The sequence below is a fragment of the Malania oleifera genome, chromosome 10 (assembly GCF_029873635.1).
Source record: "Malania oleifera isolate guangnan ecotype guangnan chromosome 10, ASM2987363v1, whole genome shotgun sequence".
NCBI lineage: Eukaryota > Viridiplantae > Streptophyta > Magnoliopsida > Santalales > Ximeniaceae > Malania > Malania oleifera.
The window spans coordinates 23,830,271-23,902,359 of NC_080426.1; the positions used below are offsets into that span (position 1 = coordinate 23,830,271).

The 72,089-nt window shown below is 35.5% G+C and overlaps 2 protein-coding genes across 7 annotated transcripts in view; one reads left to right on the top strand and one right to left on the bottom strand.

The window, feature by feature from the left end:
• Window positions 1-5,117, top strand: part of LOC131166144 (DAR GTPase 2, mitochondrial) — a 19,682-nt gene extending 14,565 nt beyond the window's left edge. For 2 of the 4 annotated variants that reach the window (XM_058124449.1, XM_058124451.1), the window contains one exon: window positions 4,775-5,117. In XM_058124449.1, the coding sequence (XP_057980432.1) occupies window positions 4,775-5,026 (252 nt within the window). In that variant the 3' untranslated portion in view covers window positions 5,027-5,117. Of the gene's footprint in view, window positions 1-4,371; window positions 4,541-4,774 lie in introns of those variants that run through there. The other 2 variants (XM_058124452.1, XM_058124453.1) reach the window with 2 other exon arrangements.
• Window positions 5,118-10,046: 4,929 nt separating this feature from the next.
• Window positions 10,047-42,370, bottom strand: LOC131166145 (MND1-interacting protein 1-like). 3 transcript variants are annotated; one of them, XM_058124454.1, is made up of 4 exons: window positions 41,980-42,370; window positions 39,458-41,071; window positions 11,475-11,984; window positions 10,047-10,272 (listed from the first exon to the last, which is right to left on the bottom strand). In XM_058124454.1, the coding sequence occupies exons 2-3, from the start codon at window positions 40,994-40,996 to the stop codon at window positions 11,502-11,504; spliced, it is 2,022 nt and encodes a 673-aa protein (XP_057980437.1). In that variant the 5' UTR covers window positions 40,997-41,071; window positions 41,980-42,370; the 3' UTR covers window positions 10,047-10,272; window positions 11,475-11,501. The 3 variants fall into 3 exon arrangements, with proteins under 3 accessions (XP_057980437.1, XP_057980438.1, XP_057980439.1); XM_058124455.1 differs by having other exon boundaries at window positions 39,458-41,064; window positions 41,980-42,366; XM_058124456.1 differs by having other exon boundaries at window positions 39,458-40,850; window positions 41,980-42,243.
• Between the last annotated feature and the right edge of the window lie 29,719 nt (window positions 42,371-72,089).

A 72,089-nucleotide genomic window follows, 5' to 3' on the forward strand; every position in this document is an offset into this window, starting at 1 on the left:
GAGCTGAGTTGGGTATTACAGCATCAAATATCATGCCAAATGAACACTTCTTCTCTATTCCCCATGTGGAAGTAGATGAGAGGGAAGAAATTCTCCCATCCCCATCTGAAATATCTCCAGACCTGTACCGTAAGCTTCCTTTAAAATTTTTGAGCTCCAACCATTAGGATGGAGACCATACTTGACGGCAATGACATTCCTCCAAAAGTGATTTTTCTTAGTCATGAGTCTCCAAAACCATTTTTCCAACGGGGCCTTACTAATGATAATAAAGGATCTGAGGTTGAGGCCGCCTTTTGTTAAGGTTGTTTAACCTCTCCCCGTTTAACAATATGATATTTGAGAATCACCTGTATTCCCCCAAAGGAATCTTCTCCAGATACCCTCCAATCTCTTGGCAATTGCACTAGGGATAGGGAAAAGAAACATGAAGTAAACCAGCAGTTTGGACAAAGTACTTTTAACGAGACTGAGTTTGCTAGCTTTTGACAAAATGTTCCTTTCCAACACGCGATTTCTTTTCAAACTTGTCAACAATGGGATCCCAAATACCCTTATCCTTTAACGTGGTTCCCATGGGGAGGCCAAGATAGCTAATAGGGAAGGTTCCGAGCTTACAACCAAGAATACTTGCAAGAAAAGGACCACAATTGCAAAAGTCCCCATTGGAATGATTTCTCTTTTGCCCATATACACTTTCAAACCTGAAACTGCTTCGAAATCGAGGTGGATGCGTCTAACATTAAGAATTTCCTCCTGTTTATCTTCACAAAAGATGATAGTGTCATCTACAAAATGGAGTTGGGTGATTTCCATAGAATCATTGTTCCTTCCAAAGCTAAAACCCTTCAGTAATTATTATTAAATGTAAAAATATTATGATCCAAAGGTGCAGAAATTTTCAAGAAAAATATGTAGAACTGAAGTAATATATATTTGAAAGATTACAAAAGTTAATAATTATGTGTCAGGAGAATTTTTGAAAAATGACTTATTTTTCATCCATTATAGCCCCCACTGAAGAATACTATCCATTGGAAAGGATTCAAAATTGCGATTCTTATAGCTGTTTTATGTAACTAACCAAATGCGGTTATCACATTTCAAGAGCAATTCCATTCCTACCTTGATTTGATTTGTGCATTGATTTCTTTCCTACTTCAATTCCGTTCCGCAAAATATTGGGGGTAAGTTGTCCTAATTTATTTGACTTCTATTGTTTTCTTGAGTTGTCTCTTAAGTAAATATTTTTAGTGTTGTTTAGGTCAATAAAGTAGCTGAGCTGAATGCAGATTTGCCCTAATCAAATTGATTTTGAACGAGGCTTAGCCTTAACTTTGATAGAAAGCCCAAGCTGGACTTTTCAGATGCTTTCATCAAACCATGCTTGACATTGTTTCATGTTGTTCAATCTATTTAGGATGAAGCCCCTGAAGCATAATAATACATCTAGAATGACACTCGAACAAAATTGAACTTGGGACCATAGTTGTAATTGTGGATTGAAATTTAAACTTTGGGAATCTAGAACCAAGAATTGAATCGAATTGTAAGATTCAGTAAAAATTTCCAAAATCAATTCAATTATAAATGACATGCATATTTTGATATACGAACAACAGCAAAATAGTAAAATGCATTTAAAATTTGACAGTATATTTTATGTGTATGCTTTCCCTAAACAAATGGAAAGTAAGGGAATGAATCAAGAATACTAATAAAAAAATTGAACTTTATGCTGTTTAAGGGAAGGAATCAAGAAAAAAAATAACAACCTTAGCTGGATTTTAAAAAGAAAAATAATCAAGAAATAAATGCTGTTTCATGCATATTCTTGTCAAATTAAAAAAAAAAAAATTAACTTTAGAAAATGATAATAATTGAACCTACTACTAAAAAACCAACTTTGGAATTTTAACAACACAATGACACATGACTACCACCTTAGCTGATGAATCTTTTTAAGACCTAAAGTTCTTTTTTAGCACAAAACTAACGTAAATGAGGAATGGAACGTAATCATGTAAAAATTATAGCAATAAAATTATAGCTATAAAAAAAAATGTTTTTCCTGGGGTTTAAAAGCATTTAGGTCTGCTAGTATATGATAGGTCTAGAATCATGTGAATCGTTGGATTCATATCGATTACTATTCATGAGGTGAATCAATAGATTCAGCAACAACTGGTAGCTTTTAGATTCACTAGTAAGATTCGCATCAATTTGGTCTAGAACTGATACAATCATGTGAATCAAATCTTAAGATTTTAAGCTCTTAACAGTATGAACCCGTGTACCAGAAGTTCTTGTAGTGAGTTACTTCATCAAAATTGTTCTGTGAAAGCAGAAAACTCTGCCTCCAGGGCTATCAACCACGTGCATTTCGATATACACTGGCATTTTTATTATTAATGATTGGTATATTTCATATATGTCAAAAATAAAGAAAAAAGAGGGAAGATGTTGTTATGGTAAAAAATTCATTTATTTCAGTCATTTTGAAAGAAGAAAACCAGGGATCTGTTGAATTTCAAGTATTCAGTTTTACCAATAAGATACGGGGACTTACTTCGCATTTGGAATTACATACATGTATGTATATGTATTTATAAAAGATAATTACATATTGCAGGATCAGTTAACCTTTAATAACTGAAATGCTGAACTCCAAATGTGATAATATCTAGAGGTAAATTGATATCCCATTTGCCTTTGTTTATATTAGATTCTTCATGATTCCCATTTCCCATCTTTATCCAGGATTATCCACACAGGTTTAGTGTAAAAATTTTTTCTTACTTTTGGAGAAGAGTGAATGTCTAACTATGACTAGGGTGAAAATATGAGGGGTAAATTTAGAGTTTCGGCTAGAGTAAGAAAGGGAAGTTGCTGTAGCATAGTTTTTTCTTGCATCTCTTCGGCCTTTAGCTTTGAGCGGGTTTGGGGTGTTTCTTTGACTGCTATGCAAAGGGATTGGAGGGCAGTTTTCTTATAATTTTTATTTGTTGCTGGAGGGCATCTTTGTTATCTTATTATTGTACTTCCTTTTTCTATCTAAAAGAGCAAGTTATGAGCACTAATTTTCTATGCACTTCATATGATATTTTTCAATGATTTTCCAAATAGCTTTGTAACAGATCTTCATCACTTCTCACTTTCCCCTTCATAGGCACCTAAAATTTCTTCCACCCCTTATTTTGCCCCTTCCACTCCACAATTGCAGTGATAGTGTGACATAATTTGAATAAATGACATCAGAAACACTGTAAATCCCATCATTGTACAAGTAAAATGAGTCACAGCAAAGGTTAGGATTCAATCTGTTTCAAACTATATAATTCATAGTCTTATCATGTGTTACATACTTGCATGTATAACCTGAACTTTGAAACAAAAAGAAGAAAGTTAGTCTTAGTGTCTTAAAACAGCTGAGCTTAAGATAACCCAACTAGCACACTCGGAGCTTGAGCTTGACTCAAAAACTCTTGAAAGCAAGCTCAGTCTTGGTTGCCAGTGAGGTAATCTGTTTGCTCATTATCAACCCCACTGAATTTATAAGTTGGGTTGTTTCATAGCCAGTTAATGAGATCAATAAGAAGCCAACCTTGAGCTCCTCCCAAATTCCTCGTTCATTAGAAAGCCCTATGCTCTTACCAATATGGTGAACAGTTATCTTGGTATATGTCAAAAGTTTTGTTCATCACTCACTTAAAATTGAGAGCCAGAGACTTAAAAGAGCCAGTTGGGAGTAGTTGAATCTAGTCGGCAACAGATTAAGAGGAAAACATACGAGTGAAAGACAGGATAAACATCCTCATTTATTTTGTTTATGAATGCACAAAATAGAATTGCAGAATGCTTCTGGGATAAACACCCTCATTTATTTTGCCATATTTGTTTTGGCACTGGCACGTGATGTGCGTGATGGTCCATTGCATGCAAATAAATATAAAAATTACATTCTCATAATCATCCTTAGCAATATTTTATTCCGCAAGCATCCAAATTTTGGGATTAAAATGATCCTAATATTTAGCCAATTAGAATAAAAATACCCCCTACATATTGTGGTACACTATTAAGCATAATGTTGGAAAATTAGAAGTACCAAAAATAAGAATAATATTATGACACATTGTATATTATTGTATATATGTATTGTGTGTGTGTGTGTGTGTTTTTTTTTTTTTAATATTTCTAAATTGATATAATAATGTACCTTAACTTATAATATATTATTAACACTCACCATTTTGATATCTACAATAATAAGTCGCTACAGTATTAAAAATGTAAATTAACGTCATGATAAATAATATTATTATATTAATATACGACAACATAATTTATTACAATGTCAATTATCATTAGGTGGAGGAATTATTGTCTATTTATTTTTGAGGGTTGTGGTAGAATAAAGGAGAGGATTGCACTGTGGAAATGCGGTACTTTGGCAGTGTTGTGGGGTTCATGGTTGGAGCACAATGCAGATTCTCAGGCAGAAAATTGAATTGGCAGCTCATTACCTGGCTTCTTTATGGTGTGTTGGTTTCGGTTGCCTTTTTTTTTGTGTGGATTTTTTCAGAATTTTGATGGGAGAAGCCCTTTTCTTCTTTTTGTAAATTCTCCTCTTAGCAATGATATCTCTTATTTTGGTATCGAAAAAAAAAATTATCATATAATATTATAATGCCATAAAGCTATTTTATTAAAACAAATGACTTGTATATTGTATACACATGAAAATCGACACTCATGGCGTATTTTTATGCAGGATTTTATAGTGAATGATGTTCGTCAAGCTCTCTACCAGACAATTTCATCTTTTGATGGCAATTTGGGAGATGAAAGGGATTTACAAAGGCTAATTGAAACTCAGTTCATAGCATTGCAGGAAGCTTTTCGTGTGCCTATAGAATTAGGTGAGAATGCTTGCAGTAAAGTAGCTACTAAGTTGATTAATTTGTATCGTACAGGGAGGCTTGGTCATTATTCCCTTGACCGGTTGCCAGGGAATGTCCAATGACCCTCTATATGTTATTGTAATATTAACTCCTATTCAGTTTGGGAGCAAAACCAGTTGTATAATTATATAGTTAATCTTTTTTAGTTGGAAATTTTTTAGTTCATACACTTACATTATGTTCGGAGATTTTGGACTACGAATTTAAATTTGTTTGATTTTGGATAAAACACAATAGAAAACCATATTGACTTTTATCCAAATCTATACAAGTTTAAATTTAAATTCGGCATCTACTCTCTCAAATAAAACAAATTATTGAATTATTAAGGGAAAAAAACTAAAAAGAAAGCTTAAGGTTGGAAGTATGAGAACTGAAAAATGAGCAATGTGCAAATTTTAGTAGTGAAGACATAATATTGATAACGTAAATAATAAAAATAAAAATGATAATAGCAAGTATAGTATAATATGATACGGAAAACATAATAAAGTACATAGGAATGATAATATCAATATTAATCAAAATTATTATTATTATACAATCAAAAATAACAATAAAATAACTCATTGATTTGCTCACTATGTTATGTTGATAAATTAGATAAATTTTGATTTTCGTCTATGTACCAAAGACTAAAGATCAAAATTTAAGAAATATTTGCTATTCTATTTTTAAGTCCTATGTATTTCAATTTCAATTTTGATTCCATGAACTAAACACTACCTTAAATGCATATGCATATTTTTGAGTCAAAAAAAGGTGGAGAAAAATTAAAATTACTTTTTAAAGAAAAAAATTATTTATATCTATTTATTGGAAGGCCTGTTATAAGACTCGTAAAGGATGGATTATGTTGTTCGTTGTTAATACATTGTCCTATTACATTACATTAGATAATTGATTACATTATTTAATTGTGGGTGATTTTCTAGCAATAGTTATGTCGTGACCACTTCAAATATAAAAATATAATCAATTATCTAATATTTAGCATGTCTAATCACCCACAATGAATCTATTTATATAGGACAAAAAGTAGGTTAATTCTTGCATACAATGAGAACAAATTTGTTGAAAAACATTGACAAATTTAGTTAAGGAAATTCATAGCCATTTTAAATCTTCATGATAGAGTGTCTCTATTGAGATCTTTGGTGAAGTTAGGAGTAATTTTTTCAATTAGCTGCTATTGAAAGCATAAAGCATAAATTTCATAACTTTAGATTTAGATTTGCATGAAATTTAGTGATATGATTTTAAATAAGCTTAGCCCAAATTCATACAAATCCAAGCTAAAAGCTTAAACCTCAAATGCAATACCTAGATCAAGCTTGATTTGCTTAGTTTTTGTTATTAAAAATATTAAGATAAAAATTCTATAAAAATCATACAAGAATGTAATCATTAAAAAAATCCTCATGCAAAAATTTGTACTATTTGTCATCTAACATAAAAAAATCTAACATGGAATATGACATAAACAAACACTCTCATCATAAAATTTTAAAAATAATCACTCTATCTATTCTATGAATTAACAGAAAAAACTTAGATATGAATAATTAAATTTTAGTGCAGCCATTAATTTTATAATGACAAACACTTTTTTTGCAAGTTAATAAATTCTTAAGAGCATAATCATATTCCTAAAATAGACATTCCACAAACCAAATATGATGCTAACCATAGATTCAACCATGTCATAACCCTCCTTTCTCTTCATCTTTAGAGAGGATGGCCACACCCTAGAGGTCAATCCTTTCCTTCTCCTAGCTTGAGTAAAAATTATACCCACTCTTTTGGACTTAAAATTCCATTATTGTTACCATCTGAGGCCTTTCCACCAGTCCAATCCCTCAGCAAAGATGATCAAGGTTCTCCTAGAGCGCCTTATACAAGTACCAAACATATTTTTGAATATAGATTAAATGACTCCTACCTTACCACGTAAACCAAACACCACTTATCACAAGGACTCTACTACAACTACAAAATCAAGCCTTAATTTTCAATAATGGATCGACTACATCAATTATTTTCTATCAATTCACATATTCGAGGAAATTTTCATTGCGAAGTTTATGAACTACTAAATCCTTTATTACCATATCATTTTATGTTATTTTAAGTCTACTCCTACACCTACTACCACAAGGAGTAATTAACTCACTTTACTTCACCCGTGCACTATTTGGGCTACGTTTGAGATGCTCAAACCATCTAAGATGCCCCTCTCTTATCTTATCTCAACCGATGTTATGCATAACTTATTGCGAATATGCTTTTTCCTCAATTTATCCTTTAATGTTATACCATTCATCCGCCTTAACATTTGAATTTCGACAACTTTTACTTTTAGATAGATTGTTGGTTAGTTGCCCAATACTTTGATTCATATAGCATGATTTGGTTTTATAGCCATCATATAGAATTTTTCTTTTAATTTTTAAGAGTATTCTACAATCACACAATATGTCTAAAGCACTCCATTTTGTCTAACCTACTTTAACTTTATATACTGCTACCTTTTTAATTTCTTCTTTTGCTTGCCTTGCATAATAAATCCAAACTATCAAAATCTACGAGTGCTATTAATTTCTTGACCATCAAATTTAATCTTTTATCCAATATTCCTTTTATCATAGCTAAAATCACATCTTATATAGTTTACCTTATTTCTACTTATCATTAACCTCTAAACTCTAAAACTTCTCTCCGTAATACTAAGTTAAATTCTAGTTCACCCCTACTTTCATCAGGCAAAACAATATCACTTGCAAAGAACATACACCAAGATATCTAGTTCAAGATGCACCTAGTGAGCTCATCACTCACTCAAATGAAAAGATAAAGGCTTAAAATAGATCATTCACGTATACTATTCTGATTAGAAATTCTTTTGACTCTCCTCTTGCAATCTTAATGGTAGCTGCTACTTTATTATACATACACTTAAAAATATCATTTTACTTACTGCATACTCTCCTCCTTTCTAGAACCCACCAAAAAACTTCTCTAAATACCGTATTATAAATTTTCTAGGTCAATAAAAAGCATATGCAAGTCCCTCTTCTTTTTCCTAAACTTTTTCATTATTATTTTTACTAAATAAATAGCTTCTGTAGTCAATCTCTCAAGAATAAAACCAAATTGATTCTCTAAGATCCTGATTTCTAGCTTATGACAGTTGTTACAATTTTGAATATCACATTTGTTTTTATATAAGAATAACGTGCTTTTCCTCCATCCATTTGATATTTTCTTAATTTTACAATTTTTTAAAATAAATTAGTTAATCATATACTCATGTACTTTCATTATTCACTAGACGTTTCCAAGCGTCAATTGATCTTATCCAATCCAATAAAATTTTTTGCTTTTTTTTTTTAAAGCCACCTTATTTTCAATGACTCTTAACTTTACAAATAAATTTAAAGTTTTTTTAATCTTTTACTTATTTGTCACCTTTCAATTTGATTGTTAAAATAACTTATTAAAATAACTTTACCACCTCTCTTTTATATCTTCTTCTTTACATAAGACATTATCATCCTTATTCTTTATATATGTTAGCTTTCCACTTTATACTTACCAAAGTATTCTTTGCTTTACAATTTTGTGATGTTTTATACCAAATTCTTTATCTTTACAGCTTTTTGAACATTTTGATCTCACTATTAACTCTGCCTAGTAATTGAGAATATTCCTTTAAATTCATCTATAATTTCTCTCTTTTTTTTTTTTTTTTTTTTTTTTTTTTTTTTTTTTTTTAACCCTGGTCATCCTACTCCAAGGTGTTTGTATCTACCTTACCCTCTATTGTCCAATTACCCTCTTTGATCATTTTATATTTAAAGTTTAATATATTTTCTCTACCACCTAGTTCTCTTATATTAATTTATATTACTCTCTTCAATTTTTTGTACATGTATCTGACATTAAAATTATATGTTACACGGTCAATCTTTCACCTATGATAGCTTTATAATCCTCACATAGTAAATGATCTCCCCTCAAATTAAGAAAAAAGTCAATTCGGCTTTTATTTTGTCCACTCTAATATGTTATTAAGTGTTCTCTATTCTTAAAATTAGTATTCATTATAACAAGTTCATATGACATGATAATTGTAATTTTTATCTTCATATCCATTAACCCTACGTATCCCTCTCATAACTTTTATTTTTATTTCCTAGGCATCTATTAAATCAACTCCTTTCAATGTTTTCTCAAGCCTTGGTGTTCCCTATATATCCATATATTCTCTATCTTTTGAAGTTTTCCTACTTTAACATACGCACTAATGAAATTATCCCTATACCTAAAGCTATCTTTTCTTTTTATTTTATCATTTTTATTATTTTTAACTAGTCCATTTCCCACTCTTTTACATCTACCACACTATCTTTAAGACTTTTACTAACGACTCCTACCTCTATTTTACATTTTTCTTTTTTACTAGACAAAAACTTAATACTAATTTTTTAAAATTTCTCAAACTTTTTTCACTACCCACTTCGTCTATCACAAGTACTACACTTCCTATTCCTCCACTCCCCCTCCCCCCCAAAGCTACCCTCTCATGGGTCTCAACATATCCTTGGGAAGTCTGATTAGAGCATAACAACCATTTGCATATCTGCCCTTCTAAGAGAGATCCTGCCCATCATCTTTGACAATCACTTGTATCAAAATAGAGTGAGCTTTAAGCTTTAGATTCAAAAAACTTGTGATTCGAGCTCGAACACGCCATGTCAACGAGAATTTGAACACAACACCGCCTAAGTTAGAAGCTGGTTGTGTTCATTTTCAGCTTCCCGGTCTTGCTTTGATAACCATGGAGTCACCCTCTCCCTATGCACAAACAAAGGGCAACCCTGTGCACAAAGACAAGAAAAAGGTAAAACGCAACCTTATCTTGTACTCTTGCAAGAGGTAGTTTCCATGACCTACACAGGTCACCAAGCCTCGACTCTTATCATTTATCATGGTGCCAAGACTCCCCTTCCCCAAGTACAAACATTAAGAACAAAAAACAATGAGCGAAGCAAATAAAAAGGAGGGAGGAAAATCCAAACAAAAATAAAAATGGCTCTGCTTGTGGGCTACCCTGTTAAAGAGGAAAAGACACAAATGTACATAATTCATAAATAACAAAACGTAAAATGTGATATACCAAAAAAGAGGAGGAATCATCAAACAAAATCATTTATGCTGCTTGCATATCAAATGCATGCATCTGCCTCGTGGAGATGATAGGACATGAATATTTCAATCACTCTATGATGACAGCTGCTTGAGAAGCCTGCAGAAATTCAGAAAACACATAAAAGAGGGGAAGTACAGTTACTAGGATCTGGGAACTTAATAGCAATCAAAAGGCACATGCACAGGCGTATGAAGAGTGAAAAGCTATAATTCACTTGGGGTAGACAATTAAGGCTTGTAGTAGTATCTAATGTTTGACAATATTAATTTAAACCAAGAACCATCAACAAAACACAGTAGCAGCAGAAATACTGCTGGCGTGTCCTTCCCTACTTCCCTCAACCAGAAAGATGAATTGACGAAAACATAAAACATGGCTTCCTCTATAACCCCCTCTTCCAGAAAAGAATAGAAACTCTCTGCATTTATGCAGCCTCTAATATGTCATCCAACTTTTCTAAGCTTTAAGTTCTAATAAATTTTAGAAAAAAAAAATTTCTTTCTTTTTCTACTCGAAAGATTCAAGACCAATTTTAATAGATCACACCATTACAGTTCACACAGCACATGTACATCATGTTCGCTGTATGCAGCTGTATACAGAGGTACTAATCCAACAAATAGATTATTAATATTAACAACAAAATCATATTATCAAAACCTATGATGAATGATGAATCTACACAGAGAATACAAAGTTGAATTACCCTTTTATGAAAAGGAATTCAGATACTAGCAAATTGCTTTATGTCAACTCTTCAAATACAGGCACACAAGGAAATTCCGAAATCTTAAAACAATTAAACTCATGAAAACTAGTTGTTACTAAGCATTAAATTAATTGAACACCAAACAACAGAAAAAACCAAACACAAAGAAAGATGAACCAATCCATATCCAACATTTATAATATTCAACCCACAATGACGTTTCACTGCATCAAATGATAGAAAGCCATGCTAAAGCAACTGTGCCTAGATCATTATAGAGAATCAATTTTTCTGAAGTTTAAATGATGTAGAACTCGCAAGACTGCTTGTTTTTTTTTTGCCTCGAGAAAGTGGCAAGGGAAACTACAACTAGTGACTTTGCTTCTTCAAGCTGATTTAGCTACCATTTGGGGTGCAACCACTTACTCAGCAATTCAACTTGCGTGAAATACAAATTCACAGCTAATGACAGTGAGTTTCTGATGTCATCCACTGTGCAAGTAAAACAATGTGACAATATTCCACAATGCAAGTGATACCATAGAACTAGAACTCAGAGAAAGTCAATATCTTATAGTAAAGATCTTACCCAGCAGCAACATATGTCAATCTGGATCTATGAGCCAGCACCATAAACACGAATTCTCTGTACAATCCAGACCTGGCAACACGGGCACCTAGCTTCGACAAAGTTGCAGTAACGCTCGCTGCAGTTAGAACACATAATTTGATGGGCACACGGCAAGAAAACAACAGAGGCTTCATTAACCATACATATGAAGCATTCTCTGTCATAAAATACATCTTCCTCGCACAAATCATTTAGATTATTTGACTCAGGAGGCAGAGTCTCTAGCATGCATCTTTGGGCTTGTGATTGAGTTAATTCAGTAGAATACAGTGACTTTTGAATACAGGAAATTTCCTGCTCAAGCCTTTGCACATCATCCTTGAAATGTTGGCAATCCAATTCCATCTTTTGGCGTAAGGCCTCCATCTTTCTTTTAAAACTGACCTCTGCAGCCTTCTTTAATCTCTGTTCTTCTTGTACCTGGGTAACAGCTAGCTCTTTTGCCTTCACCTCCTCCCTCCATTTCACCTGTAATCAGGACACACGATGATTTCAACATTTAGTATGTGAAATTAAATGCTATACTTCCAGTGTAACCAAAGTCTTCAGCAACTTTCCTATATCAAAGCTCCTAAAATATATTAAAATCTGATATAAATATACATAGATTTAGTAAAGGACATAGAAAATGGAGATGGTAGAAAATAACTTATTGGAAGCATTTCAAACAAATTGAGCCCTAAATGCATCATGAAAAAGATGCATTGAAGAAGAAACTATATATTTGTTAAAGCAACCACTTTACCTTAAAAAGCTTAAGCAATTATGGGCTAACAATGTATATCAAGCCTTAGCACTACCCAGCACATGCAGCCCGATTACACATGGAGAGATAACCAAACGATAATTAAACCTGTTATAGGGAATAAAATATCATTTAACAAATAAACAAACGCAGGTAATAAGACTGGAACCTACAACCTCTTGACAATCATGGCTTTCATACTATTAAAGTTTGATATACATTGTTGGCCCACAATCTAATAGCTTAAGCTTTTAGATTGAATGTTATTCTAACAAGGTATTAGAGAGGTCTTGGGTTCTAGTATCGTTGCCCACGTTTATTAGGTAGTGTTTAAAAAATTATTATATTCCCTGTCATGGGAGTTACCTATCATGTGTGTATCTCTCCACGTGCTGTCAGGCTACACGTGTAAGTGTTGAAGCTTACAATAACAACAAAACCAAGCCTTAAGTCCCACTAAGTGGCGTCGGCTATATGAATCCTTTTCCGCCAATTTATGCGAACATGGGTCATTTCTTTTGACAGATTCAGGACTATTGAATCCTTACTATCTCCTTCCAAATTATTTTAGGTCTACCCCTACCCTTATACTGCCTCCCACATTAACTAACTCACTCTTCCTCACTAGCGCACTATGTGGCCTATGTTGCACGGGTCCATGTCATCTGAGTCATCTCTCACTTATCTTATCTTCTATAAGAGTTACGCCTAACTTACCGCGAATATGTTCAATTCTTAATTTATCTTTCAGTGTTATACCACTCATCCATCTAAGCATTCTCATCTCGAAAACTTTTACTTTTTTGGATATTCTGTTTTTTCGTTGCCCAACATTCTGATCCATATAGCATAACTGGTCTTATAGTCGTCCTATAAAACTTTTCTTCTAAATTTAAAAGTATTTAATGATCACAAAGCACACTTGAAGCACTTCTCCATTTTACCCAACCTGCTTTAACTCTATGCATTACATCATCTTCAATTTCTCCTTCAGCTTGCATAATAGATCCAAGGTATCGAAATCTACAAGTGCTATTTATTTCTTCATCTTCAAGTGTAACTTTGCCTCCAATATTCCTCCTACTATTACTGAAATTATATTTCATATATTCTATCTTATTTCTACTTATCCTAAAGCCTCTAGATCCCAAAACTTCTCTCCATAATTCTAACTTAGCCTCTACTCCGCCCCTAATTTCATCAATTAATACAATATTATCTGCAAACAACATACACCATGGAACCTCATTTTGAATACTCTTAATCAGTTTGTCCATCACTAAAGCAAAAAGATAAGGACTCAAAGCAGATCCTTGATGTACATCTATAGTGATTGAAAATTCTCTAGTTTCTCCATCTATAGTCCTTACACTAGGCATTACTCAATCGTACATATCCTTAATTACATCAGTATACCTATTACATACATCATTTTTTTCTAAAACCCAACATAGAACTTCCCTAGGTATCATATAATATGCTCAATAAATACCATATGTAAGTTTCTCTTCTTTTCCCAAAACTTTTCCATTAATCTTCCTAGAAGATATATAGCTTCTGTGGTAGATCTCCCAAGCATAAAACCAAATTGATTTTCTAAGACCTTCGTTTCTAACCTTAATCTTGTTCAACTACCCTTTCTCATAGTTTCATCGTATGACTCATAAGTTTAAATCCATGATAGTTATTACAATTTTGAATATCTTCTTTATTTTTGTATATAGGAATTAAAGTACTTTTCCTCCATTCATTTGGCATTTTCTTAGTTTTTATACAACAACAACAAACAACAAAACCAAGCTTTAAGTCCCACTAAGTGAGGTCAATTATATGAATCCTTTTCCGCCAATTTATGCGATCATGGACCATTTCTTTTGACAAATTCAGGGATATTAAATCCTTACCCACCATCTCATCCCAAGTTATTTTAGGTCTACCCCTACCCCATCTACTGCCCCTCACAGTAACTAACTCACTCTTCCTCACTAGTGCACTATGTGGCCTATGTTACAAGTGTCCACACCATTTGAGTCGTCCTTCCCTTATCTTATCTTCTATAGGAGTTACACCTAAATTACCGCAAATATGTTCATTCTTTAATTTATCTTTTAATGTTATACCACTTATCCATCTAAGCATTCTCATCTTATACTAAATAAATTAGTTAACCATATAATTTCGTTATCACCTAAGCATTTCCAAACTTCAATTGGGATGTTATCTGGTCCTATAACTTTCCCATTTTTCATCATTTTTAGTGCAAACTTAATTTCTTTAACTCTAATTTTGCAAATAAAACTCATATTTTTAGTCTTTCCTCATTTGATAGTTCTAAGTTCAAGCCTTCTATTTGGTTTTCATTAAACAACTTACTAAAATAACTTTGCTCTCTTTTTTTAATGTCTTCGTCCTTAACCAAGACAATATCATCCTTACTTTTTATACATTTTACATTTCCTAAGTCCTTACTCTTCCTTTCTCTAGCTTTAGCAAGTTTAAATATATCTTTTTCCCCTTATTTTATATCTAATCTATCATACAAACTATTAAATGATCTATACTTAACTTCATTAATGGCCTATTTTGCATATTTACTCACCTCCTTATACTTTCAACATTATCCATGTTTCTATATTTTTGCCACGTTTTATACCAAATTCTCTATCTTTATGGCCTTTTTGACATCTTTATCCCACCACCAACTTTCTTTGCTATTTGAGAATCTTCTCCTTAATTCACCTAAAATCTCTTTTGCTATCTTTTTAATAGAGTTAGCTAATCTACTCCAAAGAATATTTGTATCTATCCCAACCTCTATAGTCCAATCCCCATCTTTGATCATTCCATATTTAAATTTTATTATATTTTCTCCCTTTAGGTTCCACCACCTAGTTCTCTTACACGGGTTTATTTTATCATTTTTCTTCCATTTTTTAATACATATATCTAACACTAAGACTGTTGGGGATGTGGCTCATATTCTGAGTGGAATGCATGTACTGAAGAAAGCATCGTGAAGTGAGGGACAAAGAGAGAGATGTAGCATGGCAGCCTTGAAGGCAAACCGTCGACGATTTCAGGCAGTGCTGCAAAGGGCAATCTTCTCGGCTACAAACTGTCAACAATTTGGCCTAAACTGTCAACAGTTTCACTCGCAAACGTCATGGATTTCCGAATCCGAGATCAGTAAGTTGGAAGTTTTTATAGGAATTTCCTCCAAGGGATCACTATAGAAGTGTTTTAGATAAACTAGAGGTCTTCTGTACGCATTAGATCAATATATAATCATTACTATGTAACTCTAGATTGATTTAGGCTTGTACGCTTCACTGTTCATAGTGAAAACAGCCACTACTCCCGTAGACATAGGCAAATTGCCGAACCACGTAAATTCTTATGTTTTGGCTATTGCTTTCATTAATTCGCATTGTTGAGTGATTGCTAGGTTCGTATAGTTCATCATCGAGTGTTTGCTTGCTTGATTGTACGTGAGAGTTTGTTTGATTCTTCGGCTATACACATTCGGCACTGACAATTGGTTTCTGAGGGCTGATTGTTGAGAACAACAATTGGCATCAGACCTGAGTGATTGTTGGTGTGCGGAACAACAAAGACTCTGTTGTGTGGTTAGACTTTCACCTGGAATAACTTTGCAATCCTTGTATGATAAACGATCTACTCTCCTAGTTAAAAAAAATCTATTTGACTTTTATTTTGTCCACTTTTAAAGGTTATTAAGTGTTCTCTCTTCTTAAAGCAAGTAGTCATTATACTAGAATCATATGACATAGCGAAGTCTAAGATCTCCCCATGCTCATTTTTGTCTCCATATCCATATCCGCTATGTATCCTCTCATAACTTCTATTATCCCTTCCAATGTATCCATTCAAATCTCCTCCTATAAATATTTTCTCAGTCCTTGTTATGCCTTGTATGATACTATCCATCTTCCCAAAATTGTCTCTTAAGATTTTCTGCTAAGCCTACTTGAGGAGCATAAGCACTAATGATATTTATTATCTCTTGGCCTAATACCATCTTGATTGTTTTAATTCTATCCCCTACTCTGTTTACATCAACAATATCTTTTAAGTTTTTGTCTACAATAATTCCTACTCCATTCTTATGTTTTTCTTTTCTAGTATACCAAAGTTTAAATCCTAATTTATCAATTTCTCTAGCTTTCTCCCCCACCCACTTTGTTTTTTGAAGGCAAATTATATTAATTCTTCTTCTAATCATTGTGTCCACAATTTCCATGTTTTTACCCGGAAGTGTCCCTACATTCCAAGTTGCTAATCTAATCCTAGTTTCTTGAACTAGCTTCTTTACCTGCCCACGTTCAGAATGATGCAAGAACTCTCATATATTTTACACCGTACCAGGGCAGCAACACGGTGCATCACTTCGTGGCAACAATCTAGCCCACCCTCGCCCACTTTTTGCTACACCCGAGTGGTACAAGTGCAACACGTCACTCGTGGGGGACACCCCAACAAATATTCGGTAAGTATTCATATCATAGTGATCTGACAAATTTTACGTTGGTTGTCAACTACCTAATGCAATCCTCCTCCTTTATTAGGGCTTGGGACCGGTTGTGTGTGAAAAAATTAGGACATTAAGTGCATCACAGGCGGAGTTGTGTTGAATCTAAATATACATTAATGGCTCACAACCTAATAGCTTAAACTTTTAAGTAAGGTGGTATTCTAACAGATTCCATGTTCAACAACCAATTTAGCTAAAAGTTTAAGTTGTTATGTTATGGTCCAACAATGTGTTTCAAGTCTTAACAATACTAATGGATAGACCCGTGCTTAAGACTAATTCAAAAGAATTGGGTCAAGGAATTGTTGTGTTTAGTTAATAGTTTATTGTATGTGTTTAGTTAAATTAGTAATAAGATTATGTGTATTCGGGGGTTTATTTGTAATAAATGCATATTTAGGGGGGGGGGGGGGGGGGTCTGTAATTTTATGCATTTTTAGGAGTCTATATGTAATATCATGTAATTTAGGAGTTTTTGTAAATTCGGTGTGAAAGCCACGTAACAGTTTTTTTTTTTTTAAATATGAATTTGAATTAAGAAGTTTAATGTGAGTTTTCCCCCCAATTGTATCTCCTTCCTTCTTCCCTTTTCTCCTTTATTCATCCCAAACTTTCCTTTGGCTGTAATACCTTGATGCTATTCTGCATCATTTGGTATCTAAGAGCCCAAATTCTATCTCCACTCTTCAATTTCAATCCCTCATTTTCCTCAACTCATTTTTTTGTTTCTTTTCCTTCTGTTCAGTTCCAGCCCTTCATTTTTCCCTCTTCAGCAATCAAATTCCGGCAGAATTCTTGAACCAAAACTTCTCTTATTTCACATCTTTCATTCTCTCCATTCATCACTCTCCCTCAGTGTCAATCTCTCATTAAACACCATCCACGAAATCAACTACCAATTCCAGATTTCAGCCCCTTGAGTCACCTTCTCTGCTATAAAATTTCACTCAAAAAAAAAAAAAAACAAAAGCTAGCAATTTTTCTTCCATCCAAAATTACAGTCATGCCATATTCAAGCGCCACTTTGCCAGAAGATTTTCATTGCACCACCACTGCAAACAGAGATTGCCAATTAGCCCCTCCCCCAAAAGTCATCGCCATCCGACAAGGCGTGTGACTCCACATGCCAGAGAAAGATTCCCCAGCCATCCCCCATTCATAATCCCCTAACTTCCTGCACTGTACTCATCACACCAGCACCACCACTGCGATCACCAGCCCTAATCTACCTTCACCACAAGGTTCATCGCAGGAAAGTCACTGCCAGTGGCTCACACGCCTCACGTGCTGGCAACACACATGGCTGAAATCCTGTACTTGAAAATATGAACTGTAGGGTGCAAGAATTTGATTCTTAAGACACAATATTTTGCATTCATGTACAATACTTTGCTCTTAAGCATTAGAAATTGGACTGCCACTGCAACACTAGGATTATGGAGAGTCAATTATTAATACAGCATCCAGAGTCAGATACTATTGTGCAACCTGTGCGTTTTTTAAGTGAATTTGTTCAATTTCTACACAACACTCAAGATTAAATGTGAATTGAAGATAGTTCTTAGAGAATTTGGTAGTCAGGTTCGCAAGAAAATTGCTTTATTGGATTTTCATGAAATATGGTTGCAATATCTATACTACCTATAGAAAGACAAAGAAAAGGTGTGCGCTTTCAAATTAGGGTGCATTTATAAATATATATATTTTTATTAAAATTAAAATTGAAAATTAAACAACTAAATGATATGGCTTCTTTCGTAAGAAATAACTATTCCAATGTGTCTTAAAGTTATCTCCTTCCATAACAGATATCAATAGATGGTTCTTCTAAGACATGTCTCCTTTAATGAAAGAGTGTCTCTATAATAATATAAGAACGTGATCTTTATACATTTAACAAGAACACAACAATATCATCATATTCTCTCTTTTCTTCTTCCTCTATTTTAGAGAAGTTCAAAAATTTTCAAAAATTATCCCTGTTTTAATTTCACAATTATATCTTGCTATCCAAAAGGTACCTATTCCAACATGTTTTTTTAAGAGTTTTCTCCTTCCACAAACGATGTCTATTCACTCTATGTCTTTTAGGAGTTATCTCCTTCCAATCATAATAATATCTTCTAAGAGATGTATCCTTTCATGAAAGGGAGTCTCCATCTCTATATAAGGAAATATGTTTATACATTTCATACAAAAGAGCACAATAATAACATCATCTTCTCTCTCTCTCTCTCTCTCTTATAAAGAAGTTCCAAAACTTCTCAAATTTTTTGATACTTAAATTTATAATTTGATCCTTGCTATCAAAAAGGTACGTACTCCAATAGTTACCTTTTAATTAAGAGTTATATCCTTCCATAAAAGGCACCTATTCACTCTCCGAAAGGCACCTAATCCAAGTCTCTTAAGTGATCGTTTGGAACCATTTATAAAAAGTACTTTTGGAAAATGCACTTATCTAAAAAAGTGCTCATCTAAAAGTAGTCTGAGTTTACTTATTATAAGTACTTTTTCAGATAAGTGTTTTTTTTTAAGAAAAATACTTTTCCAGAAAGTACTTATTTGCTTAAAATAAATAAACAAATAAGTAGTTTGAAAAAGTATTTTTTGAAATAAGTACTTATTTAAGTGTAAACCAAACACTATTTATTAACGCAAGAACTTAAAAAAAATACTTTTCTAAAAATGTATTTTTTTAAGACGTCCCAAACGGGGGCTAATAGTTATCACCTTCCATAAGAGATGTCCTCATATAGATGTTTCTCCTAATATATGTCTCTTTTCATGAAAAGGTGTCTTTTTAGGAACACAACAATAACACCAACTCCTCTCTCTCTTCTTCTTCTTCTTCTTCCTCCATTTTAAAGAAGTTCCAAAACTTCTTAAAATTACCCCCATTTTAATCTTACAATTGTATCCTTACTCTATAAAAGGTACTCATTCAAATAGTGTCTTTTTAGAGATATATCCTTCCATAAAAGGATACATATTCACACTCTGAAAGGTACCTAGGGAAAGAATGAGCCCCAAAAAGAGGCAAGAAACACAATTCTGTCCCCACACCCTGACCAAAGGAAGTCATGCATCAATCTCCCAAAAGCCTTGGCAACGCTCATGAGAACTCTAAAAAGAGGTGGGAAATAAATGTACAAGTGCTAACGAGAGTAATACAACCTCCTTCTAAGAGTTAAGTACTCCCTCTTCCACCCTTCCAAACTCCAACCCACCCTCTCACTCACAAGTCACAAGATCCCAAAAGGTCACAGAGTCAGGATCACTTCAACAAGAGATGCGAAGGTAGGAGAGCAGCCAATCTAAAAAAGACACAACCTGCCAAGACCTTAACCTCTCTAAATCCCTACCACCCTTATTAATGTTGCCACTCCACTCTCGGACAAATTGAATTTTATTCTTGAGTCTCAACAAGGTAATAACTATTTGAAATTTCCGCAACATTGTCCTCAAGAAAGAAGATAGTGTCGTCTACAAACCAGAGATGTCACACCTCCACCTCTTCCCTTCCAATTAAAGATCCTTTGATCACCCCTTCCCCCACCCCCACCTCCACCTGTGAGCATGCCAAAAACATCCTGCTCAAAGCATCCACAACCATAGTAAACAAAAATGGGGACAAGGGTCCCCTTGCTTTAAACCCCTAGAAACCCAAAACCACCCTCTTGGTCGCCCATCAACAATAAGCTACAATTTGGTCAAGCTTAAGCAGCCTCTAGTCCACTTCCTCCACACATCTCCAAAACTTTTTCTTGCCATAACTTTATCCAAAAATAAATCCCAATTCATATATCCTAGACTTCCTCAAAATTTAACTTAAAAATAAGCCCCCTCAGCCACCCTCGCTCCCCCAAACACAAAACACGTCCTCGAATTTCATGGCTACCAACACTGCATCAAAGACTTGCCCTTCTACATGAACTCCAATAACTGCTGAGCCATGGTCACCATTTAACCCAAAACCTCTCTCAATATTTTGGATAGACTTTTGCAAGAATCTTATAAAGGCTACTGACCAAACTAATAGGCCTAAAGTCCCTCACCCTCATAGACCTCTCTTTTTTAGGGATAAGCTAAAAACCAAGTTCACACTAGCACCTGGCAACCCGTTACAATGAAATTCCTTAAAAAATCTAAATATGTACTTCTGCTTGAACTCCCAACTCTTGTGAAAGAAAGCCACTGTCAAGACCAAAAAGCTTTTTTTCCTACTCATCTCAAAAACCATTTTTTTTTTTATTTCTTCCTCCTCAATATAAGAATTTTTAAAGAAACTTGTGATCCCATCTCCAATACAAACTCCTTCAATCTAGGTCCAGCTCTTTTATGAGGCCTTTCCTCCTCACACTCGATACCCAAATTACGGTCCCCTTCCCTCACCCACTTGCCTTTGACTTCTAATACCAACTCATGTCTTCTCTCAATCACATGATTCACAACACCTCCAAACCACTACAAAGAGTAGCCCTCCTAGCCTTATCATTATCTAACAAACTGCACTCCTCAAGCCTATACAAACCCATCATTTTAGAGGCCTCTAATGACATAAAGGGACTAGGAATTGAGCCTAGGATTATATTTTTCAAAAAGACATCTGCTATTTGATCGTTTTTGAGGTCCCTTGTCCATGGGGATATGGAATTGTCAAAGGAGAGCTTAATTGCAAGATTTGAAGGGGCATTTCTCAATTCACCCAAAATCTGTAATTGTGCCTCTTTGAATAGGACTATTGTCAAATTGCAGCCTTTATCTAAAGTCAAAACCCCTACAAGATCATCTGCTCTCTTTCTATCTCATGAGCTCTCCCAAGGATAATCATTATATCATCCCTCCTTTTCGTTGTTGTTCAGTGAAGCCTTTTGTTCCCTACGTCAAAGAAAGAAATAGACTCACATTTCCCCCTCTCTGCATCCGAAAGAAACACTCCACAATCTGCTAGACTTTGTTCATCATTTCTTGTTCACCCATTACCATCCTTGATTTCACCCTTTTAGTTAGACTTTCGACGACCTTCTCAATGTGTGCTTTGATATACATGAACCCCGCCCCCCCCCCCCCCCCCCCAAAAAAAAAAAAAACTCTTTCCACATTGGCTCTTTCCTTCCCATATTGTGTTTGCTGCAAGCCTGGTTCTCTTGAGCAATCTGCTTTTGTCCTTCAACATCACTTGAAGAACTCAGAACATGCCCTGTTTGGTTTGCTTTTTACAAACCACCTAATCTAGATTCTATAGGAATCGTGTAAACTAGAGCCCCTCCCCCCTCCCCACCCAGAAGTGTCTTTTCGAGACACCAATCAGAATACTTCATAATGATAATGCTAAGAAGTACTTCCGTACCCAATTCAGTATCTATATGACTAATACTAGTATGATCCATCAGTCATCTTTTTTTTTTAGATAGCAAAAGAAATTCATTAATAGGAAGAGAATTTACAAGGGAGGAGAATAAGACTTCTCCCAAAAAAAAATCTGGAACAAACCAAAAAAGAAAAAAACTAAAACAAAAAACAAAAATCAATCCAACCAATTCTTCCAATCACTATTCAAATCCTGAAAGCTAGCTTCTCTGAAAATTCCAGACATGATACACCATAAAGAAATCTAAAACTGAATCCTTTCCCACACCAGACATGAATTCAACTTCTTCCCGAAAATAAAAATTTGTGCATTATGTTCCAACCAAAGGCACCCATAATCTGCATACTTGCCACACTTCCACAGGGCTGCCCTATACTTCCTTCATCCAAAGCCTGCAAAAGAAGTGATTAACAACTCTTCCACTGAACAGGGGTAGACCCAACACTCTTCAACTGAACAATTTATTCCAAATCCTCCATGGCAAATCACAATGCAAAAAGAGATGAATGGCTGTTTTGGAATTCCTATAACAGAGCACGCAAACAACTGGGAGAGAGAGCCTTCAAACACTGTAATTTTTGGGGGAACTTTAACCTTCCAAATAACTGAATAAAGCGGAAAGGATAAGTTGAATAGGACAAAAACTCAAAGAATGACTTACAAGAAAACACCCCCAAATGATCCAAACAACAAGAGCGAACATTCCTTCCCAAGGATAATTTGCAATTATTCAATATGGACAACAAGAATGACAGCTCCACCATCTCCCTATCATTCAGATGTCTCCTGAAATGAATATTTCAAGATATCGAAGAGCCACTCCCCACACTCCACAACAAAATGGAGTTGTAGAGCGGAAATACAAACATATTCTCAATGTCACTCAAACCCTCTTGTGTCAAATGAATGTCCCCAAAGTTTTTTGGAGTGATGTCTTGCTAATTGCTTGCTCTCTCATCAATAAAAAGGCATCCTCTATCCTTAGTGGTAAATCCCATATTCAGTTATATTCCCTAAGGCTCCTTTATTCTCTTTCCTCCTCCTATATTCGGTTGTGTCCATTGTCCATCAGTTAACTCCAAGAACAGATAAGTTGGATCCTCGTGCCACTTTCCATAATTCCATCCATGGCCGAGTCACACAGATTGCATCTCAAACTATTCAAAATTAAACCAAAGCAAATTGACAATCATGCTTCAAGAATCAAGATCCTTTCATTCTTTCATTCAAACAAGGAAATTCATTGTACCACTACGAAGAGAAGCCAAACTTGTCATTGATTCAAACCTATTCAACTTAACCAAACAATTTCTTGTCTATGTTATGAATCAATTCATATATAAAAGAGGGTGAAGAACTAAATCCAAGAATCTAGAAGAAGCCGAAGAACAAGTCCAAATACATGTGTTTCATGTACACAGCCATAAAAAAAATTGGGTTTTGGCTCTGATACATATTGAAAAATAATTTCCGAAACAGTACAATAATTTTCGGAATAACAATACCGATTTCCTAATCAATCACAAGCATATGAACATGAAACATAAATTAATTTCAAGATGTGTGCCTTACACTATGGATTCTGTTGTTGAGGTCCCAAGAGTTCCACAGAGTCCGTGGAGACCCAAATACTAAATCCCATGGACTAATGTTTTAGTCCGTGGAGACCCAAATACTAAATCCCGTGGAGGTCCCAAGAGTCCCAAGAGCTTACTACCCTCTTCTCTTCCTGGATATGTGACTTGATAGGCAACCAAACTGAATTAAGGTGAGGGCAGGACCTCTCCTCATTGCTTAAATACTAGCATAAAAGGAACCCTACCCACCACAAGCTCCTTGTGCAAACAAGGCCTGCACATACTAAATCCCATGGACTAATGTTTTAGGCCCATAACCTTAATATGGTGATCACTTACCATGAGACCCATTAATTCAATGCTCCCAAAATGCCCTATATTCATTTAGTCCGTATTTTATAAAATAGACCATGTAAGTCCACAAAAGATTCTAACAACCCCTTCTTTCTCCATTGAATTGTCTATTCCCTTCTCACGCTTCATATACTTCAATTTAATATCTATCCTTTTGTTTTCTGTCCAACCCTTTGAAATTTCTCATCTTTAAATATGTGAAATCATAGGCCACTTATTCTTATCCCATACATCTCTCCCCATGTCTCTATGTTCACACAGCTGGCACTAGCACTGTTGAACTTGGGTCGACTGATTTATAGGACATGATGTCCAGCTTGAGTGCATAAACTTCGCCCAAGAATAGGGACGAGAAAGGGCACATGATGAAGTTGTATCCTGTGAGGAACTAGAGAAGGATTAAAACCCCTACAGCCACTGACGGAGAATGATTCTTTTCCAATCCCTACCCTCGATTCTTTTCCAATCCTTACCCTCTCCTACCCAGATGCTAGTATTGATGGTTATTTAGTCATTTAGCATTATTAATATGTGTTAAGACTTTTGTTAGTAGTAAGTGTGAGTTAGTAAGGGTATTATGGTCATTTCAATTGTACTTGACATATATTATAAATAGAGGGAGAGACCCGTCATTGAGTTTAGGGTCTTCCATTACCCAATTACTCAACATAGTATCAGAGCCAGGTTCAAAAACCTAGACCCTAATTGTTACCACCCCCATCAAAACCGAAGCCTAAAACCCAAAATCCGCTGCATGTCTACCATCATAGAAAATTTTCCAATAATATTATAGCCCTAGAAAACAACGAGCAGCAGCCAAAAGTCAGACCAGTCGCTGGAATTTTCTGGGCGACACTGCCAGTCAAGAACATCAAATCTACTGTAGATATTGCAAAAGCAAAACCATAGTCACCCACAGACACTGCCAATATGCCCCTCACTGAAATCTCATCACCAGGCAGTGTCCCACATGCCCTCATGCGCCGGTCGAAGCTATTTTCAGGCATGGTTTTGACCTGAAATCATCCAGCATCAATCTAATCCCTCTATTAACATGTTATTGGAGTTTTTTGTGACGTTTTTTGTCCAAAGATCTTACCTTTTTCAATTGCCCATGTGCGGCGCCCAAGGAATGGTTGTTTGATGCTTCATGAAGCTGTTTATCAATGGTTACTGAGTTTATTGTGTCTGAAACAGTGGGTTTGCTGTGTGTTTTTGATTCAGTGTTCTAATTCCTTCCATATACCAAAATATCAAGCTGTTGGGCATGGGTTTTTGCCCAAAGATCCAATCTTTGTTGCAACAATGCACTTGTGGTAATTCAATAGTTGTTGTTCAGTGTTAGTAACGGTCATTGGTGACCTTAGAGCAGTAGCAGTGCTCATAAGCTGTTTTGTTAGGCTGTGACAGTGTTGCTTTCTTGGGGCTGCATCTAAGTTTGTTGACGATTTGTTCATGGTAGTTTCGGTGGTTCACCTGTCCAATTGTTCCAGCGCTGAGTGTTGCTTTCTTGGGGCCATGTCTGAGTTTCTTGGTGCTGTGGCAGTCTTGTACTGATTAATCTATGACCTGTTCAAGGTCGGTCACCTTGTTCATGATTGTTCCGATTGTTCCAGCAATTAATCTTATGATCATTGGTCTGAGTTTGTGAATGTTGGGATGGAGTTTGCAAATCCCAAAAGTATGGTTCCTTCGTTGGTCACTTGTTTGAGCGAACCGCGTACTATGACTATATCATTGGAGGAGTATTAAAGGTTTCTACAGTGCCAATTGTCTCAACAAGCATCTTATCACATTGCTTCTTTTGCCCAGAAAGGTAATCCTACGATCTGTATGTCATCCGGTATCCTTCCTACTAGTCCTTGGATTATTGATTCTGCTGCCAATGACCATATAACAAGTGCAACCAACTTCTTTTTTTATCTCAAATATCCTAAAATTCTACCTCAAGTTACCCTTGCTGATGGGTCCACTATTGCTGCTTAGGGAATAGGAACAGCAAATTCTACTCCTTCTATCTCTCTTTCTTCTGCTTTATACATTCCATAATCTCCTTTCAATCTTATGTCAGTTAGTAAGCTTACAAAGTCACTTAATTGTTCCACCACATTCCTTCCTTATTTTGTGGTTATTTAGGATATGAAGACGAGAAAGCCAATTGGCACAGGATGTAAGGCTCATGGACTAAACTACTTTGAGTCGCCTTCTCTACCCATTGCCCGCACAGTCACAGCTACATCACTTCAAATCCATTGTCGCCTTGGTCATCCGTCCTTGGACAAGTTGAAACAGCTAGTTCCTACATTGAGTTCTATGTCTAATCTTGAGTGAGTCTTGTCAATTGGGCAAGCATCATCGTGTTCCCTTTGCTACCCAGGTCGACAAACGAGTGGTTAGTCCTTTCAAGCTCGTCCATTCTAATATTTGGGGTCCTAGTCATGTCACAACTAAGTTGGGGTTTCCGTACTTTGTTACATTTGTTGATGACAACTCTAGGATGACTCAGTTATATTTAATGAAAGATCATTTTGAGTTGTTTGACATCTTTTGTGCCTTCTATTCCCAAATAAAGACTCAATTTGATATGCCAGTCAGGATACTTCATAGTAATAATGCTAGGATTACTTCAACGCCCAATTCAGTACTTATGTGACTAACTTTGGTATGATCCATTAGTCCTCTTGTGCCCACACTCCACAACAAAATGGAGTTGCATAGAGAAAAAAACAAACATATTCTTGAAGTCACCCGTACCCTATTGTAACAAATGAATGTCCGCGAAGTCTTTTGGGGTGATGTTGTGCTCACAGCTTGCTCCCTCATCAATAAAATGCATCCTCTGTCCTTGGTAGTAAAATATCATATTCAATTATCTTTCCTAAGGCTCCTTTGTTCTCCCTTCCTCCTTATATATTGCTTGTGTGTCCTTTCCTAAATGGTGATGTTATATATGGAACAACCACCTAGGTTTGTTGCTTAGGGGGAGTCAGGCTCAGTATGTTGGCTCAAGAAATCATTGTATGGATTAAAACGATCTCCAAGAGCATGGTTTGGCCATTTTAGCGCTATAGTACTTGAGTTTGGCATCCATCAGTGTGCAATAGATCACTCAGTATTTTATTATCATACTCCATCAGGCAGGATTTTTCTTATTGTGTATGTGGATGACATCGTGATCACTAGTGATGATGATCGTGGCATCCAGGACCTAAAGCTTTTTCTACAGAATAAGTTTCAAATCAAAACTTGGGACCATTCAAGTACTTCTTGGGTATAGAAGTATCGAGATCTCGTATGGAAACTATCTTGTCATAGAGGAAGTATGTTCTTGATCTTTTAGATGAGACGGGGCTGTTGGGATCCAAACCTGTTGATACATCCATGGATCTCAATAGTAAGTTACAGCCATATATCGATGATTTGTTGCCTAACCAAGGTCAGTACCAAAAACTTGTTGCAAAGTTGAATTATCTCAGAGTCACTCGACCAGATATATCCTTCCCAACGGTTTCTCGATTCTCTGAGAACAAGTCACTGGGATGCAGTAATTCGCATTTTTAAATATCTCAAAGGTGCACTAGAAAGAGGTCTCTTATATCAAGATTGGGATCACACTCATATTAAGCCATTTACAGATGCAAATTGGGTCGAGTCACCTTCCGATCAAAGATCCACGACCGGATATTGCATCTTTGTCGATGATAGTTTGGTGTCTTGGAAAAGTAAGAAACAAATTGAGTTGGCCAGGTCAAGTGCTGAGTCAAAGTAAAAGGCTATGGCGCACACTACATGTGAACTTGTTTGGTTGAAGAACATGTTGAAAGAACTAGGTTTTCCACATTCTCAGCCTATGGAGTTGATGTGTGTTAATCGAGTTGCTATTCATATTGCCTCCAACCTTGTCTTCCATAAACATACAAAGCACATTGAAGTTGATTGCCATTTTTTTCGAAAGAAACTTGTACAGAAGCTCATTACGACCACTCATGTGAAGTCTGAGTCAGCTAGCTGATTTGTTCACTAAAGCCATGGGAGGTGCTCGTGCAAAATTCATGTGTAACAAGCTAGGAGCATACGATATATATGCTCCACCTTGAGGGGGAGTGTTAATGGTTATTTAGTCATTTAGCATTATTATTATGTGTTCGAGTTTTGTTAGTAATAAGTATGAGTTAGTAAGGGTATTTTGGTCATTCCAATTATACTTGACATATATTATAAATAGAGGAAGAGACCTATCATTGAGTTTAGTGTCTTCCATTACCCAATTACTCAACAGCTGGAAAAGACCGTATTGTAGATCAGTACAGTCCAATGAACCAGCAATTTCTTCCAATGAGTTGTGATTTAGTTTATTGAATACGATACAACCTCTGCCCAGATGACCCAAACTAGCAAGAGAGGAAATGGAATTGCAACTCTAAATACTGCAACTACATCTTCAAATTTGCAGACTATTCCGGATAGTTTCCTCTCTTTTCTATTGGTATTATAGTGTTTCTTCTTCCAAAAATAAAGGAAAACTTTAATACTCTGAAGTTGCAATTGACAATCCCTTAAACAAAGAGACCAATTCTATAAATAAAAAAATTATCACGATCTTCCTGTTCAAACTAAAACTTGAATCATGAAAAGTTCAGAAGAGAATTGCTCCAATTGACAAAAGCAGAATAAAATTCCTTCTCCAATCCCAAGCCTTAATGGGACACAGATCAAGCCATTGGATAGGAACTGCCATTACTACCAATAAAATATTGGGGTCATTTCAGCATCCATTTTTTCCCAGGATTGTATTTTGTTGGGTTAAAAAATTATTTATATATTTTGATGTATACTTTTTACTGCTTATTTGGAAAGGACTTTCTGACAATTGTTTGCTGCTCCTGCTTACCTAGAATTTTTGCCCGTAATATGTGTTTAAATGCCATAATAGTTTATTAGCTTGAATTAGTTTGATGTATCTTCATGTGTGTTAAAATTCCAGAATGAATAGAGGACTTTGAGGCTCTTGTTTATTACTGCTTATCAGGGAGAAGACTTTCTGACTGTGATATATCTGTTTAAATGCCAGAATAAACTATCATTACATTAGCTTGAATTAGTTTGATGTATCTACATGTGTTTGCTAAAATTCTGGAATGAATGACCACCGCATTAGCACACACCTTTACAGAAACTTAGGCATCTCCACATCCCTTGCAAAGTTGCTTTTCTTTGTAAAAATAGACAATTATAATTGTGCAGTTGTAATTGTATAATTATTACTATTTATTATTATACTTATTAATATATTATATATCATAAGATTAAGAATATGTTAGAATATATGGTGGATTATAGCATGTACGTAGAATAAAACATAAACTAATTATTATATCATAGTTTCAAAATATAAAGTTAAAAATATAAATTTCAAATATAGCATAAATACAATTAGGGGTCAAAGAAGTGTTTAAACTGAGCAATGGGTGTCATTATTTGGCCTTTTTCATGTCTTATATTATAGATAGTTTTTTAGGTCTAATGTATTGAGAAAAATATATTACAGCACATCTCACGAGTTACAGTCTAGTTTGTGAGAGAGAGAGACTCTGCAAAGCATGCAATGGTGAGAGAAGAGGGCTGTGAAGCCTGCGATGACGGTGCGAGAAGAGAGCTTTAAAGCCTGCAGCGCGAAGAGAAGAGGGCTTCCTCTACCGGGTGAGACTTTGGCAAGGGTTTCCAGCTGCACAATGGTGGATGAAGACTCCACGAGGGTTTGGGAGATGGTTGGAGAGAGAGAGAGAGAGAGAGAGAGAGAGCTCTGTTTGAGTGACGAGGATGTTTACGCCCCACCATTTTTGTGAGAAAGGAAGGAAAGCTAACAATTCCTTTTAAAATTTGCGTACAGCTCATAATTACAAATTTTAACTTTTTATATTGTTCAGTTTATTTTAAAAGTCCAATAATTTTGTTCACTTATTAGTATAATATTATTATTAAAAAATTAACATATTAATTTATGTTGAAAGAAATAAAATAATTTATTAATTAATTGTTGCTTATCATGGTACCCAGCACACACGGGAGCTTTGTGTATTGGATGGCCCCTTTATAATTTAATGGAGTAAGAAGAAGGGGGATGTTTTTCTATATTGTTGGCCTAACAAGGCTTAATCTCAGGTATCGATGATAACAAATTAAGAATACTTAACATGTTTGTTTAAGTATAGTTCAGGGCTCAAATGCTTTCATGTGATCAAGATCGAGTATTGGAAGAACTCAAATAAAGCTTGAGCTAAAAGCCACAAGGAATGATAGAGTTGAAGTATGTAGAAGAAAGAACTCAAGACGGATACAAAGAAGGGAAGCCAAAGCATGAAGACTTAGAGTTTAGATAGTTTAATTTTCTATAAGTCTCATGTAATTAATTCACAATTTCAATATGGATGTATGAAGCTCTTCGAAAATTTCATTTCACTTAGAGACCTGATTTTAAAATCATGAAAATGTTTTCACAAAGTCTCACTTATGTTTTCCAAGATCAAAAGTTAAAGTTTTGAAATCAAATTTTGAAAAACACATAAGCTGAAAGCATAACAGGCAACTGATGGATTTTCATCAGGCGACTGACATTTTTATGCTGATAATTTTAAGCAAACAGAGCCGAGACAAGCGACTGACCATTTAGAGCCCAGTCGACTGACTCAACACTATGTTTCAAAATACACTGAAATTTAAATGCACAGGCGACTGACCCTTGGGTCACAGTCGACTAAGGTACATGTTTTAACTTTTAAACAGCATTTGTAAAGTTTCCAAAACTGATTTCTTGACTCCCAAACTTGAAAATACTTGGGAAATGCAGCAAGAAACTCGGAAAAACAGTAATATACTTTATTACTCTATAAATGCTTGTTTTTTTCACAAATTACATAGAACAATCAAGCACATACGAACTACAAATTCAGAGTTATCTTGCTGAAATCTTCTCAAAAATTTTGCTGTGCTATTGCTGAACCAATCCACGAATTTCTGATCTATTCTACTGAGATTTTCAAATCTAATCAGAACCCTGGTGATATTCATCTGAGCTTCATCTTCTATATTGTTTATTGATTGAAGTATATTGATTTGAATTGTACAAATCTGCTCTAACTGAGAGTACATGTTGTACGAACAAAAGTTGATTCTCATTTCTTGTTTATTTGACGATTCAAGATTGTTGGATCGTTGCCTAGCGAGAAGAAATTCTCGTTAGAAAGGCGAACTCCACCTTTGAGGGATAGAGGTTGTAACTTCACCTAGTAATGAAGTTGGGAAAAGTAAAATCTTCACAGCGTGTTGCTTAGGGCAAGGACGTAGGCTGCTGGCCGAACCTTGTAAAAAATCTGGTCTTCAGCTTCTCTTCCTTAATCTCTTTACATTCTTGCAAGTATATAAATTGTGTGTATGTTTTTTAATTGTTGAGTACTTGCTGGATATTGAGAGTTTGCTGGAATACTAATTTTGATTAATACTTGAATCAAGAAACTGATTGGTTGTATGATTTAGAAAATTCTAAATACTAAGTTTCTGAAAACACAACTGACGTATATTTTGTAAAATTGATTATCTCATTAAAACTAAATTGCAAGGCATCTGAGATTAATCTTGTAAAATTTATCTTGATATCTTCATTGAAATTTGTTGAAAAGAAAACAAATTTTGAATATAGCTTATCTATTAAAACATTGAAATTTGGATTTGGTTGATAATCACATATTTACATTCATTTATACATAGGATTGTTGGTTGTTTTAGCAAGGTAACTGATAAAGATTGTTGAAGTTGTGTGATCATATCTAATATATTTTAAAAAGGGATAACACTCAACTAAAGAGTTTACAAAGATTTAAAAAAAAAAAAAACCCAATTCACCCCCCTCTTGAGAGTACAGCTTACTTCTCAATTGGTATCAGAGCCCTAGGTTGTAGTAAATCTTAAACTAGAAGCTACATAAAGATCCCCATGGCACACCCAGGTGTATCCCCTTTCGGCGAAGGCCAATCCTCATCTAGACCACCTATCTTCTACAGTGTTAACTACACCTTCTGGAAACAGCTAATGAGAATATTTTTGCAAACAATATTTGGAAGGTCTGGAAAGTAGTCACACATGGTGACCTCATCCCCACTAAAAATGTAGATAACAAAGACATGCCTAAGGAAGAAAAAGAGATGACTGACAATGACTTAAAGATGCTGCAGATAAACTCTAGTGCAATGAATGCACTATATTGTGCCTTAGATGTCAATGAATTCAATAGGATCACGGGATGTAAGTTAGCTAAAGAAATTTGGGATAAACTTGAAGTCACCTATGAAGGAACGGCTGACGTTAGGGATAGTAGAATTGATATGCTCACCGGCGAGTATGAGGTGTTTAGGATGAACCCTTAAGAGGCCATTACTAATATGTATACTAGATTCACCCACATAATAAATTCCGTTAGCGCATTAGGGAAAAACTACTCTACTTATGAGATGATTCGAAAATTTCTTAGAGATCTTCCACCGATTTGGGAACCTAAGGCCACTGCCATAACGGAAGGCAGAAATCTGAAGAATACCTCCTTAGATGAATTGATTGGATCGCTCCTCACGAATGAGATGGCGATAAATGAAAAAAACACTAAAGGTATCAAACAAAAGAAGTTAATAGCTCTAAAAGCTGCAAAAAAAAAAAACTCTAGTGAAGATGAAGACAACAAATTAGACGACAATGATACAGTCTTATTCACTAGAAGACTAGGAAAATTCTTCAAAAAGAACAAGAAATTTACTCAAAAATTCAAAGGCTCAAAATATGATAAAGGAGAAACTAGCAAGAAAGAAACAAAGAATGAACCTCCTACATGCTATAATTGCAAGAAAGTTGGACGTATAAAACTTGATTGTCCACAGCTAAAGAAAGACGCCAAAAAGAAGAAAAAGAAGGCGATGCAAGCAACTACGTGGGATGAATCAAGCTCGAGTGAATCAGAAAATGAATCAAGTGATCAAGATGTAGTAAACCTTTGCTTCATAGCAAAAGATGACAAGGTATGTTTTCGGTCCACCCCATTAAAAGACAAATGGTACTTGGATAGTGGATGATCAAGACATATGACTGGAGACAAATCCAAGTTTACCTTATTGAAACTAAAAGATGGTGGACAAGTCACCTTCGGAGCACCTTCGGAGATAATGCTAAAGGCAGAATAATCGGCATCGGAAAAGTCAATAAGGAACCCTCTTTAATAATTGATGATGTTTTATTGGTAGATGGGTTGAAACATAATCTGCTTAGATTCAGTCAATTGAATGACAAAGGTTTTGATGTAACCTTCAAACAAGATAAATGCATAGTTGAACATAGAGAAAAGCATGACACCTTGTTCATTGCAAATAGGGTTGACAATGTATATTGCATAAATTTTGAAAATCTGATATCTCAGGAAGTCACATGCTTCACAGCTGTGAATGAAGCCAGCTAGCTATGGCATAGGAGATTAGGACACTCTAGTATGGATCTATTGCACAAATTAGCTAAAAAGAATTTAGTCAAGGGACTACCCAACACTAAGTTTGTAAAAGACAAGGTATGTGATGCTTGTCAACTTGGGAAGCAAATTAAGACAAGTTTTAAAAAGAAAAAACACATCTCCACTGGTAGACCTTTAGAAACTTATTCACTTAGACTTATTTGGTCCCACCAGAACACAAAGTCTAGGAGGAAAGCAATACGCATTCGTCATTGTTGATGACTACTCCAGGTTTACCTAGGTACTTTTCTTATCCTCCAAAGACGAGGTGTGTAAGATGTTTATCAACTTATGCAAGAAGCTTCAAAACGAAAAAGGATACGGAGTTCTAAATATTAGAAATGATTGAGGTAGAGAATTCAAAAATAGAGACATTGAGAAATTTTGTGATGAATATGGAAGTGCTCATTGGAGTTCCCAATGGCTTTTAGGTAGTCTGCTTTATTTGACAGCCAATAGACCGGACATTATGTTCAGTGTCTACATGTGCGCCCGTTTTCAAGCATAAAGAATCTCACCAAATAGCCGTTAAGAGAATATTAAGATACTTTATAGGTACTATTGACTTATGTCTATGGTATCCTAAAGATACAGGCTTTAAGATGATAAGCTATTCAGATGCAGATTATGCCAGATGCAAAATTGATCAAAAGAGTACTAGTGGTACTTGCCACTTTCTAGGAAGATCTCTCGTATCTTGGTTCTCCAAGAAACAAAATTCCGTGACACTATCTACTGCTGAAGTAGAGTACGTGGCAACAGGTAGCTATTGTGCACAAACTCTTTACATGAACAACAATTAAAGGATTTCAATTTGGAATATTCGGCTGTACCCATAAAATGTGATAATACCAGCGCCATCAATATCTCCAAAAATCCTATCTCTCACTCTAGAACCAAGCATATCGATATTAGACATCACTTTTTGAGAGATCATGTGCAAAAAGAGGATATCATACTTGAGTTTGTGAATACCAATGATCAATGGGCTGACATCTTTACAAAACCTCTTTCAGATGATAGATTCATCTCTATAAGACATGAACTAGGATTATTGCATAGTAGAGAAGTAGTTTGAAGAAGAATAATTGTATGAGTGAAAGTTAGGCGACTGACCATTGAGGCACAATCGAATGACTTGCTACTGGTTGGTGAAATTTGGAAGAAACACATTAGTCAAGCGACTGACATATCAAGATTAGTCGACTGATTGATGGCGTTTTAAATACGAACAGTGCTTAAAACCCTAACTTTTTAAAACCTCAGTCTCCTGACTCTGTTCCTCTCTTCTCTAAACCCTTTTCTCCTTCATTCCCAAGTGTTCCCTCACGCAAAATCTTCCAATTAAACCTTGAAGATCATCTTCCTACTTCATTCCCACATTCTTTTCAAGATTTTCACCGGTCATTTTTCATCAAAATCATCATGCCAAGAACGAAACAAACAGAGAATCGTGGCTCTACTTCATGGAAAGATGATAGCAATAACATCGAGCAATGGCTTATGACTCCCCACACAAAGAAACTATACCGAGACCATCTTCGATCTACTGAACCTATTTTCGGTAAGGTCTTAGATACTACATTCTCGAAGAAGATTTTCCTGCCATTTTGCCTATGTTCAAAACTTTAGGTTGGGACAAGTTTATTACTTATCAGGCATAGGGAGTGTATCCCAATTTGGTTAAACTTTTTTACGCCAATATCATCAAAGGAGAGATTGTGACCTCTACCCAAGTCATGGACAAACTTTTTTCCGTTACTCCACAATCATTAGCCACCATTCTAAAAATCAAAGGGGGAGAGTTTGAATGTCCATCTCTTGGCTAATCATGGATTATGGCTCAAGATTTCTCCCCTGAAGAATTTCTACCTCTAGTTATGTCTGAAGATCCAGTTTACTTTGGTCATCCCCCACTTTACAATCAACTGAACTTGCAGGCTCAAATCCTACAAAAGCTCATTACTTATAATATTTTGCCTAGGGTAGGATCACACAACCACGTTTCTTATCTGGATTGCTTTGTTCTGTAGTGCCTGCTTAAAGGTAAAAAGCTTGATTTGCCAAGCTAAATTCTTAAATGGATGATCTTTAGAGAAGAAGCTCGTAAAGTAATTCTTCCATATGGCAGCATTCTGAATCTTGTCTTTGCACATCTTGGCATAGCCACTCCTTCCACATTGTTCATTAAGAGAACCCATTATGACATTTTTCTTCTACCACACTTACACAAATGGGTTATGAGCGACATGATCAAGGGTGGTTTCCCAAATTTGGTCAGCGGCAACGACAAGTTCCCGCACCTCAGCAACCTGCTCAGCAACAGGCTCAGCAACCTGCTCCTTTGGTAGATGACAACCCCTCCTGGTTCATTGCTTATCAGCAGTAGATCACTGATTTTCGTGATGAAGTGTGTTCAGGTTTTAGCTCACTTCAAGCTAATTACTCTTCTCTTGATCAAAGGCTTGGACGGATTGAACAACACATGGTCGGTTCATCTTCTTTTCGCAGTAAGGCTCCTATGGGAGAGTAGCTCTGGACAGAATGAAGATGATGATGAAAATGAAGAGGACGATGAAAGAAACTGATGATGCTTAGATATTTTCTTACCTTAAACAATCTTTGGTTGTAATATTTGACTCTGTTACTATTTTTTTCCTTATGCTTTTTCACATGTCATTTTGGGACTTATTGCCTATCTTTTGTGCATGTTGAATGCTAGCTTTCTGTTTTGTGCTTATGATGGCTCAATGCATTAGACTTTGTCTACTTTTCTTGATACCCTTCTCTTTTTGATTGATGTCAAAAGGGGGAGAAGTTTGGGCAAAACTGAGTTTCAATTCCCTAAGTTTAAATTGAGCTACAATGAGTTTAAATTTGTTCTACTCTAAGCATGATGTACATTCTAATGAATTTGAGTATGAAGACATCTGATCATGAATGAAATTCAAATTTTATTGAATATGGTATATGTTTCACTCAGGGGGACTTATAGTTGACAAATGTTGATATCATGATATATGTTCATTTAGTTAATATAAATTCTGATATACTATTACTTTACAACTGAGGTATATTTTGCAAAATTGATTATCTTATTAAAACTAAATTGCAAGGCATCTGAGATTAATCTTGTAAAATTTTATCTTGATATCTTCATTGAAATTTGTTGAAAAGAAAACAAATTTTGAATATAGCTTATCTATTAAAAGATTGAAATTTGGATTTGGTTGATAATCACATATTTACATTCATTCATACATAAGATTGTTGGCTGTTTTAGTAAGGTAGCTGATAAAGATTGTTGTAGTTGTGTGATCATATCTAATTAATTTTAAAAAGGATGACACTCAACTAAAGAGTTTACAAAGAATTTTAAAAAAAAAAACCAATTCACCCCCCTCTTGGGAGTACACCTTACCTCTCATATATTTTATATTCCATCACTAATTTACCCAAATAAATGGTTCAAGCATTTGCAAAATCCAAAATGGTGTATCAGTTTCCTAAAACCCCATGAATGGCATACCTTTTATGTAGCATACTGCATTCCCATACCCATACCATGACCTGAAATGCACCAGGTTCCAGGTAATTATGGGCAAAACTGCAAGGCCCAATGGACCAAAGTGGGCAAGGTGTCACCAAAGTTGTGCCAAGATCGTTGCAAAATGCATATTGCGTGCTACATCATAAATGAATCCCCTTGTGCTGCAATATTTAAGTTTACAGGAAGCAACCACCCCATCGTACAAAGTTAGAATGAAACGTAAAATCTAGCTAACATAAAGACCCTGCAAACCTACAAATGATTTAAGAATCCCCAATATATTGGAGTTTTGAATTGGGTCAGTGCCTCCTAACCTGAACCCATGTCCATCAACAAGCCCTACAGGTATTCTCTCTCACCTCACCTTCTCTTGCATTTCCTCACTCTTGCTATAACTCTCTTATACCTTATGTGGCTTGCCTTTAAAGCAAACAATTTACTCTCAGCACATATCATATGTAAGTTATTCATCGCAGTTTCTCAATTTACAGCCAAGCAATTGATCTCGCATGGAACTCAGCCTGATCTCACAGCTAAACAATTTTATGAATGGAATTCAACAACACCTCAAGGAAACCATGTATCCACATTAGACCAATCCTTGATCCCTCCCCTTCAATTCACCTGGCACAGGATAAATAATAACTAGATGGACTAACTATTTAGTGTCTTTTTAAACTTCAGGAGTTGCTATGTAGTATTAAGACAATAAGGGAACCTTAATATGAGGAGAAACAGAACAAGAATGAGAAAACAGAAGAAAACAACGGTTAAATAGCATTCAAAGGCCATTTCACAAAGGAGGCCAGTCCTAGTCACAGTGAAGTCCTGAACAATTAAATTAACTGTTTAGGATGAAGCCTATATGGGGGCATTGGGATGGCCAACATATAATTTCTACATCAAGAGGTAACAACTTGCCGCACAAACATAACAAGGCCACAAGCTATATGGTCTATCCATAAAACTATGGAGCTAGTAGTCATAATATGGGGGGAGTAGTACACAATCAAAAAGAAATGCATGAAGGAACAAATACTAAGTGCAGCTGGAACTCCAACCCATCTACATTACCTAAATCAGCAAGCATCACCTCTTAAATGAATTACAAAATACCAAAATTCAAAACAAACAACTGTGTACACAAACTAAGCTGGCGCAAAATTTACAATATAAATCTTGTTTGAGTCTCAAACCCCCTCAGACATTATCAGTTCATCATCAAAATATGTTAATACCTTAGCATAATGACATTCAAATTATAGACCAAATGTACTTGAGTCCAAGCTGCTTCCGGCTCTTCATTGGCAACTCCACATGATAGCATTTGGCAAAACCGCCTCTCTCTTTCCTCCTATATTTTTTTGTTTGAAAAAAAAAAATGAATCGGGAGTATAGAACAGATCTTCATCAAGACTAGATGGTTTTAGATAGGATTATCAAACATGTGGCATCCAATAGAATAATAACTCATCTGGTTGCTCAGCCACTGTCCATTCACATATTATAGCTGTCCTGATGTAATTTTTAACTTTCAACCTTAAAGAAATCACTAGAACATCCAAGAAACACAGAAAAAACAGTGGAACACAATAGTTTAACTCCAACCAACACAAATGTCAATGTATTCCTACGTACAACATACAAAGTACTATGCCAAATTCCTGATCCTAAAGGCTTTGTTTCCCTTTCCATCTAGTGCCACAGTGGATATACATATCCACTCTGAAGAAGTTGGAATTGGAAAGCTTTTAAACAAGGCTCTACTTTAGCTCTCATTTACCACAGCATAGTCAATTTCTTCAATTCAAGAATTGATTGAAATTATGGACTCAGATCAAATGCAACTGCAGATCCAGGTATCCAACAAGCATTTGGCTGAAGGTTGTTGCAGGGTTCCATGCCTGCATGCTTTTGTGTGCTGTACCGTTGCTCCTTCAATCAGTTGGAAGAGATGGATCGCCAATATAACTATCGTTTGCACTTCACTTTGATAATTAAAAGAAAAAATCCAACCACAGCCCCTCCCTCTGTTCAAGGAATCACTAAAACATACAAAAAGTCCATTTGCATGTCACGCACATGCACGGAGAGATAAAAAAACATGCACATAGAAGGCACATAAGCCCAGCTAACAGTAAAAGAAGAATATTCTAAAGAATTAAAAATCACACATTATACTTACCAGGAGTAATAGAAGGTATTAGAACTAGAATCTATTGACCAACAAAAGAGGGTAGCATACCTCAATTTCATCCTGAGTCTTCACAAGCCAAGCCAACTGTTGTCGCAACTGCAAGGATTTCTTTCTCTCCTCCTCAATTTCCTCCCGAAATTTATTGTTCTGTTTCTCCAAAGCTGTAAGCCTCTTCAAGCACTTTCTCTCCTTCTTTTCAACCTCCAAACGTATTCTATCAGACTCTCCTGCACTCAATTTGAAGGCCTCAATCTCTGCTCTGATCACGGAATTCTCATTCTCAAGATTTCTCACAGCAGCAGTTGCTTGATCAACTTGACAACTGGATTTCCTTAGTGCATTCTCCATCTCCAGAAGCCTCTTAACTGTCTCCTCCTGAATTTCCTCATTGCCAATCTTCAAACAATGTTTGTCCTCTCTCTCCATCCTTAATGTATTAAGCTCAGAAAGATCCTGACTGAGCTTTCTAGCAGCCTGTATTACCTTCTTCTGAGCCCAATCCTTCTGCTCTTTCACCTGGGCCTCAACCTCCTTAATTTGACTGACCAAATTCATAATCATCTCATTCTTCTCATTGACACATTTGGTTTTGGACTCTGCATCAAGGCTAAAGTTACCCAAGCTATCCAAAACAGAGATAAGCAAATCTGGTTTTTGCAGATCTTGCTGGCTGGTTAATTTATTGCTTGCCAAATGACAGGGTAAATCAGGCAACTTCTCCTGTGAAGTCTTCATTTTTGCACGAAGTGCAGCTGCAGATTTTGCAGCATTCCTTTTTAAATGAGACATGCAATATGCAGAAAGATTGAACTTCTTTGCCAGTGCAGCATCTTCCGGTGAAAGCTCATCAAAATTCCTCTCAGATGGATAATTATTTTGGAAATCAACAGTCTGGTAATCACCAGAATCCTGATCCCGTTGAACACAAGCAACTCCAGAAGAAACATCAACCAAATTGTTATTGTCAACCTCATCCTCACCTGGAAGAAATGGGGCTGTTAAGTTACTCGCTAGACCCAAATGAAAATTGCTCGCCAAAAGAGACCACAAAGCTTCGTCTTTGTTCAAACTAGGCTGGACTTGCTGTAACAAATACACCATAACTGCAAGCGAGTACTTCACCAACTGACTAAATTCCCCAAAAACCTGCTCATCTTCACTATAATTTCCACTGTCAATAACCATACCAGTGTTAATATAGGCCAGCGAATTTTGCACAATGTTCGTCAATATGTCCATGTTTCCAAAACCATGCCCATTCATCAAAATTGCTTTCCGGACAACTTCACCATGATACCCATAACCCAATAACCTCTGGAAAGCTTCAACATAAATAACTTCAAGTCTCTTTAACAATAATTCTTCCATTTGCTCCTCAGTGTAATATTTCCATCCCTTCAAATCAAGATTTGAACAGGCTAGGGGGCTTGGTTTTTCATTCCTGAGATCACCAGGCCCATTCAGATTATTGCTTTGTTTCTGACCCAGTTCAGGATCGGGCCCACTAATTATTGGGGGGTTGTCAGCATTTTCAGGTTGTCTTGATTTCGACTTTCTTTTGCTTTTGGAAGGTTTTTCTCTACCCATTGAGGTATATTAAGATTCACATATAAAAGAAGGGGTACAACTTGAGCAAACTTCCTACATCCTTCTGTCTTTTTCCTTTAACAGAAAGGATTCGTATCAAGAAGCCAACAGTAAAATATGCAAAATTTATTGAATGTATGAAAATTCAGAGAGAAGGGGAAAGGAAAGGAGGGAGAGGAGTTGAAAATGAAACTAGATGGTGGACTTAAAACTAAAGCTCTATTGAGAAAATAAGAAAAGGGAGCTACAAACAGAGAGCCAGCCAGAAAGTACGATGGATAATAAAGGGAAAGCGAGAAGTGAAACTTTAAAACATACAACACACCCACACAAATTAGAAAAAAAAAAAAAAATTGAAAACAAACAACATGGAAAATGAAACTGGGAAAGATAAAAGGGTACGAAAACTTTAAAACATGAAACCCAGAAACAATTACAAAGAGTATAGCATAGAAGAGAAGAAAAAAAAAATTTGAAGCCGGAGAAAATGAAAGGTGTTTGAAATCAAACCCCGGAAGAAATTTAAAAAAAAAAAAAAACTAATTTCACGAATGTACAAAGGTTTTGAGAAAAGGGAAACAAAAAAAAAGTAAAGAAAGGTTACAGAGATTAAAAATCGAAACTAAAAGCATAACTCTAACAAACCTGAAAGGAGAAGAAAAATGAACTCTAACAAATGTGTGTGTGTGTGTGTATATATATATGTGCATGTCCTCTAAAAAAATATAAATAAATAAATATCCCTTCGCAGTGCTTGTGAGAGAGATTGAAATCAAAAGGAAATAGGGATTTGAAATTTAAAATGCAGCAAAAAAAAAAAAAGTAGGGATTGGAAACAAAGAAATGCAGGGAAAAAACCCAATTTCTAACGAATGTACTAAGTCTGTGTGTGTGTATGTGTGTGCGCGCGCGCGGGGGGGTGTGCGTGCGTGGGTGGGAGAGAGAAAGATTAAACTAAAAGCACTGTGAATCGGAAACCTTACCAATTCTGAATAGAAACTCGACTTGTTTTGCGAAAAAAGCCAGCAGCAATGCCTACTGCACTCCTTGAGAGAACAGAAAAGCAGGAAGCCTCGATCGATTCATAGCGCGCGCGAGAGAGAGAGGCAACGGCGGCTCAGTGCTCTGGTCTTTCAGGCTGCGTCGGCATATCTGACATTTGTGAAGGTTATAATTCTCTACTGGCACTTCATGTTCCTTCCACTTGCAACTGCTTATCTTTCCCGAAGACATTTACAGTCGACTGCAGGCTCATGTGTTTCTTTATGCTATGGTCGCAGAGGAGTGTGACCTGTGCAACCTAGTTACGCGTAGGTGACGGAAGTTTCACAAAGCCTAACCCTACGGAGCCACCTCATTCGCAGGGAGAAACGTGTCGCATTTTGAGAAAAACCTTCTTATGTGCTGTATAGCAGTGCCGTCACTGGATCCGACGCCTTTCCGGCAGTTTATTTTATTTTACCCATCCTTTAACAAATTTAAGTCGGAATATAATAACTGTTATATTATTTTATTTTACATGAAATAGTATCCGGCCTAACCTTAAGGTGTGTTTGCCTAGGTTCCAAAAATTTAAAGTAAATACAATTTAATTCTTTCTTTTTTAAGTTTCGATGTATTTATAAAAAAAATAAATTATTTTTTAAATACATTTATTATTTATAAAATTTTATTAACAATAACTGTGATAGTATTAACTACGGATTCAAGTCATAGCACATGATTTCATAAAATTGTACGATTTTCCTAATCTAAATCAATCAGGTTTTACATGAAGAAAATTTGTCTTACCATGTTCTATTCAATACGAGTATGAGAAAAACCTGACTCAGTATTCTTAAAATAAAAAATAATAAATGAAACAAAACCAAGTCAAGATGATACGGATCAACCCCTAAGCACTTTCTTCTTTCTTCTTGAGCTAAAGATTTTAAAGTGAATATGAATAAATGAAGTAATTGGATCAAGAAATAAAAAATTCTAACATTCCCTTCAATCGATTGGGTTTCACTATAATTGTTGTAACAAACAGAGGGTCATGCTTGCTCATTTTTTTTTTTACTTAATATTTATTGAATGAATAAAATTGATATTTTTTTCCTACTACTTATTACTTATTTATTAATCTACTTTATTTTTAAAACATCATGAGTTGTCCCGTAATAAAACCAATTATTGATGATACCTTCTTCCCGGTTCCTTCTTCTCCTTCTTCCATAACCTGAGCTCGGAGAAGAAAGAAATAAGAGGGCCCTATGGAGAATGTGGTTAGAAATCCATAAGAGTTCGACCACAACGGCCGAATTGATCATCTTCATGCACAAGAATACTAGATTACCTAATAGAAATGATTTAAAAATCATCACAAACCTCCCTTTTTCTTTTTCTTTTCTATTGCAATTTATGGATTATTATATGATGACTTTTAAACTTTCCATATATAGAAATAGTGTGCAGAAAGAAGTTTTTCAAAACTTAAACTTATAAAAAATTATTTACAATCAACTATATCACGAGAAAGATTAAATGGGTTGACTATGTTATCAATAGAAAAAAAATACTTTAAAATCTTGAATATAAAATTTTAATTAGTGATTTTGAATCTCAAAAAGTTAGAAAAATTAATTTTAAATAAAAATTAAAATTAAATAAAATATTAAGGATCCCTAATTAAATCATTCGCCTAGGACCCCATATTGTAAAGAGTCGGTCCTGAATAGTATGTGAATAGTTCTTTTTTTAATCTTTCTATATTGTAAATTAGTAGAAATTCTAACTTATTAAATTTTATAAATTAAAACATAATTTATAAATTGATTTTTTTATTTGTACGTGTATTTTAAATGCTCGTTATATATAGCAGTGGATTATATTTTTTATTTAATTAATTTCATAAAAAAGTTATTATTAACAGAGAAAGTTAGAGTTGCATGTGAAAACAATTTGTAACATATCATTAGTTAATAAATGAATATACTTATCTATATTTTTACTATTAATTCACGAAAATTTAGGTGATTTTTAATCATTTTTTCATAAAAATTTTTAAATACTATTTATCTTTTAATTTCAAAATCTATAAACTATAAATAGGGAAATCATTTGATAAAATAATTTTAATTTTAAATTTATAAATATATTTGTAACTCTTCATTATCTCCTAAAAAAATAATACTTTGGAGGGGCTATGGCATGCCATGAATACACAATTAGTCATTAAATAAAGGAAGTATTTTCAATTTGTGCTTTTTGTCCATTATATTCATAAAACATCTTCCTATTTTTACAAATTTCTATTAAAAAATAAAATTTTAATTTTAACTACTCATGAGCAAAATTACTTCGCATAATTGCGTGAAAATATTACTTGCACCGAGTTACCATATGTGTAAAAAAAATACCTAATTTAGTTAAATGCATACAAATGACGAAATGTAATTAAATCCAATATATACACCAGACGTATCAAATAATTTCTGCATAATTGCCGGTGACTACCAATTCATAATTTTGTAAATAAAAATCCTAATTAAACTATTTATTGATATGGTAATTGCTCAAAATTACTAATGGATTTGCATAAATCTTCTTAATGTTTGTACATTACACATTCTCATTGTTGTTCATTACTATTGTCCATCAAATGCCAAGATGCAGTACATGTGCATGATCATAATTAATCAGCAAATAAATCATATGAAATAGAGTCGATTCAAAATTGCCTTTTTCAACTTTATAAATTTTGTTGTTATTTGTATGTTGTAACGAGCAACATACAAGACTCACACTTTAGTGATTTCAAAAAATAAATAATTAATTAATTAAAAATAATAAAATAAAAAATAAAATAATAATTAATTATTATTATTATTATATTAATATTATATTATATTATAATAATATTATATATATATTTATATATATATATATAAGTTAACCTGAAGGATGTTTGATCCGATTGTTTCCAGAGAATCGCCCCTGTTTCGTCAACTCTCTCTTTTTTTCCTCAATTTCTCGACGATAAGTGTGCCAATTGAAAAACAGAAAATACCACTGAATTCCTATCTCGGCCACTAACATTTTAACCGAAGTGGATTTGTCGTAGGGGTGTCGTAGGCATCACTCCTGAGGTGAGGTAAAAGGAATAGATTATGTTAGTTCATTTTGAAAATATTCCCGATTAAATTGTAGTAATTGGTTTCAAGAATAATATACATGATTTTCTAAGTATTTAGACTTATAGGAATGGTAATTTTGAATTATTATATGTATGTTTTGGGAAATAAATTTTAATTAAATTAAACTATAGGGTTTTGATCAAATCGGGATTTTTGGAAAATATTCTAATTAAGTTAAACTCTAGGGATTTGATCAAATCAGATTTTTTAGGAATATTTTGGAGTTAAATTAAATTGCAGAAATTTGATCATATTTGGGTTTTAAAAATATATTAGAAATTAAACTTAAAAATGGGGAATTGATCAGCGTTATAATTAAATTTATCAGTTATATATTTTGAAAATCCTGCAGGCAATTGGTGAAATTATAATTATTGAATGAATCATGTGGCATGAGGTCTAACTATATTTTACTGCATAATTGAATATGAGTAATTCTGTGATATTATCATGGAAAAAAATGTTATTTGCACTGATTGATGAAAATACTGGAAATGTGGGAAATGATAAAACTTTGAAATGACGGTTAAATGTTATATTTTGATATGACGGTTGTATGTCAAGATTGATTTGACGACTAAGTATCAGGTTTTGATATGACGGTTGTATGCTGAGATTGATTGGATGGCTAAGTGCCGGATTTTGATATGATGGTTGTATGTCAAGGGTTTGATATGACGGCGGAATGCTGGGTTTTTATATTACAGATTTTATATTGAATGACAAAATGAGTTTAAATAACAGTTTTTATTGAGTTTTTTACCAAAATATTTTAAAAAATCAAAAAACACAAATATGAAGAAAATTGGAAAAATTTACACAAATGTACCCAATCGACTTTCCAAAAGTCGGTTTGGGTTAAAAAAAAAAGTCAACCGCAATTTTTGACTACTAAAATAAAAATTAAGAACCGACTTTCCAAAAGTTGGTTTGGGCTTTAAAATTTTTTTAAAAAAAGAGAGTTAGCCGCAATTTTTGATTGTCAAAATTAAAATTGAGATCCGACTTTTCAAAAGTCGCCTCCCAAAAACCAAATCCCAACCCCCCACCCAAAATCAAATAATAAAATATATATTATTTTTTAAATTTTAATATTTAAAAAAAAGTTATAAATAAAAAATATATTTTTAAGCGTCGTTTAATACAAAAATATTTTTTACATTTTATTTATTTTTCAAATGAATTAAAAAAAGTAAGTTAATTTTTTAATTGCAAAAAATTATATAAAAATGAATACAATAACAAAAAATTTTGAAATAATTTACTTTTGAGAATATTAAGACAAAAATTGACATTTTACTTCCTAATTGCATAAAAAAATTATTTAATATATAATTAAAAATGGAAAAATTAGTTAACATATTATATGTATATTTTATATAGGAAAATTTTAAATTTTAATATTTCTTACCTAACCGACTTTTCAAAAGTCGGTTTGGAATAAAAAAAATAAAACAAAACAAAAAAACTTGCACAAAAATCTAGGCACAAAAAACAATTAGAATGAAATAATAGAATGGAAGAAAAATGTAATGAAATCAAAAAATTATAACACGTGCTTCACGTGTTCTCCCATCACCGATGTGTCCAACCCGTACCGCCCACGCACCGTAACTAGGTAAAAATTTGGGCATTCCCACATTCCAGTTTTCAGAGTAAAGTGGAGTGTGTGCTACGCCTTGACCCAATTCACGAAATCTCTGGTTTTGTACAAATAGGTCATTCCCCGATGCTTCCTTCGATTGCCGATGACCATTCTCCAGTGCTCATCTCGCCCAATCTAGCCCATGGTTGGGTCACGGAACGCGCTCATATTCATGTTCGAGGTGGGAACCACAAAAGGTTGTCGTCAGGTTTGATGGGAATTGGAAAGTCGATTGGGTACATTTGTGTAAATTTTTCCAATTCCCATCATATTTGTGTTTTTTGATTTTTCTTTTTAATATTTTGGTTAAAAACTCAGTTTTTATTACTTGAATTGCTTTATATGGTTTAAAAATCCAGAAGACCAGATGTGATGAGAGCATGGTACCGTAACTAGTATTTAAGATAGTGTAACCACACTGTTTTGGATACAAGTATTGGTAATGAAAAGTCAATTTGGCCACGGAAGGCTTGTGTACCCCCTTGGAGTCTAGATCAAGCTGACTAGGCAAATCGGACTTGCAGACATGAGGTTTGACTTAGCTTGGTGGTAGGTCAGTCAGGGTTAGGTCTAGTCTTCGAACCGCACAATCCGATCATGGGGATTTATACATGATGATGTTGTATGTCCAAAATGGGGTTTCTTCTATGTATATATATAAATTTATGTAAATATTATTATTTACTGAAAATGTTATATTGCGAAGGAAATGTGTATTTCCAACTGTATAGGTGTGAGTTATATTACACAAATGTCATATTTTCCAGTTAAAGTAAATTAAATGAGGTGTTTGATTTCACTAAAACTCATGTTAGCCACACACTTACAATAATTTATTCTGTCTTACTGAAAAGTGTCTCACCCTATTAAATATAAAAAATTTTCGGACTTTCAGGAAACCAAGTCTAGGAGCTTCAAGGCAGGACCTAGACAAGCTAGCTGAGAGTGAGTAGTGTTGGGACAATATTTTGTTTATATCTAGTTGTTTTGGTTATTTGGGATTGTAATATGTTTTTAGGGAGATGTTGTGTCACGCCCCAAACCCGAAAATGGGACCCGAGGGTGAATTTAAGTAACCTAACATGTCTCTGTATCAATTAAAACATACATGATACATCATACAAAGAGGGTCCGACCCCGTGGAGTACACGAATGCCCTATATACATACATACAAACATCCATACTCATTGACATATGCAACGAAATACGGTCTTTTATACATAACCAATATCATACCAGAGTTTATACTATACAAGCTAGGATATACATTCTCATAATACAAAACATACCCCAGGTGTCTACAAAACTATCCTAATGACCTGGATACCAAAACTCGTACCTAGACGGTACTAGCAGTTGCTACGACACCCTTGCTTCTAGACGCTAGGATGCTACTTACCGCTACCTGAAAAATATTGTACGTACATTCGAGGTGAGACACCTCTCAGTAAGGAAGAAAACAATTTATATCGGTGTGTGGCATACCAGTGTCATTTTACATACTTCATAACACTATACATACGATATAGTTTGAAACAATTCGTATAGTTTCAAACAAATACATACAGTTCAAGTATTTTTAGAAAAACCATTCCAGTTCATACGATACCCAACATACATACATACATACATACATACATACATACGGTCAGTGTCGTCACACTAGTTCGCAACTACACCAGGTCACCTCATCTCACAGCAATTACATTATTACATACGCAACTACGCTGTAACGATCAAGGCCCAATGGTGAATCCATTGCCTCATACACAACTACACAAGGTCACCTAATCTCACAATGATTACATTTCTACACATGCAACTACGAAGATCTACGACTCAAGCCTAATAGTGAATCCATTGCTATATTCGCAACTACACAAGGTCACCTAGTCTCACCCCGATTACATTGCCACGTGCCAAACTACGCTGTGATGACCTAGGCCCATTGTGAATCCATTACTACATACGGTGTAGATCACACCCACCGGTGACCAGCTGGAACATGCTGGTGATATTTCACACCCTGGATATAGAGCCGGCCACTCTCGCCCATAGTAGTTAACCGATACATGGCTGTTTTACAAAATCCTGGAATCATTTTGGAACTCACGTTCCTATACATTTCAGCGTACGGTAATTAGTCGCCACATAGTTGTTTCACAAATACGTGGAACAATTTCATACAACCATACATACCACACTTATTTGGTTTATGGCAAATCATATCATTTACAATTTCAAGTATACAGTTTATGCAAATATGGATTACGGTCACCTCAATAATACAGTTTAAACAAGACAAATGGTTTTCCAAACAAAGTAGAGATGATACCCGAAATCTCCAATTTTTCTAAAAACTGTAACTTGAAAATTCTGCATTTTTACCCGATAGATTTTCCCAAATAAGTAGTCAAAACATACATACGATCGTAGCCTACAGGCTTACCGATCCTGATTTTGAAAATGGACTGATATAAACAGAATCCCCTTACCTTAACCTGAATCTCAACTACGAACTCTACGGTCCTCAAAACTATGAACCGAGACTCCAAAATCTACAAACCACAGTACAAAACATACTTACAATCCGTACCACAATACATATACTGAATCAGAAATGAAAACCGAGCCTTACCTAGATTTTGGCCCAAAACCCGAAATCCTTCGAAACGAGATTCCAATCCAATAGAAACATAGAGAATCCTTCACTGGTCCTCACAGTATCGTTGGATTTACAAATTCGGCAATGAACGACAAAGAAAACTAGAGAGTGAGTGTGTAGGGAGAATTCTAGAGAGAGAGAGAGAGAGAGCTTTTCCAAAACTTAGCCAAGAAGCAAACCCCCAAAAGATCTTTTATAAGCCTTTGACCCGGAAGATTTCGTTGACGAACCTGCTCCTTTACCAAAATTTCCCTCGCTTATATATATTAACCCATTTTTATAGTTCGGGTTCTTACATGTTGATATTAAGGTTGAAAGGTAGTACTCTAGTATGCATGACTGTAAAAGTATATCTTGCTTCCATTGGTTGTATATTTAAATTATCTATGGAATATTAGCACTGCAGGCTCCACTGAGTTTGGGGCGCTACAGTCGTGATTTCAGAGCAAACTTATTTTATATGAAAAGAAAAATATATAGCATAATTTTCTGGTCACTACACACACACACACTATTGAGAATCTAGGAAGGGCAAGATTTATACAGGCTTGCTTCTATGCAAGTCTCCCCAAAAAGTAATGCAATATCAGTTACACAAGGCTCCAATGACACTAAAAGCCTGAAAATAATAAGCCTCGACTCAATAACAAGCGTGTTATATCTTAACCTAACTATGTTAATATTATTTACACTAATACTATTTTTGAAAGCACGAATTTTGTACCGGGGATTCGAATTTGGGTAGATTTGGATAATTTTTAATATAATTTTATATTACATTTTATCTAAATCAAATACAAATCCAAATCCAAGGTTTTCCCAACCATAGGATTAGATTTTGTTGGGATTACAGGGTCAGAAATTAGAGATAAAATCACATACAAAACAACGTCAAGATATATGTGGTTCGGCCAATTCCAACCTACATCCATAAAAGAGATAGCTACTGTATGTATTTGGAAAATACAGAGGAGGAGGAGGAGACAATTCTCACTCGAACTCTCTCAACTCTCATAGTTATCTCTGTCTACACTAAACTCACTCCCCTTAATTCGTTTTTTGACTAATATATCTTTACACTCACAACACACACATATATATATACATGGAGGAGGAACAATCCCTCGAGAAATTTGCCAAAATTATACCCAAAATTTACTCCTGATTTAGTGGAGACAAATACGTAGGAGATGAAGAAAATCTAAATGTCTGCTCTCATGTTTTCTGCCATACTTAGGGTATGGACCCATCAATTCTCCCCCTCTATACCCATCAGAGGAGAATGCATGCAATCATTCTTCAATTGATATCCATTTTGGATATGTCTCCGCATAGTTCAAACTTTTCACGAGTCACTACTTTTGTCAATATATTTGCAGGGTTCTTGTCTGTGTGGATCTTCACTAGCTTTAACAGCAATTATTCCATCACTTCGTGTATCCAATGATAGCAAATGTCGATATGCTTCGTTTGGGAATGGTACATTGAATTTTTGCTCAAGTCCAGAGCCCTTTGACTATCACAATGTACTTTATACTCTTTCTGTGTAACACCTAGTTCTTGGACAAATCGCTTTAGCCACAACATTTCTTTACCAGCTTCCGTTGCGGCAATATACTCTGCCTCTATTGTAGATAAAGCAACACACTTCTACAACTTGGATTTTCATGAGATTGCTCCCCCTACAAAAGTGAAAAGAAATCCCGATGTAGATTTCCTACTATCAAGATCACCTGCCATATCGGAATCAGTATATTTTTCCAAGACTGGTTCAGCTCCCCTGAAACACAAGCACATCTTTGATGTACTCTTCAAATACCTAAAAAACTACTTAACTGCTTCCCAATTTTCTTTTCCTGGATTTGAAAGAAACCTCATCACAACACCTACCGCGTGGGCAATATTGGGCCTTGTACAAACCATTGCACACATCAAACTACCAACTGCCGACGAGTATGAAACTGCTTTTATTTCTTCCACTTCTTTTCTCAAAGACAGACATGATCTTTTACTCAACTTGAAGTGATTTGCCAGTGGAGTAGTGACTGGATTTGCATTCTTAATGTTGAACTTTTCAAGCACCAATTCAACATAATTTTCTATGACACCCACAATTTCTTGGCTTTCCCGTCACGAACAATTTTCATGCCCAATATCTGTTTATTTGGGCCTAGGTCCTTCGTGTCAAAGAACTTGGATAGTTCTTGCTTTAGTTTGGTAATCATGCATGTAACGACCTGAAAAATAATGGTATTTAAATAATAAAGAGAGGGAAATGGAACTAGTAACAGAAGGAGGCAGCCGACTTCGTAGACGAAAGCGAAAAAAACGCTTCGCGTTCGTTGACATTGCATTTTGGAGGTGATAATTCCAAGAAATTTCCCCAGGCCTCGTCCAAGAACACAGGGGTTTCATCGACGAGGGTTCTTCAGGACCTCGTCGATGAGGTCCCGTCTTTGTCGACGAGAAGATACCGAGAGGGGTTTTTGGGACAGACTGAAATTCATCGACAAAGGAGGAAGTTCGTCGACGAAATTATTAAAGGACTCGTCGATGAGGTGACGTGGCTCGTCGACGAATCTCGCAGTATAAATAGTGTTTAAACTCAGTTTTATGCAGAATTTCAGCGCCACTCTCTTCTCTCTCTCTCTCTCTCCCCTACGACCTTTCCCTCTTCTTCCTTTGATTTCGGCTCTGTCAATTGCCGGATCGATGATCTAAGGCCATCACAACGCTCCTGGCGGAGTTCTCTGCAAGTCTGCCGAAGCGGATTGTCGGTGGGACGAAATTAGAATTCATCCCAAATCCAGGGTAAGGTCTTTTATTCAGAATTTGAGTTTCCAGCAGTTGTAAGAAATGTAATTGACGTAAAAAAAGTAATGTTTTGTTCTAAGATTTATGGTTTTCAGGGTATTGAATGGAGAACCCTGCGGGTGTTGGACTTGTTATAGTAGGGGATTTTTAGCAGGAAACAGGTAAAAGAAATATGTTATGCTAGGTTATTTGAATATGATTTCAGTATAAAATTATAAATGTTCCACCAGAGTATTATTCACAGTAGAGACTTATACAGTTTATCAAGTATGATTAATATGTTTTAAAATTACTGTGTGGCTTGAGAATATAGATATAATATAGAAACATGATTTACGACATTTTTTTTCAAAGATGTGTTTTATAGAATATATGGACAGTAAATATATTTTACAGCAATTACAGAAATACAATGATTATACAGTTTAATAGTACCATGACATACAGATTTACAGTTAATTACAGAAATATAGTTGATATAGATACTGTTTGCTACAGCGTCATGGTTTATACAGTTATTACAAAATCATGGTAAAACAGATAGTTGTATATAGAGATATATTATATAGTATTAAACCCTGTTGGACCATACAGTTTACAAAGCACGGTACTGTATGTAACGTCCTCAAAATTCTCAACATTTTTTTTAATAACAGATTACTCCAATATCTGAATATAATGGACACCCCTAAGCAGCGGAAAACATAAATCATATAACCACATACACACACACACATATATATATATACACACGCTACTAGAATTCAGTATTTGCAACCATAGCTACATAATACATCTCTCTCTCCAGTGTTAACCACCCAAAAAATACAAAACCCTACACAAAAACTTACCCTATAACTAGGGTGACCAAGTGATTTCTATCCGCGAGCCTGATCCGCTCGCCTAACTGGCTCACCTGAAAAATGTTAAAATAATTCGGTGAGTCGTCGCTTAGTAAATGGAAATATGCTATTACTAATGTGTGGCGACCGAGTCATAAAACTATAACATTAATATATATATATATATATATATATATATATATATATATAAAACTACATGATCTGGCAAATCTGTAAAACACATGTATAGTAGTTTACAACATTTATATCATCTGAGCTTTCTATCATTCATACTGCTATATCATACTATATATAACAAAAACTGTAAAACTATATGCATATAAATAACTGTGCTCTTTCTCTAGGACTCTGTATGTCATGATTTAACCCCTCATGACAGGGTTATGTGGCCCGTAGGCGGGACTTAACCTGGTCGGCCCTCTAGGTAAATCACTATACTCTACACTACTCCAGCCCGGCCAACTGCATACACTCCTAAGCTCGGGACTGGCTACTACCTTGTAAAACCGGCCCCCCTCAACCTAGTGAACTGGGGAGCTGCGTACTCTCCGAGCATGGCTGACGGTACCCACACACTATCTGAGATATGTGGTTGCACTCTATCTATATCTAGCAACGGTATCGTGCTCTGTATTCTATATATCTGTACTGTATCTGTCTGTAATCTTTCCACAGGGATCTGATACTATATAAGTACATCTATATATATAAATACCTTTGTTGTTTTCATTATGTTTCCAAGATAACCATAACACTATAATTTTGTACTGTAAAATCTGAGTAACTGTAGCATCTCGATGTTATAACTGTATAATCTGTCTTTATAAACTCTGTGTTATGGTATTCAGGAACACATAGCATTCTGTAAAAACTATGATATACTGAACTGAATAAAATCAATATAAATCTGTCTGTTAATCATCTGTGAGTAATTGTATATACATGCTATATAACATGATATGTTGAAGTACTGTATAAATTTTACATCAGGTAAATATCTACTCCGGCCACACAACATTAAAACATTCATTCTGTAGGAACTGCCTAATAATTGGTATATATGTATCTATGAAAACTCTGTTAATATTCTTAAAACCCTAACATAGCATATTTCCCTTACCTGACTCCTACTAAAATTCCCTACTGAAACGGGTCCTACACCTGTAGGGTTTCCTACTCGACACCCTGAAAATAATTTTCGCCAGAACAAAATGTCACTATTTTTACATGTACAACATTTTCTACAACTGCTAGAAAGCCAAATTCCGAATGAAAGACCTTACCCTGGATTTGGGATGAATTCCAACTTTGCCCCACCGACGATCCGCTCTGGCAAACTTGAAGAGAACTCCGCCAGAAGCATCGTGGTGGACTCAGTTCGTTGATTCGGCGACTAACGGGGCCAGAATCAAAGAGAAAATATTGAGAGGCCGTAGGAGAGAGAGAGAGAGAGAGAGAGAGAGAGAGAGAGGAGAGCGGTACTGATTTTCTGTGATTAAAATGAGTTTAGGGTTATTTATACTGCGGGCTTCGTCGACGAGCCATGTCATTTCGTCGACGAGTCCTTAAGTAATTTCATCGAGAACCTTACCCTTCGTCGAAGAAATTCAGAGTAGCCCAAATTCTTCTCTCGGTATTTTCTTGTCGACGAGGTCCTGAAGAACCCTCGTCAACGAAACCCCTGTGTTCGTCGACAAGGCCTGGAAATTTCTTGAAATTATTATTATCTCCAAAGTGCGATGTCGTCGTGTCGATGAAGTCTACTGCTTCCTTCTGTTCCTGTTTCCATTTTCCTCCCTCTTTATTATTAAAATACTATTATTCTTTGGGTCACTACACCGAAGCTACATACAATTTATAGAATGCAATCACCTATTCAGATAATACGTGGTATAAAGGTCGATCGCATAGAGCCCACGAGTGGACATGCTCTCCATCAGATATGGGTTGAGGAGGGCTAATCAGACAATGAAGTATAGTGATTTATTCCTGGTTGGCCAACCAGGGTAAATCCTGCCTACGGGCCGCACAACCCTGTCATGAGGGGTTAAATCATGACACATAGTTATCCACAAGGAATTTACAGTTATTACAATGTTTATACAGGTTTATAGAAACGGAAAATATATATATATATATATATATATATATATATATATATATTAGCAGTATTTTGAGTAGAAACCTAAAGTATAGAAATGTTAAGCAACAGGTAAAAGATGAAGATTTATATTACTGGTATTGTACTTTACAGATTCAGTGATACATGACTATATAGTAATAGATTTTCACTGTATTGTGACTCATTTGCCACACACTAGCAATAGCATATTTCATCTTACTGAGCGTTGACTCATCCCAATTATCTTAACATTTTTCAGGTGATCCAGGTAGGCGAGTAGATCAGGCTCGCAGATAAAGGGGCCTCGGTATTGCCCTGACAATAGTGTGAGTATTTTGAGAGTATTTTTATATAGCCCCAGCCAATTGAGCGTATTCTGGGAAAACAGACATATATGTATATTTTGAGAAACACTTTAGCACTCTGGTATTGTATATAACTACGTATAGTTATGTTTATTTGATTTCTACTTCTTGCTGCATAGGTTGATGATTACGTATAATCAAGTATGGTATCAGAGCATTTTAAATGTTATAGTATATATAAAAAATATTCCCAAGTTAAATGGCAGGTCGTTACAATGCATGCATCCTGTCCAGCAATCAGTGTCATCAACATAAAGCGTCAATACAATGAAGTTACCATCAAGGAATTTTTGAATGTAGACGCATTAATCCACTGCAGTTCTTTTGTAACCATGACCCACCATGAATGAGTCAAACTTTTTATACCACTGTCTCGGCGCTTGCTTGAGGCTATATAGACTCTTTTTTTTTCCAACTTACAGACTATATGCTCTTTCCCTGAAACTTCAAAACCTTTAGGTTATTCCATGTAGATTTCTTCCTATAAATATCCATGGATAAAGGTTGTATTAACATCCAACTATTCAAGTTTCAAGTTCATATTTGTTATCTATCAGAGTATCACTCGTACTGAAGTCATCTTCACCATCAGTGAGAAAATATCGTCAAAGTCGATACCTTTCTTCTGCTGAAAACCTTTGACGACCAACCAAGCTTTATGTTTGATTATCTTTCCACTGCCACCTTTCTTCAACTTGTACACCCATTTGTTTCTCAACGCTTTTTTTTCCCTTTAGGAAGTCTTACCAATTCATATGTCTGGTTCTTCTGTAAAGAACTCATCTCTTCCTGCATAGCTTGCAACCGTGTACCTTTGTCTAGATGATTCTAAGCTTCTTGAAAACTCTCTGGCTCTCCTTCATCAGTAAGGAGAATATATTCAAACTCTGGATATCTCTTCGACGAAATCAACATGTGATTTCTCCGTGATCGTCTTGGTTGAGGCTTTTCAACCGATGCAACTATTTTTGGTTCTGTAGCTTATGGCAGAAGGGATTGTTGCTCCCTCTATCTACCAGCTCGGCAAAATCTTGCAATTTTAGTATTGACACTTGCTTATATAATTCTTTCCTTAGACCTATTTCAAACTATCTTATCTTCTTCATCTCATTCGGAATAATGTACGGGGCGAAACGAGATAATTCAATAAACCTCACCGCGTACTGTTTTACTGTCTGTTGTCCATGTATCAAGTTCAGGAACTCCTCTATTTTGGCTTCTCTGGACGAGGCTAGAAAGTATCTATCAAAAAATACTTCTTTAAACCGATCCCATGTCATCTCTATAAGTATTGTCCTCTACTGCTCTAGAAGTTTCATTGTCATCCACCATCTCTCGGCCTCTCCTGTCAGTCTATACATAGCAAATAGCACCCTCTACTCCTCCGTGCACTGAAGCACCGCCAACACCTTTTTAATTTCCTGCACCCAGTTCATGGCGACCGCAAGATCAGTTCTTCCTGAGAAATCTGGAGGATTCATCTTGATAAACTTCTCAATCGAACTATTATGGCCTGCAAATAGACCACCCTACCCTCTGGAGTTTCTAGCAATTTCAACCGTGACTTGTTGAGCCACGCTGCGCAGTATTGCGTCTGAATCGCCACCAGCAGCGCCCGAGGGCCCAGCACCCTCATTACCCCTAGCATGGACGCTACTACCTCCAGGGTCCATCCTGAAAAGACAATAAACTTAGTTTAGGACCCTATTACCATAACATATCATCTAACTAGCATATTATATCCTTAACAGATTTATCATCCCTGATCTTAATTCAAGGTTCAATCTTGCAACCTAGATACCCAACCCAACAATAGTTTGTTATGCCTTTCCTAAAATTGTCACCCTAGGAAAGACATATAAACCATCATGGATAGACTACAAAATGAGATCTCAAATTCCTTTATCATAAGTTGTAGTATTGTTACCGCTGCAATCTAGGGTCTACAAAACCTAGCAACCTGGCCCTGATACCAAATTGTAACGTCTTCGTTATCTTACTATATAATCAACCACATTAAATTCCCTGATGCCATTAACTTATAACATAACAAAGTCAACCCAAACCCATGGGTAATGGGAACACACCTGTCATACACAACGGACACCTAAGCAACAGTAAAAAAAAATTTCATCCACCTAACCATAAAATACAATACTAGAGTTACTTACATTCCACCATATTTCTGTAGATGTATATATACAATCCTCAAAACACCAAAAGCTAAAACTAGGATCTTACATCAAAAATATATTGACCCTAATTCAAAACTCACCCTTCTAACAGGGTAGAACAATTGCCTCAACGGCGCAGAGCTCGGTCCACCTGTCTTTCTGGATTCCCTGAAATAATTTTGTGCTAGGGTGAGACACCTCTCAGTAAGGGAAATAAACTAAATACAGTTGTGTGGCAACATAAATATTTGCGTGTTATAATAGATATATAGTACATATTACATGCCTGAAAACACAGATAATATCATAACTGAATAAACATACAATTTCATAGTTATACTAAATCAAACTGTATCTCAATGTTCATAAAATCATCTGCTATAAATAGCAGTACTGAAATATACCCAAGATGAATAGCTAACTGGTATCATGTATTACCCCCCATGACGAGTTATGCAGCCCGAAGGCAGGACCTGACAATGCCTGGCCGACCACTATCAAGTCAAATTGTCCGTAAGTACGATGGGCTCGCTACACCCTGGTCCGGACTGCCAGGTGGAGGTCTACAACTCTACACTGAAAGCCACATCAACTATCCATCTCCCACCCCCTCTACTGGCAGGGGTGGTTAGCACAAGTCTGAACTGAACTGAACTGTATAGCTACGGTAGTGTGCTCTTGAAAACTAATCTGAATTATCATCCAAGTTCTAATAACATATAGTACATGATCATATATTGTTTTAATATAAATAGATTGATAACATTTTCTGAATTCTATCATAACATAAATAATCACGGCCTTACTCCGAATAACATACATAACTGCAGCCTTGCGCCGGTTATCAATCACGACCTTACTTCGAATATATCATAGATATTGAACTGAGCATATCTACCGTTTATCATATATTCTGAAACCATAATTTCCGGTATTATCCATGTTATTCCTAAAAATAACTGTAAACATCCCTTTTCTGTAAATCTGACTTAACATAATACAATATACGTAAAATAATATTCATGCCACGCAAACTGTATAAAAACATGAAATTTGTTCTGGAATTATATTTTCTAACATTTTACACTAAAAACATATTCCTGTGTAACAACAGTATTTTCCCAAATATACTCATACATAATACAAGCTTTCTGAAAATTAATCTACTATTATTTAATAATAATTTTGATGAAAAATTACTATTTTCGTTTACTCCCTTACCTGACTACTAGAAGGCCCCTAAAGCGACTAGTCTTGCACCCGCAGGGTTTCGTACTCAACACCCTGAAAATAACATTACCCCAAACAAAACTTCAGTATTTCTTCAAATGCTACCTTTTCTAAAATTGTAAGAATGTCAAATACTCAATAAAAAGCCTTACCCTGAACCTGGGATGGAGTTCATGTTAGCCCCACCAACGATCTACTCTAGCAGACTTGAAGAGAACTTTCCCAAAAGTAGCGCGGCGGCTTCAGATCGTCGATCCGACAAAGAACGGACCCAAAATCTTAGAGAGAAGGAAGGAGAATTGAAGAGGAGAGAGATAGAAGTTCTTCGCATGAATTCTGCGGTGAAAACCGAGTTCAGGCTATTTATACTCGTCGACGAGGCAATGAAAGGAGTTCTTTGACGAACGCTTATTCCTCGTCGACGAAATTCAAAACTGAAAATAACCCCTCAGTAACTTCTCGTTGACGAGACACGTGTCCACGTCGACGATCCCATCAAGCATGTTCGTTGACGAGACCCTGTTGAATTCCAAATTTATAATTTCCTTTTTCTCTCCTCCTCATATTATTTAATTAATATAATTCACCAGGTCGCTACAGTTAGTCTATAACTGTGTATATAAATGTTTAGAGTTTTGGATTATAGTTCTGTCTGAGGAGATGGTATAGTAATGGTTGAGAGGTAGTACTCTGGTATGTACAGTTATGAATAGGCCTATTTTTGCTTTTGTAGGCAGTGAATGGGTATATGTGTGTGTGTGTGTGTGTGTGTGTGTGTGTTGTGATTAAAATGAAAGAAAAAAAAAATGGGAATGTAAAAATATGGTATCAGAGATGTCACGATAGTGTATTATTATGAATATTATTATCATATCAGCAAATATTTTCTAGGGCATTACATTTTTATTTAGAAAATATTTAAAATATTTATTAAAAGTGTTAGTATTTATGTTAATTTTATATTTTCATTTATAATTTTTGTTTTGCAAATATGGTTATTCTTTATTGAGCATAAATACATCCCTTACCCATAAGTAAGGTTAAAATTGTCCCTACAAGCAAAAATATAAAAAGAAAGACATCTCACAAAGATGAGCATTTAATATACATGTTGCTTCATGGTGTGCAACATGTATAATAAATGTTGAATTACACGGATGATGGCTTGTGTAGTTGTCTTGGTGATTGAATATAACAACTAGTTTCATATGTCATTGAATATGAAAGTCGCTTGTCTTCATGAATTCATTATTGTTGGAACTGATATTTCATGTCTATGATGGCTTTCGGAAATCTCTCATATGTTCATGATAGTCGGATTGAATGTGTGTTATTGGCTAACTTTGTCGAGGATAAGCCTCGATGAGTACCGCGCAACCCGTTAATTAGGTTGAAATTGGCAGTTCGTGACAGTTGGTATCAAAGCATGGTTTGCGTGAGCCCGGTGGGCGTGAACACTGTGAGTTGGAAATGTAGAGTTTGAAAATTTTGTAAAATAGAACAATGTGGAGGCATGTAAGGAAAGGGATGACTCAAGAGAAAATTTATTTTGAAAATACAATTGTGGAACTGGAATAAGTCACTCCATGTATGAAAATCCCTGGTATGGAGTAGTTGTAAGCCTCAAGAATAAGTTGAAATACATTAAGGGCATGATGCCATCTCCCATCTCGTGAAGGAGAAAGACAAACGGAGCTTGCGATATTCAAAGGAGAATTGGGCAGTTGGTGTAACGGCCCGACCCTCTACGTGGGCCCGGAATGCTACTAATTCTTCATTTACCTGATAATCCACATTCTAATATCATGTACGTAGTGAAAAACATAAATATAATCTCCACAATTATAATACCAAAGTTTACTATTTCTATCTATAATCCAAAATAACTATTCATCACATGTACTCTCATATATATACATATCTTCAAAAACATTCAGTATTTACAAACACAAGTATATTTCATAAGCATCCATATCTTAGAAGACTTAAAACTTTAAACATAAAACATAACTTACATACAACCCAAAATATCAGCTAAGTATATACCATTTCTTTTCTATATCCCAAAAATGCTACAAACACCTCGAGCTCTATAAGCTCGATCTCGTGGAGGTCCTGAAAAAGATAAGTTTATATTCAGGTGAGACACATCTTAGTAAGGGAAGAAACAATATATTAAAATAACATGTGGCTAACATGAGGTTTGTAAATAACATAAGTATATATTTTCATCATTTGCAAATCATTAGCATAATTTTTGAAATCATTTCATGCTCCTAATCAAACACATGCAAGACATTTTACCCACGAGATTACCCAAGGATAGGGGTGATTACCTGCCCATACAAGTAGCATTCCTTTACTTTGATACTTTAGGTAACCCAAAGGTCGCAACTGAAACATACTAGAACACTCACCTTACTTAATAACCCTCTAAATAGTGATGTAATCTCATACTCGCACAATTCATACAAAGGTTTACCAGTGAAGGCCCCAAGAATAAGGAAATCTACCCGCCCATACAAATAGTTTCCCTCTGCCCTAGCACGTTATGCAGCCTAGTGCCACATCTGCCCTAGCACGTTATCCAAATTTCGCTGGTGAAATTTGCATATAATAACAATTATCAAGCCAACATTGGCATGGCACCATTCGAGGCTTTATACAATAGGAGATGTCGTTCTCCTTTATTTTGGGATGAAGTGGGTGAGCGGCTAGTAGTGGGACCAAAGCTTGTTCAACAACCACGTGATAAGGTTCGGCTTATCAAAGACAAAATTAGTACAGTTCAGAGCCGACAGAAGAGTTATGCTGATAATCGCCGTAAGAATTTGGAATTTGATGTTGGTAATCATGTATTTCTGAAAATAGCTTCGTTAAAAGGGGTTATGTGATTTAGAAAGAAACGTAAACTTAGTCCTAGGTTCATCGGCCCGTTTGAGATTCTAGAGAAAGTGGGGCAGGTGGCCTACAGGCTAGCTTTGCCACCTATATTATCCAGGATGCACGACGTATTCCATGTTTCTATGTTAAGGAAATATGTCCCAGATCCTTTTCATATTATTATTTATGGTGAATTAGAGCTTAGTGATTCACTGGCGTATGAGGATGTACCAGTAGAGATTCCGGATAGGAAAGTGTAGGAGTTACGTAACAAGAAGATTTCTCTGGTAAAAGTTTTGTGGAGGAATCACACAGTAGAAGAGGCTTCTTGGGAGTCCGAGGAATAGATGAAACAAAAGTACCCACAATTATTCCAAGAAATTTCACCGGGTAAAATGTAAGTAGTTAGGTAGTATTTCTTTTACAGGTACATGTAATAGTTTAATTAGTAAGTGGTATTTTAGTTTTGGGAGAATTTTATTTTGCTTATATAATCTTCCAGGACTTGAAATGTAACCACGGTATTCTTCCGCCATAAGTGAGGGTAAGTACTAAAATAAGTAGATCGTTCTGCCTTTAAGGGATGATAAATTATATGGATAGTAAATTTCAAGGATGAAATTTTTATAAGGAGGAGAGAATGTAGTGACCCAGATAATTTATAATATTTAAATAATAAAAGGAAGGGAAAAAAGGAAATTAAAAGGGGTAAAAGCAGGTCTTCGTTGACGACGTTGCATATGGGGCTCGTTGATGAGAGTGTGATTCGTTGACGAGAAAATACCGAGAGATGTTTTGGGTGATTCTGAATTTCGTCGACGAGTTGTCTTCATGACCTCGTCGGTGAGGTGACGTGACTTGTCGACGAAGGCCAATGTATAAATAGTATTAAACATGATTTTTCAGCTTAATTTGGCTATTTGACAGTTGTGGAAAGCGTAGTACGCGTAGAAATACTGAAGTTTAGTTCTGGGGAATGTCATTTTTAGGGTGTTAATTGGAGAACCCTACTGTAGTGATCGTAAAAAAAAATAAAAAATAAAAAAATTAATAAAATTTTAAAAAAATTTAAAAATAATAAAAAATTTATTATTAAAAAATTAAAATTAAAATTAAATTTTTTTTAAAATAAATAAATAAATTATTATTATTAATTAAATAATATAATATAATATTATAATGATATAAATATATGTATATAATACATCCTGAAGGATCTTAGGATCCTTCAGGCGGAAGGAAACTATAGAGGCCCTTTTTTTTTTTCTTTCCCTCGTTCTCCATCTCCTCTCTCCCACTCTTTTCCATCTCATCTCCATTATTCGACTGATCAAAAATCCAAAAATACCGTTAAGCTCTGCTCGCCGCCAACGACATTTCTACTGGAGCGGATCTGTCGTGGGAGCGGTGTAAGCATATCTCCTGGGGTAAGGCCAAATCTCTAACTTACCTCAATTTCTCTTAAACTATAAGCTCCATTAACGAACGGAAATTGTCAGGAAACTCGTGGGGAGATTCTCTACAATCTAATCAGAGCGGGTTTTCAAATTGGAGTTCCGGGGTACTAACCTAAATCGGGGGTAAGTTTGATAATTTAGGCTTTTATTAGGCTATTTAGGGTATTCAGAACTTAGGGAAATTTTAGGGAAAGTTGTTTTAGGGATTGTGACAAATAATATAGTGAATTTTGAATTTCAGGGCTTAGGGATTTTTTTAACGCTTGGGGCATAGGCCGGGGTGTTAGCAAGCTTTTTCAGGAATCCGGTAAGGGGATTAAGTTAAGTCAAGAATTTTATTTAATTTGAACCTATTAAATTAATACATATATATATATATATATTTATTTATTCATTTGGAAATTTAAATGCTATTTTGGAAACCAACCGTTTGAAATGGGTTTTACAAATGTAGGATATACGGTATGATATTTTTGAATAAAATGAATGGTGGAAAGCTTGTTTATTTAAATGGATATGTTAGAATGTGGAAAATTGTGTGGCAGATGATTTAATTTGTATGAATTATTGTTTATATGGATTTAAGATTTTGAAATACTGGAATTGTTGTGAAAAATACTGAAAATGCTTGTGAAAATACTGAAACTGTTTATGAAATGCAGGGGTTTGAATTAATGGCTAGTGGTTGGGTATTGTTTGATTGGCCAAGGGTCAGAATTGTTATTTGACTGCTGAGGGCTGAGTTTTAATTGATGGCTATATGTCGGATTGTGTTTTGTGGTCGGGGGCCAGGTTTTTGGAATAACCGGAAATATATGTGAATTAATGTTTTAAATGGTGATTTCTATTATTTAAATTGCATGATATGCTTAGGAACCCTGGGGACCAGTGTAGTGTGAGCACGCTACCGTTGCTAGAGATTTGTTATGTGGCCGTGTGCACCCACACCTGTGCTGAGAGGTGTAGGGTGGCCTTGTCCGATTTGCCTACGCGAGGAGAATGCACCCCTGGGTGAGGGCAATTGGACCAGCAGTTGGAGCTGCGTGTACCCGCGGAGTATGTTAGCGGAGAGTATAGATGACTACTGTCTGGATGGATCTCCCAGGACATTAGTCCAGCCTTTGGGCCACACAACCCATGCCATGGGGATGTAAATGGTGTGTTTGTCACAAGGAGTGTCTTATATATCTGTTAATTTATGTAAACACGGTTAATTAATAAGATAATTTCGAGGGCTTACTGAGAAAGGTGAGTGCCCTGGTAGCAGTAATGGTACTAGAGCAGAGGGAAGCTACTTGTATGGGCAAGTAATTTTCCCTATCCTCGGCTAATTGTGTGTGTGAGTGTAAAATAAAAATGTTTTCATAAATTTGTTTATCTGCTTAGTGATCTGGTTATTTTCTGTACACTAAATGCATGCTAGCCATACACTGACATTAACTTAGTCTTTTCCTTACTGAATTGTGCCTCACCCCTACTTTAGAAACTATCTTTTCAGGGAATCCTAGAGATCGGGTCTAGCAGGCTAGAGGAGCCGGGCTAGTGGTGTAAATTTTATGTAGGTAGTGTGTAGATAGAGATTTTATTTTTATTTAATTTTATGAGATGTAATTATGTGGAAATGGATATATTTGTGTATAAAGATAGTTAGAACTCTGGTAATGTAATTTGAGGATTTTATATTTTATTTCCGCTGCGTATATGTTTTATATTTGATGAATAAGGTATCAGATACACTGACGTCACTAAAGTAGCACTTCGGGCCCATGTGGCGGGTTGGGGTCGTTACACCTGCGGTCAGGGCAAGACTGTTTTCTTAGGGGTTCTTCAGGAATCAGGTAAGGGGATAAACTAAGTTAGTTATTTTATGAAAATGTATGTATATTATTATAACATCTGATTTCAGGAAAATAAATATATTTATATATGCTCTATGTTTGGGAAATACTGCTGTAAAAGATGATATGTTTAAATACGTATGAAACCTATTTCATGTGGCATGAGTATAATTTATAATGAAATACTGTTTTCTGGGAATATGATAAAGATATAGATTTTTATAATGAAAAATTGGCGTACGGGCCGAAATTTTTATATGATTTGCCGGCGTACGTATAACGACCTGCTTAATTTCCATATATATAATAATAATAATAATAATAATAATAATAATAATAATAATAATAATAACATTCTACATGCTTTGATACCATGCTGGGGGAAACCCAGCCATAAACCTAAGCAACAAGAAGTAGAAATTGAATAAACATATCCATATGTAAATATATATACAATATCATACCATACAATACCAGAGTGCTACATGCTTCCCAAAAATATAAACATATCACTGTTTCCCAAAATACCCTCAACGATCCTGGGATATACAAAAACACTCCCAAAACATACTCACTCTCTGACAGGGCACTACTGAAGCCCCTCTATCTGCGCGCCTGATCTGCTCGCCTACCTGGATTGTAGTGACCCGAAGAATAATAGCATTTTAATAATAAGAGGGAGAAAAAAAATACAGAAACAGAAGGAGACCGTAGACTTCGTCGACGACATTGCATTTTGGAGATAATATTAAATAATCATAAATTTAGGAAATTGCCCAGCTTCATCGATGAACACAGGGTCTCGTCGACGAAGGTCTTCAGAATTTTGTCGACGAACACAGGGCTTCATCAATGAGAAAATACTGAGAGACGGTTCGGGCTGCTCTGAATTTCGTCGACGAACATAGGGTCTCGTTGACGAATTTTGTGAAGGGCTCGTCGACGAGGTGACGTGTCTCGTCGACGAACCTGACCCTATAAATAGTGGAAACCCAGGATTTTTTACCATTTTTCACCGAGCTCTCTCTCTCCTCTCTCTCTACGTCTCCCTCTCCCTTCTCTTTTTGATTTCGACCCCACCAGTCACCGGATCGACGATCCAAAGCTACCATGACACTCCTGGATGAATTCTTTGCGAATCTGCTGGAGCAAATCGTCAGGAAAGCGAAGTTGGATTTCATCCCAAATTTAGGGTAAGGACTTTTATCCAGTTTTTGACTTCCTGGTAGTTATAGGAAATGATGTAGGCAGAAAATTACTGATATTTAGTTCTGACAAATATTGTTTCAGGGTATTGTAAAGGAGGCCCTACGGGTATCGAGCTAGAGTACAGTAGGAGCTTTTCAAAGTTAAGGTAAGGGAAATATGTTATGCTAGGAAGTTTCTAAATATTATACAGTGTATTTATTTAGGAAAATTATGTATTAAAGTATGGTGTGGCTTATGAATATGTATGTAGTATGGGGATATGTTTTATGAATTGTAATTTCATGATTTTTATGAATTTGTGTACCATGATTTTACGGATTTAAGTACTATGATTATGTGAACTTCAGTACCATGATTTTACGGATTTCAATACCATGATTATACGAATTCCAGTATTACGAATATGCAGTTCTATGTTATGATTATTCAGATTTCAGTACGTTATGCAGCATCATGGTTAATATGATTACTTCAGAATCATGGTAAATCAAATAGATATGTATAGAAAAGTATTATATGATATCAAACCCTGTTGGACTTGCAGCTATAGAGCACGATACCATTGCTACAGATACTATATTACTTTACGAGTGCAACCACCTATTCGGATATACGTGGTAAAGTCGACCACCTAGGCCCTTGCAGAGGTTAGGCTCCCCATCCAGATATGGGTTGAGGTGGGCAGGTCGACTGACGGAGTTCAGTGATTTATTCCTGGTTGGCCAGTCAGGGTAAATCCAACCTACGGGCCGCACAACCTTGTCATGAGGGTGCATGTCATGACACAGATAGCCACAAGGAATAATTTCAGTTACTATTACTTACGTATTGATTTACAGAAACGGGGATCCTACTTATATACATTAGAAGTATTTTGAATTATAACCATAATACTGATATGTCAAGTAATAGGGAAAAAAGGGTGGTGTACTTTATTATTTGTGCTGTACTTTTGTACTCAGTTATTCATGTTTATATGAAACAGATTTCATGATATATATATATATATATATATATATATAGTAGCTCATTTGCCACACACTAGTAATAGCATATTTCTTCTTACTGAGCGTTGGCTCATCCCAGTGTTGAAATATTTTCCAGGTGATCCAGGTAGGCGAGCAGACCAGGCTCGCAAATAGAGGGGCGTCTGTAGTGCCCTGTCAGAGAGTGAGTATCATTTTGGGAAAGTTTTTGTAAACCCTAGCTAGCCGAGGGTATTTTTGGGAAACAAATACATGTACATATTTTGGAGACATGTAGTACTCTGGTATTATATGGTGTTGTATATAGTGGTTTATGGTTGTGTTTGTATGATTTCTGCTTCCTGCTGCTTAGGTTAATACTATGGTATCAGAGTATGTTATTTGCTATTATGAAAAAAAAAATCAATTTAATAAGCAGGTCGTTACATGGATCACCTGAAAAAAAAATGATTCAACACTAGGATGAGCCAACGCTCAGTAAGACGAAATATGCTATTACTAGTGTGTGGCAAATGAGCTACTATATATCATGAATTCTGTTTTAATATAAACATGTATAACTGGTCATGCAAGTACGGTATAAGTAATAAAATTCACCCCCCTTTCCATGTGACTTAACATTACAGTATCGTAGTTTACTATTCAAAATACTTCTATTATGCATAAATATATCCCCTGTTTCTGTAAAACTGTAAATACGGAATAATAATAACTAAAAATGTTCCATGTGGATATCTCTGTGTCATGACTTACCCCCTCATGACAGGGTTGTACAGCCCATAGGCGGGATTTACCCTGGTTGGCCAACCAGGAATAAATCACTATACTCCATCGGTCGATCTGCCCACCTCAACCCGTATCTGGATGGGGAGCCTAACCTCTTCAATGGCCTAAGTGATTGACCTTATCACGTATTATCTAAATAGGTAGCTGCACTCATAAAGTAACATAAAATCTGTAGCAACAGTATCGTGCTCTGTAACTGCATAGTCCAACAGGGTCTGATATCATATAATATATTTCTATATATATATATATATATATATATATCTGATTTACCATGATTCTAAAATACTAAAATAATCATGATGCTGCATAAACTGTAACTGTAGTTCATACGTAATACTGAGAACTGTAGAATCATAACACTGACATCTGTATAATCATAGTGCTGAAACTGCATGATCATAATACTGATACTTGTATTATCATGGTACTGAGGTTCATGAAATCATGGTACTAAAATATCATAAAATCAGAATACTGAAATATCGTAAAACATATCTCCATACTATATTCATATTCACACGCGACACGATACTGTAATACATAATTTTTATCATTTAATAAACTGTATAATATTTTAAAAATACCTAGCATAGCTTATTTCCCGTACCTGACTACTGGAAAGCCCCTATGGAATACTAGCCTAACACCCGTAGGGCCTCCTACACAACATCCTGAAAACAATATTCACCATAACAAAATATCAATATTTCATCGCCTACATCATTTCTTATAACTATCGTAAGGCCCAAAATAGGGGAAAAGGTCTTACCCTGAATTTGGGATGAAATCCAACTTCCTTTTCCCAATAATCCGCTCCGGCAGACTCGTAGAGAACTTCGCCAAGAGCGTCGTGGTAGCCTCAAATCTTCGATCCGGCAACCGGTGGGGCCAAAATCGAAGAGAGAAGGGAGAGAGAGACGTATGAGAAAGAGAGGAGCGTTAAAAGTGAATAAAAATCCGGTTTTTAGCTATTTATAGGGCCAAATTCGTCGATGGGACATGTCACCTCGTTGACGAGTCCTTCATTAAATTCGTCAACGAAACCCTATATTCGTCGACGAAATTCAGAGCAGCCAAAAACCCTGCTCGGTATTTTCTCATCGACGAAACCCTGTAGTAGTCGACGAATTTCCTTATGCACTCATTGACGAAACCCTGTATTCGTCGACGAGTCCTGGCAATTTCCTTGAATTTATTATTGTTATCCCCCAAAATGCAATGTTATCGACGAAGTCTACGACCTCCTTCTGTTTTTGTTTCTATTTCTCTCTCTCTCTCTCTCTCTCTCTCTCTCTCTCTCTCTCTCTTATTATATTTAAATACTATTATTTTTCAGGTCACTACAGTATGGGCCGAGCTATAGATATGTTTGCCGGCGTACGGGCCGAGCTATGGATATGATTTGCCGGCGTACGAGCCGAGTTATGGTAAAATATGAAATACCGGCGTACGGGCCGATGATTTTCATGATATACGTATATATGCAAAATGATATGATTGATTTGATAATTAATGTTATGAAATATCCATGTATCATAGTTTCAATATACGCTATATGTTATCAGAACCTGGTTGGCTTGGTCTAAGTTAGCACTTGTACAGTATCGATGCTATGTGTTCATGATTTATCATGATATTTGTGTTAACATTGTTGTACGGAGTGGCATGAGGTTGGATGGTCGATGTGATTTTAAGAATTGTGAGCACTCCTGGTGTACGGACCAGGTCTGGCAGACCCATCGAACTTATAGACTATTGTACTTTTGAATTGGCAGTGGTCTGCCAACCATTGCCAGGTCCCGCTTTCGGGCCACATAACGCAGTCATGTGGGGGTAATACATGACAATAGCCAGCTAACCTACCAGGATTGTTTTCGTATTATATTATATGAGATGAATTATATTTATGAAAAACATGTATGTTCTGCCATGATATGAGAATATATGTTTCTCAGATATGATACAGACAGTTACACTGATATGTTTATGTATGATTTTATATAGAACACGAAAATACTTATGTTGCCACACACTAGTATTAGTTTATTTCCCTTACTGAAAAGTGTCACACCTCAAAATTTTATAAACATTTCAGAAGCCCCTAATAGGAGAGCGGGTAAAGCTCCGCTTATTTAGTGCTGTTGATCTGCCCTCTCTGAAGGGTAAGTTTTGGTAGGGACGGTTGGATTTTTGTGGGAAATGTCCCTTGGTCTTTCTTTTGGGACGTATATACCTAAATATAATGGATGTGGTAACTCTGGTATTGTGATGGATGATTTTGTATTTATGACATTATGATTGTATGTTTCTTGTTGCTTAGGCTTCCGTTATGTGTTTTTGATGTATCCTTGGTACCCACGTGTCTAGGTGGATTATGATCTACTAGGTTTATTATATGGGTTTTATTGTATTATGAAAAAAAAAATTATGAAAATTAAGCAGGTCGTCACATCTGATACTTACTAGGGCACTCACCTTTCTCAGCAAGTCCTCGGGCGAAGAGTTTGCCCCGCCCAAACGTAACACGTTCTACTAGCATACATACTAATAATATCATAATACATTATTTTGTTTGCCATTATTCTGCATTTCTCAATTGTTCATGTTTTTAGCTTAACCATTTCATAGCATTTCACTTTACGTGGCTCATTCCATTTCACATTGTTCACATTTCATATTTCCTTATCATTCTCATTGTCTTTTAATTACAACAGCTCCCTTTTGGCTGTTATTTCTACAGTTGCCTTTTGGCTGTTATTTCTATAGCTGCCTTTTGGCTGTCATTAACATGATCTACAGTTCCCTTTTGGCTGTCATGAGCATAATCCACAGTACCCTTTTGGTTGTCATAAGTATAATCCACAGCACCCTTTTGGCTATCATAAACGTGATCCACAGCTCCCTTTTGGCTGTCGTAAACATGATTTACATTAACAAACACACGCAACATATTCCATATAACATTTCATTTGGGTGCATTTCTTGCATAACATGCATCTCATACATATAACATAGTCCCATATGTAGACACCCCATTTTTACCCTGGCCTAATATTATTATTATTATTATTATTATTTTAATATTATTACTATTTTGCTATGAGAGGAGGAGGTTATTATTATTTATATTTTATTATTATTATTAGGAGGAGGATTGAGGAGAGGGAGGACGGGAGGAGGAGGAGAGGAGGAGTATTTTATCTCTTACCATTATCAGGGGGGAGGCGGTTTTTTATCTATTATTATTATTATTTAAATATTATTATTATTATATTCATTACTTTATTATTATTATTATTATTATATTCATTACTTTATTATTATTATTATTATTATTATTATTATTATTATTATTATCGTTATTGTTATTGTTATTATTATTATTTTCTCTATTATTAGTATTATCTTTATATTAGTATTATTATTATTATTTTGGCTTAGGGTTTTGGGGTTGGAGGCTTTTTAAAGGCTCCTTCCCACAGCCAAGAAGGGGGGGCATCGCACGAACAGGGGGCAGCGCAAGAAAACAAAAAAAAAAACCTAAGCCCTATCCTCTTCTCTCCCTCTCGCGCCCCCGCACCATTCGGTTGTTTCTCAACCTTCAACGCCTCCACACCCAGCAACCATTCTGCCCCGGCCGCTGCTCTGAACCCAACACCACACACGACCCACACACCATCGCCGCTCCTCTGCAATTCCGGCGGCCAAGCTTGCAGCAGTTGTCACCGCCGCAGCAGCTCTCGTTTCTCTGACAGCAACAACAGTCAACCACCACAGACGCCGGAAGAGTTCCCTTCGTCGTCGTCGCTCAGACGCCGTCGCATCTCGCCACTCGCCGTCGCCTCTCCTTTCGTCACCAACCTCCAGCTACCAG

Excerpts from the sequence above, each read along its gene's own strand:
- LOC131166145 (XM_058124454.1), bottom strand. The coding sequence starts at position 40,996 with ATGGGTAGAGAAAAACCTTCCAAAAGCAAAAGAAAGTCGAAATCAAGA. Across the intron at positions 11,985-39,457 it reads AGACTCAGGATGAAATTGAG|GTGAAATGGAGGGAGGAGGT; the intron begins GTATGCTACCCT and ends TCCTGATTACAG.